Raw genomic sequence first — 72089 nt, forward strand, 5'->3', positions numbered from 1 at the left:
ACTCCTAAAATATCCTCAAGACAATTGTGCCACATATTACAGTCTGGGGAAGATATTCTGAATTGGCATAATCAGTTGATTTAAAACTTGGTTTAGAACCATAATTGTGGAAGGAAAAATCTTTGTGAAATCTTTCTAACCATGCACCAAGACATAACATGGAGTTTAGATGAAAATAAGCAATAAAGTAGAGCTGGGGAGTAGACGCTAGCTTTCTTGGTACTGACCACTCACTTCCAAATTAAACTCTTGATATAATTATAAGTCTTTGTGTATGTGTATGTGTTAAGAATAAATCTAGACATGTCTTCCACCCAGCTACAAGTTTTCTTAATGTGTCCCCACATGAAAATAAATTATCACATGATCAATGTAATGAGCTAAATACAAATGAGCTAAATATATGACCAGAATCTTCAGGCATAAGATGAGGAACAAAGAAACAAAAATTCTAAAGAGCATATAATCCAATTTAAAAGCACGGAATCTTAATCTTGAATCATTAAATCATGAGCTAAATAGTACATAGTTTTATGCTAATGTCTCAATGCTGGTAATACCCTGGAAATCAAGCTGCTGTGTCACGGCTATTTATTAGTCTGACAAGAGTTATTGGAGTTTTTGTACATGGGTGAAACCTTTGGTAGTACTGGACATTATCTCATTTTTATGTAGTTGATTATATTTTAATTATTAGACAAGAGAATGATTTTGTAGAAATTGTATTCTCTAAATTTAGAATAGAATAACTTTTTTTTAGAGCTGCAAGGATGTGATAAAAGGTCATCATTATGCTTTGCTGTAACTCAATCTTTTCCTACAAAAATATTATACATTTACGTTTAAAAAGTTACAGCACAGAACCTAAGAGCTGTGTTCCTTCACCATGCAGTTCACAGGAACTAACCCTCCAAGGTTGGCTCTTTGAACCTTAGAAATATGAATAATTAGGTCATTTCATAAATTATGGCATAAGATATCAGACTGCCTTACATTATATTGCATTGCATTTAAAGAGCTCAAGTATAAATAGGTGACTTGAAAAGTTATTCTGCACTTCGCTAATAGCTTATATTATTTCCTGAAAATTCCTTTTTGTAGAAAAGGGCATGCCACTTCTCTGCTGGATGCTCCAGCAAGTCTTGTTTACTGTAACCAGGAGATGAAATTTCCAAACAAACCCTGGTGTTTACAGCACTTGGAGAGGCATGTGGCCTGCCATTCCAGCCTCTCTCAAGCATGTGCCCCACCTGCTTTTTGGCTTTGGCTTACACAAGTTGGTTGGGCCACAACACAAGTGTGAGAACATGAGAATGTGAGATGCCACAGGCCAGGTGACATGCCAGTGCTGAAAAGCTGGTACATGGCAGGGCATCATTGTGTACATAGAAAGGCCACATGCCACACCAAAATGTGGCAGCCACTTCTCCCAAATTAGATGAATAATTTTCCTTTCATTATGTTCTCAGAAGCATGTTGTAAAACAATAAGCCTTGAGCTACATGAAGTCCAAAAGTTCAGGGTTTCAAATGAGTGGCAAATGAATATTCATGTTTATTTCCGGGTTGATTGACAAGTAGGACTTTTTTTTAAAGCCACACTTATGTGTGATTTAAGAAATATTTTTTCAAGGCAACAGAAATCATTCTCATAGGTGTGAGTCTTCTGATGTGGCCAAATGCTGTAGAGCAGCAAATAACTTTTTTTTTCTTTGACTAATAAAGCAGGAGAGAATTTACTAGAAGAAATGTCGTAGGATCTCATATAGTTCCTCCTAGTTTCTCTGAATTTCATACTTCTGTATGCTATCACCAGGTCCATGCTGCTAATGCAACTGCAGTTGAATTCATTTCAAGTGTTGGCAGGAAAGGATAAGGGAAAAAATAATTACACTTTTAAAATTCTGTTGAGTCTAGTGTGAGTTACAGAATTCATAAATGTGCCATGTCAGGTAACCCGAGGTATTTTCTGAGTTCCGACTCTATCGCTGAATAAGTATGTGAACATAAAAGTTGAATAAAATTTTTCTATACTTTATTTTCTTCATCTTAACAATAGGAGACTCAATCCAGGGCCAAAATCCTTCTGAAATATTTGAAGAATCAGTAATGAGAATGTCTTTCTCCATAAGAGGGCATCAACAGGAATCTTGAAAGAATCTAAAGGGCATTTGTCTCCGCTATCCACACTTTACACAAGAAAATAATTGTGGGACTTGTGACTATTAACATTTATTCCTCACGTAATGTATTTTCAGACATATGGTTTTTAAGATTTATTTTTTTTCATCTGTTTAACTGCAAGCCATGGATTTCCAAGGAGGAGAATATACCTTTTTATAACCTTTGGCATAGATTTCATATAATATTAGAAGTGAATCAACGATTTTTAAAAACTAGCAATCATATTAGTATGTGGAGAGCTGTAAGTTAGGCCTGCGTCTTATGGTTCTTGGCTTTTGCAGCTGCTCCCTAACTTTCCTAAAATAATGCACCATAGTTGAGTGTGGCACAGAGAGTATCCTGTAGGGCCATAGTCCGATTTTAGATTAATGGGCTCATGGCCCTATTTGCTACGGCCAAGTACTGTTCACCTTCACCACGACCACAGCATATTCATCGTTTACATAAAAGAAAAGCCACTGATACTGTGCTATGCTTATAATGTTATGTTGCCTAATAAAGGTATTTTGGGGAGTTTATTTATTCCCTTTCTGTTTGCTGAGTAAATTATTGCTTGTAAAAGGTTATGCTTCTCCAGAGAGCATTAGAAATAAAGTCTCCGTTCTTTTTACCCAAAGTCTGGGCAATTTCCAGCATCTTTTAAGCCTAGAGTTTGAATAAGAATGTCATCTCTTTGAAATAGTCTGCCGAAATAGAGATTTAAAGCCCAGACACTGCCTCTTGATGAATACAACAGACTGAGAGGATAGTGGGGAATCCTGAGTCTGCGTGGAGACAGCTTCCCATTAGAGCTCCCATATTAGTATTCAGCACAGTAGGTGAAGCTTCAGAGACCAAGTATGATTTTGAATTCTGAATATCCAAGCAGAATATTCAGATACAGTGTATATACTGCATGTTTTTTTTAAATGTATATTTCAGTAGAGAATTTACAAAAGAAGTACATTATCCTTGTTTGAATATATTGAGCCTTCACACTGACTTTATGTGAATTCTTTATGTGAATTCTATAATTTCTAGAGTTACAGCTCTACAATATTTTACTAGTAGTATAGAATCAAAATTATAAACCAAGTAAAAAAATGTTTTTTTCCTGGACATTTTCATCATCCCCTCCTTTTGGCCTTCATTCTTTCTTATTTCCTGTTATAGTTTTCCAGATTTTTGTGTGTAACAATAATCCACTCTCCCCTACAGATCATGCACACTCCTGGGAGGTTGTAAAGATGTCTTTTCATCATCTACTGACTTTCTTTTCTTTTCTTTCTTTCTTTTTTTTCTTTTTTAGTTTATTCTCTCTGAGGCATAGATGAGCTGGAGGTATCACTTGGGACACACTCATAATTGAATGATGAAGTGAACTTAAATGAGTGTATGCAATTTCACATCTGCCAAAGGTGGAAACAATGTTGGTCCCATCCACTTAAATTTGAATTGGTGATTTAGCGTCAAATGTGCCATTTTAACAAATTTTAACAGTGGTATCTACAGTAGAGTGGGGTAGGCCGAATAGTCTACCTTCATTGTCTATGACACATAGTAGGTCATTAATAAATATTTGATTGAATTGAATAGGAAAAAATATCATTGTGGAATACATCATGTCAGCTTAGAATAATTGGACTATGGCTATGTTGAGGAGAAATAACCAAAAAGAGAGTCAATTCTTCCCTAAGGACTAGCAACATGGTAAAAAAAAGAATTTTAGAAAAATAAATGGGCAAAAGAAGGGACTAATATTTTGAAATAATGAGAGTCTACTCTTCCACATAAAGGACAAAGCTATATTTGCGGTATCTGGAGAAAATGGTGGTTGAAGCCATTTGAAAAGTTGAAAAAGGATGTGTTCATGGTTATAACTTTTAACAATAATCATTTGTTGGATCCAATTTTCAAATATTTTTTATGTTCTAAAATAAAGAGGAATGTGTCAATGAAAACATGGATTTTTCACATTGAAGTTTACCTTACTCTAATATTTTCAGATGGAGGATTCATGATGAATTTAAAACAAAGCGTAGAATCTATAAGAAAATAACAATGTGTTTAGATTTTGGTAAGCCTGCCAAAATCATAGGGAAGCGTAGTCACCACCCAGTGCCTTTTTTGTTTTAGGGGAAAATTATTTTTTTAATGCCCTAATGAGTATAATTAGTAAAATGTTGTATATGACAAAAGTGTACATCAAGATGAGCCAGGACCCTGAGAAGTGACATGTGATCATATTTTGCTAAGGAAAAATCAAATGCTCTGTGATAAAAATGGAACTAATGAAACCAATATGAAACGCAAATATTTCTGAATCTAATTATTACATCAAAAATACTAGAAATCCTGGACTTTAGTCTACTGTTACATTCTTTAAATTTCTGATTCTCAGAGTTAAAAAAAAAAATCTGGTTGCATGGCACTCGGAATATACGTAAGTAACACTTGGGAGACATTGATAAAACATCGGATAATTAGTTAATTTCCTGAATTTCATTAGAAGATGGTTTTAACCCTAATTTTAGGATACAAAGATTGATAAAAACGATTACTTTACATGAAAATATTCTTACATTAACTATACGATTTGCCAAACCACACATGGAAATTTAAAAAGAGAAAGATATTTTTCTTTGACCTGAAAGGAGGACCACACATATACTTTAGTGAATTGAAAACAGCTGTGTACAGTCTTTGGCACAGGCAAATTTTTTGAAAGATTACATCTGGATGGTCAGTTTGGGTTTTGATACAATCACCATTGAGGTATTTACATATAAATATAAAAATATGTTGAACTGCTTAAAAACATTTGTTTTTTTTGCTTAAAAACAATTTTAAAAGTTGAGTCATCTATGCCTTGAATTCAGTGTCCTGGGTTCCCCCCTCCCTTTTCTTGCATTCTACTGGTATATAATTTGAGTAAAACTGTTAAAGGCAAATATTAACCATTAAATGTGAAGGAATGATAAAAACTATTGTAAAAATGAAGAAATGAGGAAATTTTAATTCTGTCCTTGACTGTTGAATTTACTAAATGATGCTTTGCAAACGACTTTAGCCATATAGTACTCAATTTCCTTGTATAGCGAGGTTAACAATACTTTTTATTTAACTGGGATTGTTTAAAAAGAGCAAAACCAAATGAACTCCTGATGAAATTTCTATATTTACATATTGTCTATAATCAGTATTTTCTCTTTTGCCAGACAATTTTCAGGACATGTTGGATTCTCATTTTTTCAAAAAGATAATGTAATTTCTTTTCTTTTGGTAGCATAAACTGGAATTCGTAGGCACTGAATTAGGCAGGAATAAAGGAGATGAATTTATTTTATCAACAATTTTCATTTATTATATTTATTTTTATAATGCCCTTTCAAGTAGCAACTCAAGGCAGTATGTGGTGATTCTGACTGCAATGTAATAGTCATAAAAAATGTATTTATAAGACCCTGTACCGGACATCTTCTGTGAATCTAACCCTAAAATGTAAAGCAATAACCTGGGAATAGTTATGAATATCTAAAGATGCAGGACCGACTTTCAAAGGGATTTCCTCCCCCACTTTTCCCCTTAGAAAGAGCTAAAAAGGACTAAAGATATCAATTCAATACATGTATTTTTTTTCCCAGGCATCAATTTTCTTGGAAATAAATCTGAGAAGTAGAAAAAATAATTTACTCTCTGCATGGGTATTTGCTGTAAGAACTTTCACCATAATGGAAAGTGAATGGAAAGGTTAAGTAGAAGACGTGCATCATTGCTGTAATTTGTAAACTGATGTGATAACCTCATGTTTAATATTTTATGGAGTAGAAGGTGAATGCTAGAGGGAGAAATGTCACTTGGAGATAAGCGAAATCATATGCTAAGAATGTGTATAAATGTGACTGAGAATTAACTTGAGTGTTTCTTTATTAATTGATAGACTGGTGTAACATGACGATGAAATAATGAAGGTATCCTAGCAACCATCTTTTCCTAACAACTGTGGCCTGTAAGACTGTGATGACTGTCAGCCACATTTTATTAATTCAGGAGGGTGAGCAAAGATAATTTCAATTAATAAAACCTCTCTACAAACAAAGTATAATGTAGATTTGATCACATCTATTACTAGAATTTTTTATTTAATGATATAAAATAATAGTATCCCTAGATGAATAAATCATTTTAAGTTGATAATATTCCAGTTCTGAATAGTAGTAAGATACTCTATCATTTATTTAGTTGATATACAATCTGGAAAAACATCTTAAAAAAAAAAACCCACAAAGACCTGCCAATATTATGAGGTCTTATAATATAAAATATGAAAACATTAAAATAGGCATTTACTTAAAAGTTGATGTTTCTATTTTTATCAGCTTTATTAATCCAATCATATGAAAATGAAAATATTATATGTCCCTGCTTTGATATTCTAAAAATGGATTTATTCCTGTTTTAAAATTCACATCTGTGGGCTTCGTCTTTCCCAATACTGAATTTATCCAAATACTATTTTTAGCGAGTTAGAATTGATACAAGAAGTACTTATTAAGCACCTAATATGTGCTCAAATGAAAGATCAACATGACACGATCATAAAAACACTTCTACTGAGTTTTTAGATCTACTTTTTTCCCAATTTTCATCTCCTCTGATTTAATATAGAAATAATTTATCTGTCTATGTCCTGTCAGGAAAACAGAAACCTCTCGGTCTACGTGAAATAAATAGAAAAGGATTTGATACAGAGAATTAGTGAAGGCAAGAAGCTACAGAAACTGCCAGAAACTTACATCAATCACCACTGCTTCCAACAGTGAAGTGAATGATTTCAGAATAAGATACCTGAAAACTGATGCAAATATGCCATGCCTGCCCAAACCCACGTATCTGCCCATTGCAGCCAAAGTGATAATATGGCTTCCTTCCTTTCCACCTTCCATGTTTCATGGATTGCCTCTCATTGGAAGGATCTTCTGACAATATCTGAGAAGTCTAGTTCTCAGACTTCAGCCTGAGTGATACAAAGATCAGCCGGGATGAAGGGAAATAATGGTGCTGACCTCCCAACAGACAATATGGCATCAATCTCAAGCCACAGCTCTCCCATGGGCAATCGTATAGCAATTCCGAATAGAACAGAAAAACTGTTGGAGGGTTCTGTAGCTTGGGATTGTCTTTGGTATTTTAGTAACTAGAAGAACCCAAAATTATCCAAGATACTGAATGATGTATCTCCACTTGTACCACTGTTACCACAACAATTTTGTCGGTGTTCTAGTAAAGCTTAAAATTTATGCTTTTGTAAGATACCAATATGCTTGATAATCTGAAGAGATCTTTGGAAATTTGGAATCATTTAATCTTAGTGAACTGCCTGGTTAGATTTACTATTAATATAAAAGCAGAATAGGTTATGAATATGGAAATTTTTTGAAAAGCAATCACGAAAGTGAAAGTAGCACTTGTTAGCTAGCCGAATTAGTCTTTAGCAGTAACTATTCTGATAATATATTTTTAAGTTTGGGTGTCAGATACTCTTACTGTTTTCCACTTTGAGATGAATAATCCCCTTTTCCCCCCCTCAGCAACTATGGAACAATTGATGAGTTGCATAAATGAGAGAACTAGAACTTACTGAGACATCCTTGGTTGTGACGAAGCAAATAGATCTCTCCTAGGACAGAGAGGTGTCTGTCTTCATCACCATCCCAGGCCAACACTTAGCATGGTGCCTGATACATGTGAGGAATACAGTAAATATGTCCTGAATAATACATGACTACTACTTAATTTGTTCCATTTAACTCACATATTATTTCAGAAATTGTGTTTTTTTTCCATAGAGAAATGTACAGTCATTAGAGGGAGGAATTTCAAAACATGACATTTTCAAATCTTAATAATTGTTGAATCTAGATTCAACAAGAACAAAACAAAAGGTACAGAGATTAATTGTACTTTTCTGTCTGCTTTGGATATATTTAAATTCTTTTTTGGATAAATTTTCTTTTGAAACGTCATTCTGGGTGATCTGAGGCTAACGATCACAACCACCATTCTACTGAGTCAATAGGTAGCTTCAGTGTTGCAGTCTTCTGACGAAGAGTCTACTATGGGCCTGATACCCAAGCTCTGTTCCGTGGTCACAGAACCTCCTGGAAGGCACATTTCTTCCTGACTCATCTTCACCCTCTCTTCATCTGTAATATGTCAATATGGCATCCCTGCATAGGGCTTTCTTTGTGTGCATTATATAGAAAAATACAATAATGTATCAGCTATCATTTGTTTATTCTAAGTGACAGGAATCTTGCTTTAAATATTTTCTTTCATTCAGTACTCACAGTAATCTTATGAGTTAAGTTTGAATCCTACCCACAGTTTACAGAGAGGAACGAGAGATTTAGAGAAGCCAAATCAATTACTCAGTGCCTCATAGATATTATAATAAAGAGCCATAATTTAAACCCATGACCGACTTCATCGAATCAACAATAACAACAGTCTCAGTGAAGGAACTTGGTAAATTGCACTTTGCTAAACCCAGAGAAAGCATTAAGTAGGATTTGAAGGACTCAATGATAGATCTTTTAGTATCACTAAAAGTACTAAATATACTGAAGCTTTAAAATACATATAGATAGATTGGCGTAAAACTGTAAATATTCAGTGTTGCTACATTTCTTTGATTCCTTGCTCATTAGGAAAGTGATTCAAGAAGAATCTTGAATCTCTCCTTAAACAAAGGAGAGAACTGTTAAGTCAACTGCGTACCCATCTTTAATAAGAAGATGAAAAAAACATTTCTCCAACCAGCCTCTCAACAAGCTAATTTTTTTTCTTTATTTTTCTCCTTATTTTTAAAAGTATTTTCAGTTTGATTTTTTTTAATCTCGAGTTTTTGTGCAATTTGGGATATTCTGAACTCTTTTATTCTTTATTGGCTGTGACTAGAATCTTTCAAATTACTTTTTATGTTTCTGGAAATGTCTGAGGAACTTGAGATAATATATGGCAGTAGCTTAAATGAAAGTCTCCGTTTTGGAATGTTCATGAGAAATTTTAAATTCTAGACTTGTTATTTATTGCTTAAGTAATTAGCTCTTGACTCAAAGCAAGATCAGCATCTATAAACTATATTCACAAATAATTCATGACCACAACCACTAGTCACACTTTAGTAGAGTGAATGACAAAATTATCAAGCAGGCACTAAAGCTCCACCCATATTCCACAGTAGATTTTTTTCTCACTCTTTCAGACAGCTATTTCACATTTTCTCCTTCCTCAATCTTCTGTGATTAAAAACCCAGCTGATGACTTCATACTTCCTTAGTAAATGAGATACAACCAGATGAAAACTGTCTCATCCTCTGCCCACAAAATTTATTTTCTGGCTACTGTTTTATTCCTGATGGCAGGCCCAGTTTTGAATAAATGGGTTGACCTGAGAAACTCTTTTTATAAAGGAAGAATGGTCTGATCGCTACCTGAGGCCAACCATCTCACATCTCCATTAGGACTTTATTCTTGCAGTCATGCCTTCTCTTTCCTGCATCATCAGTTTTTCTATGTATTCACTCAGATGTAAGCATAATTCTCCAAAATGATTACAGGAAAGAAATCTTGAAAACTCTGATAATCTCAGAAGAAGAAATAGGCATTCACGTGGGGAAGAATTCTGAAACACGTTGATGGATCAACGCAGCATCGGCTAATCTGCCCTGGGTAATACCAGAGTCACTGACTATTGCTGTTTAATTCTTTTGCAGGTGCTGAGTCACAGGAAGCCGTGGTGTAACACCACATATTCTGTCTTCATCTGTTCAGATTGCTGTAACAAAATACCATAGACTGGATGTTTTATAAATAACCAACATTTCTCACAGTGCTGGAGCCTGAGAAGTCCAAGATCAAGATGCCAGAAGATTCAGGGTCTGTGAGAGCCTGGTTCCTGGTACCTAGAGGGACATCTTGTAGCTGTATACTTACGTGATGAAAGGGGTGAGAAATCTCTCTGGAGTGACTTTTATAAAGGCACTAATCACATTCATGGGGGCTCTGTCTTTATGACCTAATTATCTCCCAGACGCCCCACCTCCAAATACCATCACACTGAGGTCTGGGTTTCAATACATGGATTTTTGGAGGACCCAAAAGTTTACGGCATACCTCATCCATCCAAATTAACCACTTAATCGTTTTCTGTTTTAAACAGTCTTCAGTCAAATGACCCAAGGATCAAAAGATGCAGTCATCTAATACCATGTTGACCAGAAAGATTAAGAATCTTTAGGAATTATAGTTGTGATCAAAGAAGCAGTAACAATAATTATTCCTACTTCCTGGAATATTTACTCTGTGTAGGGAACTGTACCAAATACTGTGCACACTGTGTACACTTTAGAATACACTTTGTGACATTTAACTGATCTCTTAAGCATGGTCTATGCTCTGAAAAATTTTAGATGGATAAAACCTGGCCTGTTTTGGAGATAGTTGCTACATTCTAGCTGGAACTTAGTGAGTTAACCCCAAGCCATCTGGAACATTCAGCTGTTCAGAATAACTCATTTCCAGGGAGCTCTGTATAGTTGAAGACTTACTGTATGAGTTTTCACATAATGTGAATAGAAATGTGAGTATTTGTAACATTTAAACACTCACAATTTCCATAAATGAAAGAAAGTTCAGTAAGAGATTTATCATGACTCAGTTTTTTTTTCTCCCTCCTCAGAACGGTACTTGCATATTTTGGGTGGCTTTTGAATAGGTATCGCTGCAAAATGCAGTAGGTGACAGTTAAACATACGTTTCAGCATTTGCAGGGGATGAATCATGCTCTTTCCCAGTCATTTGGCTTTTCAAGATCTCTGTTAAAGAAAAGATGCAAAACCTCTCTCTTGTGGCTCTTTCATCAGTCATCAAACTTGTGGCTTTTAGAACACATTGGTTTTGAGAAGCTTTTCATGAAGCACCTTGAAACAGCTTGCCATGGAAATGGAGAAAAAGGAAGGCAGACGCCTGGAGAAGGAAATTTTTCTTTTAGTTAACATATCACAGAATGGGCTCTGTGCCCAAACTTGAGAATTTGGAGTTCTCATTGACATCAAAAGAAATTCCTTTTTTTTTTTTTTTTTTCATAAGGCTGCTGGATTGGTCCTGAGATTTGAAGAACATTTTTACTCTTGTTCTTTCTCGGTTCTTTGCACCTTTGTTTTGTAGGCATTTTCCATGTGAAATCTGGATAGTTCTTTTCATGTTGAATAATTATGTCTCTCTGGATATTTCCAAAAAGGTTAGATCCAATGAGTTCCTAAGAAAATACATGCAATATTAACTTTCTTATCAGATATAAAGTGGTAGAAGACAGGGTTAGAACTGTCTTTCATCAAGGTAATATTTATAGCAAAGCAAATCAACATTTCAGCTCTGCAAATCCTAAATTTGTTGCCAGACAGTATCTGGAGATTGTTTGGATGTTTTGATTAAATACAGATTCCTTGAATTTCTTTCCTAACAAAACCAGAATTCTGTCTTATTTCTTATTCTTTGTTTTTTTCTTGTTAGGTCTTCTGAGAAATGAGATGTCTAATTAAGGACTCATATCACTGAATGTAAAGAGTCTCTTTCATGATCGTAGTCACCTAAATTAACTTATCCTACAGTTTATAATCTGACACACAATCATGATACTTAAAAAAATAAGCATTTGAATTTATACAAAGTAAGTTTTTAATAGAAACAAAACTAGGGAAAATAGGCAGCATTTTTTTAAGTTAACAAATTGTATTTTTCCCCAAATCATGCTTTTCTGTGTGCACACAGGAAAAGATATTCTTGGTACACTTAACCAACACTGATTGAGTGCGTCCTGTGTTCCAGGCACTGTGGTAGATGCTGGGAATACAAATAGGGTGCCCATCCTGGAGGTTTTATGGTGAAATCAGACAAAGACAGGGACATGATGAAGGCTAGGAAGTAAGATGCATGCTAAAGTACCAGTGTTCATAGTGGGCAGAGAGAGTTTGCCAATAAGAGTGAGGGATAAGGAGTGGTTTCCTAGAGAAGTTTAAAAAAAAAAAGATAAGAAAAGAAAGAGAAAGAACCTGGGGAAATTATCTGATGAAATTATAGGCAAGAATAGCAGAACAAGACCTTGTGACAGGTGCCTAGACCTAAATACCAACCACCAGTCTATGGAGGATCACAAATAAAGCAAACTTCGCAGTGGATTTTTGGGGGAATCTGTGGCAGATTGGGAAGCATTGGGAAGTAGAATTCTTGACATGGACAAGAATGTTCTCCCACTGGGAAGGATTAAAAGCAACAGAATTGTTTCTATGTGGTAGTTGTAGCCAAAAAGAATGTCCATGAGCTCATATGGGACAGTCTCAAGGATACACAGAAAAAGTACTCAGCAAGGATTTAGAGGGGATAGAAATTAGCAGGTGTGGACACAAATTGGTAAAACAAATGATTACTAAAAACGTGACCCTCTTCATCCTTAGAAGCTATCATGGCCTGAGGAGAGACTTGATTATAATTAAGGGAGAACAAGAGGTAGTGAGGGTGGGCAGTTATCAGTAACCAAATAATTGTTGGCTATATAACGTCATGTCAAGAATTCTTAATTTTGTCTCTTAGCTTTGATAATTTTGTATGAACATATTTGAACTCTTAAAAGCTAACCATGACAGTAGTGCAGAGAATGAATGGGTGGGGCACACAAGTGAAATTTGAAGGTTAAACTGAAGAGATCGAGGAAGAAAAGGAATAGTAATAGCAGTGAAAGCTGCATAACCAGGCAGCAGTTGTGCACAGATATAAAAAGAAAAAATGAAATACGTGTTGTTTAGAAGTATGAACATGGATTGGTTGAATGTGTTTAACAGGCGGATCAAGGGGGTGAAATATAGAAAGAAGTGTACGCGGTCTCTAGGTTTCGGGCTTGGGCGCGGGGTGGGTGGCAGTGCCAGTCACTGGGACAATGATTACAGAACAAGGGAAACATTTGGATAAAGAGGATCAAAGTGGCTAACACTTGTTGAGTTTCGGAGATAGATAGGTTTATAAATGTTGGTCTAGACTTCAAGCTATGAGTTGGAGCTGAAAATATAGACTTGCTGTTTTTGTCCTCTTGTGTTTTGTATAAATATATTCCACTTAAATTACAATGCTGTTAATTAAACCATGTTTGAATCCCTGGCCAAATAGTTTAGTATTTAAGAGAGAGTGTTCAGGGAAGATAAATCAAGGAAGCCTCTGTCTATACGGAGTTGTTACTTTTCTTGATCATTAAGAATTTAAATAAGTGAAAGATTTCTAGAAACATCATCTAAAAGCAAGTTAATTGTAATGTGACCGAGGTCACCTAAGCCAAAAATCTTTATGTCTCATGTCACGTGACATAACATCACTACAGGCCAAGACACTTCTATTCTTAAGAATTCTAGCACTGTTATGCCTAGTACATTGAGGCACAGAATTTCTCTGGATTTCTGCTTTAAGAAGTTAAACCACCCGTCAAATGACCCTAATATAACATTGTGTGTCAACTATACTTTAATTTAAAAGAAATGTATACTTGAAGAGAAAAAGAAAGTTAACCATACATGGCTTTGAGATGAAATGTTAATCATGGAAGAATGGTGGTCAAGAGCAACTTTAGATCTCAGATCTGATTCTTATTTGCTGTATAACCTTTGTAAGTGTACGTGCATTTCCTGACCTTAATCTCGTCATATGCAAAATTAAGGGCCTAATAATGTCTAACTCATGGTGGTAGGTAAGAAGTCAATCATGAAAGAAGCTAAGCAGAGTTTCTATATTCAGGAAGAAAAGTATAAGAAAACAAAACTCAATAAGCTTAAGAAAAAAATGTGCTTCTAAAGCTAATAGAATAAGAAAATAAAATTTAAAATTTGAGCTAAACATATATGAAGAGTACTTTGATATACGTACGAACTTAAAGAATGTAATGAAATAAAAATACTAATTCTCCAGATTTCGTTATCTTCCACTTTATAGTCCAAAGAATATACTCCCAGCTGAAAGCTGAAAAGCAGAGTTCGGTGCAGTGTGGCATGGTCTTTTTTTGGTCTGAGGCCTCTCAGAACCTCCGAAAAAGCATCTGGAGGTGTGGGCTTCCCCTTCTGAGTGTTACAGGGAAGCCGTACCTTTGCAGAGAATGTTTTAGCGCCATGTAATCAAACAGACCTGTTTTCAAACACGAGCTCTGGAAAGTTCTTTAACATTATTTTCCTCATGCAGGAAAAAAGTAAAAACAACAGTAACTTAGATTTAGTGGACAAGGTCTTAGAAACTATTCAGATGATGCAAGAAGAAGCAATCTGATTAAACATATTACAATAAAAATTCCAGTAATCCCACCCGCACTACTGTGGCTCAAGAACTGAGTTGTGGGAATGGCATCTCTTCTCCTGGTTCTCGATCCTTCAGACACTCAGACTGGGACTTTACCATCGGTCCCCTGATTCTCAGGCCTTCAGATTTAGACTGGAATTATGCCACTGGATTTCTTGAGCCTCCAGCTTGCAAATGGCAGGTCATGGGACTTCTCAGTCTCTGTAACCACAAGAGCCAATCTCTTACAGCAAATCTCTTTCTATATACCTCTATGTCCATCCATCCATCCATCCATCCATCCATCCATCCATCCAACCATCCAGTTGGTTCTGTTTGTCTGGAGGACCCTGACTAATGCTGTGGTTGACAAGGACTAGTGGGAAAGGAGAATGAATGAGTGCTGATAGGTACAAGGTTTCCTTTGGGGGTGATGAAAATGTTCTGGAATTGGAGCACAACTGGATAAATATACTAAAATTCACTGCATTGTATATTTTAAAATTATCAATTTTATAAGATGTGAATTACATCTCAATAAATTAGGTATATATGTATATATTGATCTTAAAATAACATTTGACTCCAGATGTGGATGTTGCATCAGAGTAGTAAGGCTTTAGGACACCTCACTTGCATGGGTCCATCTAAGGCTTTATGAAGAGATGCTCATGTTCATACAGCCACAAGTTTTTTTGTAAAGTGTGCAAAAACAAGATATTTTAACTGCAATTGGTTAAGACCAGTGTCCCTTTCCATAACGATTCCCCCCGCTACTCATTTTCTTTGTTATGGCACGGCATTGGCACAGCTGCAGAGATATCCTATTCTCTCTGCAGAAAATGATAGCACATTGTTCTCTAAAGGGGCCTTTAAAGAATGCAGCCCAAATATATAGAGAAATATCACAGAGAGATGATATTCACGTAACTAGTAAAAAATAATGCCATTTTCCCAGATTTTGTGGTATTTGTGTCAGCTCTTTAAAGTTTATAGTTTGTTGTGCCTTTTCCCTAATGCAAAATTTAAATATTAAGAATAGTTGTTAATTTTGTAATCTTTTCCTCAAAGAGATTACCCCAAATAATGTGGCTTTAGAACCCACAAAATCTGTATCTATCCATATGTGGGACTCAGCATATATTAAGTACTACACTGGAAGAGAAAAACACACTCCTTCTGGAAAATCCTGGGAAGGTTTTGGCTTTTCCTCTCAGTGCTCTCTCATGTAAGAACAGCGTTTCTCAGAATGGTGAATATAACAGGATGTACTCACATAGTATGAGTCAGGTCATGGCGGCTGAATAACTACTAATATACACAAGTAGCATGTTTGCTTCTTCAAACCTGACTTAACTAAGAAAATAATAACAAAAAAAATCAGCACATTAAAATATTTCTTTTCCCTAAGAATTGAACACTAGATTCCCCTGTGTCCACCTTCATCCAAAACTGGGAGAAAGAAAGCCACTTGGGTTATTCTTTTTCTTGCTTTGAATATACCCTGGACATTTTGTCAAGAATTTAAATTCACAAACTCTCCCTTAAAGTATACATGTGGTGCCTAAAATAATCGTGTCATAACAAGTGTCTTTAACACTATCGAAAATAACCTTCCCAATACATCAGTGTCTTTATTATAGTTGTCAAAAGCTTTGTAGTTGTCATGTATTTAATAACCCGAATTAAGAAAGTACAGATGAACGTAGGAGGCAACACTTCCCAGGTTTACCTTGGATATGGATGCCAAAGATATCAGAGAAAGGGGGGTCAACATATGATCCCATACGAGCATTTCTGTATTATTCCAGATGGTTACCCAAAAAAGTTTTGCTAGAGAAGTTATATTTACATATGAGAGATCTATTTTAATGATATTTGTAAAGGTAGGAAAAGCAACATTGTTTGGGGGGGGGTGGGTATCAATCATTGCTTTGGGCCTTCAATTTAATGAGAAACCCTTTAGAGTATGTGGTTTTCAGAGCCTGAACTCAATGCCCATAACCATGTGTGAGAAGCGAGTCCAAATGTTGAGAACAGAAAGCAACAAGGCTTTCAAACATACAGCCAGTGGTGTTTCATCCAGGAGATGAGGATGGATGACAGATCTTCTAAAGCTGACAGTAGTCAGGGATACTTATTATCAACTCAAGCTGCGAAGCGACAGTCAAAAAAAAAAAAAAAAATCCTCTGGACTTGTCTCCCCGAGTATTCAAGCTTTACTTAAAAGCTTTAACTTTCCTAACTAAAAAGTTAGGGTAGGGTGGAGTGGAGGAGGCAGGGAACCAAGCCAAATGTGGTAATGATATTCCTCAGTGGATGGTTCTGTCTCTCCTGCTCCCTTGCATTTGCACAAGCGAAGTTCAAAAGGAAGAATGTCAAGAGTTTAGACGTACAAATGCCTGAGTCACATGTTACACTATTTGCTGGATTATGGCACCACATTAAACCTCCAAGTATCCACTTCCACGCTCATGACTTTGGAATGTGAGCCTCATCTTGCCTCTCCTGGGTGGCATATTCAGGACCGTAGCTGAAAAGAAAAGTGGGAATTCTACATAATGATCTACGCAAGGAAACAGCCCTGACTAGCAGAGGATGGGGAAACATACCTGCTTAGGTGCCAAGAACGTACAAGAAGGATACACGAGGAGGAGGTTTTTAATACTTAAATTTCAAATCAAATACTCAAATTTCAAATCAAATTTCGAATACTTCATTTTCAAACCTTTGCACTTTCTTGGAATATCAATACAGCGCAGCTTTTGCCGCATAGATGTCAGTGAGCAATTAATTTCAAGCTTTTCAGCAAAATCTAAGGATTTGAGATAGTCTCATACAGACAGAAAAGAAATCTGATGGTCTTTATCCTGGAAAACAAAGCCTCTAAAGGTCAGTAACATTCGTGGGTTCCCCACTGCCAATAAAGTAGATGCGCTACGCTTCTTAGTGTTGAGGTACGTAACATTCCCTCCCACTTTGTTTCACTGGATATAGTGATGTCACTCCACTTCAGAGATGGCTCTGGGAAAAGTGGCCAACAGGTACAAACTTCTGGTTACAATATAAATAAATATAGAGATGTAATGTACAGTAGGATAGCCCTAGCTAACACTGCTCTATGGCGTGTTTGAAAGTTGTTAAGAGAGCAGATCCTTAGAGTTCTCATTGCAAGGAAAGATTTTTTTTTTCTTTTTCTTTCTTTATTCGTGTCTGCATGAAATGACAGATGTTAACTAAACTTCCTGTGACAATCGTTTCACAAATGTAGGTCAAATCACTATGCTGTACACCTTAAATCTACACAGTGCCGTCTGCCGAGGGTATCTCAATAAAACTGGGGGGAAATGGCTCTTTCAATACCATAGACTCAGGAAAACACAGGAGGAGAGATGGAAAAGGTAGTTTTTGCAATGCCCTTTGCTAGCTCTTTTCTCCGAATAGTCATTATGACCTCATTTCCCCAATTTAGGAAGGATTGAGTTGTACTTTGACTTGCTACTATTTTTAAATCTACAGATCCCGTCATTTAAAACATATGTTTTAATCAAATCAAGCAAAGATGTCTGGGGTGATTAGCTGAGGATTTTCATTCCTTGAATGCTCTTGGCATGGATATTCAACTCCTCCTCTTTAACATTCCCCAAATACTATTGATTTCTCCAGTTATAAGCTTTCCATCGCTCATGTTTATTTTAGCTTGTTTGCATGAAAGCCGACACCATACAGTGACAAGAATCACATTCCGAGCCTAAATGCTTAACATTTAACAGGGATTTTAACTAAGAGACCTAACGATGCCAAGTGTAAAATAACCTGCCATTTCTAGATGATCTGCTTTGTTTTATGAGGAAGGGCCAAAATCATGTTTTAAAAGGAGTCTTTCCATAATGCACTTGTCACAGAAGGTTGATAAAACAGAAAGTCAGACGAAGTTGATCATGGCAGAAACGTAGAAGTGCTGTTAACTTAATATATATCTCGTATTTGTTGTTAATTATCAAATTGCCATCCCTCCCTCACACTAGGTGGTCAGGAAAGATAGGATATCACCTCGTGACAGTTTGTAGACAGATACGGAAAGGAGCATTTTCTGATGCAAAAATACTCATGTCAAAATTGCAAGCTTAGAAAGTTAAGGATTTTATTTTCTTAAGCAAAATGAATGTTCTTCTACCTAGAGCGATTGGTTTAAATCTGGCAAGCAAGATTTACACTCAGGATGCAAAGTGAACAATCAGTAAGTCCAATCCATACTAGTACACAGAGAACGAGTCTGTTAATGTTTATTTACCAAATAATTCCCTTTGCAGAATGATCCTGAAGCCATTCAGGCAGCTCAGTTCTTGAGCCAGAGTGGTGCTGGTGGGACTATTGGGATCAAATAATTTTTTATTAGATTTCTCACCAAAATCTGGGGAAGGCAATAATCTCCTCGCGTGCATATTTTGCTTGAGTGTCCTACACCCTGAGCATGTGTTCCACTCTAACCTTGAAATACAAACCAAGCCTCCTGATGATCTTCAAGCGCACATTCGTTCGCACAGAAACAAACACTACAGCCTACTACTGCTGGGTTTCTTTGCGATGAACAGTGTATTTTGCTCACTGTGGGGAAAAGGCAGGAGGCAGCCTATTGTATGTGGTAACAGTTATCTCTGAGTGAATAGAAGGAATTGCTTCCAAATGCAATAACAGAATTACTGTAGATTAGTGTAGCATTTGAGCTTTAGTGCTGAGGCAAAATTGTTTCCTCTATTGCATGACCATGATCTTGGAAGTTTTCATTTTATTCCAATAATGGAGATGCTTGATCACATACTGAGTCAGGTAAATCACAAAGCCGACTCTTCAGCAGTCCTGGGCAGGCCATAACTAATGCCATAGCTGAGGACTGCATTAACCGCAATTCGGATGAATAAAATCCAACCACAAGCTCATTTGATTTGGTTACAGTGGGAATAGGGACTTTGTCCAGAAACACAATATGCAACAACAACAAATGCTCTTGTTCCACATGGTGAAAAAGAAGCCCAGGTACTATTCACTGTGGTCTGCAGCCTTTGATTATTAGGGACAGCACGCCCAGTTCACGAATACTGGGTATCCATGAAAGAAACAGAAACTCATGGGCCAAGGGGAATATTTATATACATCTGAGGATGAAAGAGCTGAGGGAGGGCAGCACTGTAGTATCAATTACAATGACAAACATGTGGCTGCTTAAAATTTTTAACTTGAAACATGAAAAGGGATGGGGATTCAGTGCAGCGCATGAATAGCCTATAGCTTCAGCTTTGAAGCGAATGACCCACTTTCCTTTTCATGTGTATCCATCAAAATTAGGTAGCACCTTGCTTGAAATGTTGATAAATTTGAGATCAGATCAAGAAACACATAAAAGTTGAACAGGGACTATAACTTCACTCTTTAAATGTGCACATTGAAGAATAATGATCGTTTTGTGTTAGATTTGATTTAGGTAAGAACGAGATCTCTCTACCTTCATGAGCTCATAGTGAAAGTAAGAGTCAACAGATGGAAGATGATAGAAGATTTGAAATATTGCTAACCTCCCCCAAAAAGAAACTCTATAAGCACCAGCAAAAACAAAACAAAACAAAAAAACAAAAACAGTGTATTTTCTTTAAAAATTAATTTTTAAAAAAATCCAGGAAAACACATAAGAAAAAGTGACTAAAGAACATGATTTGACTATTATCACTTGCATCCCAATTGGGACCCCATTGAATCACTCTAAGCTACAAGGTTCTATAGTGAAAGAGACTTAAGGATTGAAACGATTGAACCTGCCAAGGTAAGTTAGAGAACAGAGGAATTTTTAAATATGCTAATCTTAATACACAAAATACAATTGCCCTATTGTGCTGTTAGGAATGAGGGTTAGTTTTAATGGTATTAGAAGATACTAGATCAGGGGACTTAGAGCTTCCAACTCTACTTCTCGTCCCCATGTCTTTTTCCACATGAGACTCCCAAGAAGCCATGAACTCATCAGTGAGGACAAATTCTAAATTTAAATTTGCCTTAATTCTTGTCGGCTGGTCCCCCATGTCCTGTCGAAAAGCAACCGGGACAGCTGGGCTGAGCACGTGGCTTAGACTCATGGCTCAAGAGGAATCTCTGGATCCATTTGTCTCCATCTTAGCTGCAGCTGCTCACTGGTACCAAAGTTGGTGCTCACAAGTAGAAGAGGCATTGGAGGGTGTTGCCACGGTGCCTCCTTCAACCAGAAAGCTGGTACGTTTGACTCCATCAGTATTTCCTTCTGACTCCATCTTCTCCTCAAACAGAGGCTGGGAGCTGGGGAAGACAAGAAAGGGAGTAGAGGAAAAGAGGCTCCACTAGAAAGGGAGTGGTGCTTAGGGCTTCCCTCCTGTCCAGAGGCCAATGACTCCACATAGAAAACACGCCTAATTCAGTTCCATGAGCAGTTATGTTGTATCACAGTGGGAAAGGGAGGAGGGTAGAAGTAAGACATGGTTCTTATTCTCAAAAAGACTCAGGTCTAGCAGAAAATGAGCTCTAACCATAATGCATAGTGATAAATGCTTTATGTATTTATAAACCAACTTATGTAGGAAATCCAAAGACGGAGTCATTATTCCTGCTATGAGCGCAAGGGTGGTTAGAAATGGCTACAGCAGAGACATTTGAGAAATTATTGAAAGACAAAAAAGTAATTTTAGCACACTACTGAGATTACAGGCATAATGGAAGGGGAGAGGGGAAGGAAAAGAAGGCAATGAGTTAAGGTAAGGAGATCTGAAATTACATAGCATATATGGTGAGAACTCTGGCTAGAGATCTGGGGATAAGGAGGACCAGGGGACAGGTGCAGGCTACGTCAGAGAGCTCCTGAGCACTGCAAATAGAGCAACTATCACAATAAAGCAAATCAAATTAATTTTTTGGCTTCCCAATGCATACAAAAGTTACGTGCACACTACACTGTTGTCTATTAAGTGTGTGCAGCAGCATTATGTGTGAACAATGTATGTACCTTAATTAAAAAATACTTTATTGCTAAAAACACCAACCATCATCTAAGCTTCCAAGGAGTCATAATCTTTTTGCTGGTGGAGGGTCTTGCCCTTGATGTTGAAAGCTGCTGACCGATCAGGATGGTGGTTGCTGAAGGTTGGAATGGCTGTGGCAATTTCTTTTTTCTTTTTTCCTTTTTTTTTTTTTGACATTTTCCAAGTTTTTATTTAAATTCCAACCAGTTAACATACAGTGCAACATTAGTTTCAGATGCAGGATTTAGCGATTCATCACTTACATACGACACCCTGTGCTCATCAAAGATACTTTCCTTAATCCCCATCACCTGTTTAACCCACCCACCTCCCCTCTGGTAACCATCAGCTTGCTCTCTATAGTTAAGAATCTGTTTCTTGGTTTGCGTAGCAATTTCTTCAAATAAGACAACAATTAAGTTTGCCGCATTGATTAACTCTTTTTTTTCATGAACATTCCTCTATAGCATAGCATGTGATGCTGGTTGATACCATTTTATTCAGAGTAGAACGTCTTTCAGAATAGGGGTCAGTCCTCTCAGATCTTGCTGCTGCTTTGTCAACTAAATTGATATAATACTCTAAATCCTTTGTTGCCATTTTGAAAGTCTTTTTATTAAGATTTTATTTATTTATTTGTGAGACACGGAAAGAGGCAGAGACATAGGCAAAGGGAGAAGCAGGCTCCATGCAGGGAGCCCGACGCGGGACTCAATCCAAAGACTCTGGGATCATGACCTGAGCTAAAGGCAGACTCTCAACCACTGAGCCACCCAGGTGCCCCTCATTTTGGCAGTCTTTATAGCATCTTCACCAGGAAATTACAGCATTTAGTCACATCTTCAGACTCTACTTATAATTTTAGTTCTTTTGCTATTTCCACCACATCTGCAGTTATCTCCTCCATCAGTTTTTTTTTTTTTTAGGTTAGAATTAACTTCTTCCAACCTTCTGTTCAATGTTGATATTTTGACCTTTTCCTATGAATCATGCATGTTCTTAATGGCATTTAGAATGATGAATCCTTTCCAGAAGCTTTTCACTTTATTTTGCTCCCGTCCACCAAGGGAATCACTATCTAGGCAGCGATAGCCTCACCAAACGTACTTCTTATGAGATGTGAAAGTCAAAATTACTCCTTGATTGATTGATAGGCTGCAGGATGGACCTTGTGTTGGCCAGTATGAAAACAACATTAATCACTGCATATCTCCATTGGAACTCTTGAATGACCAGGAGCAGTTATGTTTTGAAAGAAATCCCTTTTTTCTGAGCAGTAGGTCTTGAGAGTGGGCTTAAAATACTCAGTAAACTGGGGGTAAACAGATGTGCTGCCATATGGTCTTTGTTGTTCCCTTTATAGAGCACAGGCAGAGTGGATGTAGCATGTCTTAAGGGCCCTAGGATTTTCAGAATGGTCAAGGAGCACTGGTATCAACTTCAAGTCACCAGCTGTATTAGCCTCCAACAAAAATGTCAGCCTGTCCTTTGAAGATTTGAAGCCAGGCATTGACTTCTCCTCTCTAGCTGAGAAAGTCCAAGATGATGTCTTCTTCCAATATATGGGCTGTTTTATCTACATTGAAAATTTGCTGCTCAGAGTAGTCACCCTCCTACGTAATCTGAGCTAGATCTTCTGGAAAACGTGCTGCAACTTCTATATCGACACTTGCTGCTTCACCTTGTACTTTTATGTTATGGAGATGGTTTCTTCCCTTAAACCTCATGAACCTACCTCTGTTCACTTCACACTTTTCTTCTGCAGCTTCCTCACCTCTTCCACCTTCATCGAATTGAAGAGAGTTAAGGCCCTGTTCTGGTTAGGCTTTGGCTTAAGGAGTGTTGTGGCTGGTTTGACTTCTGTCCAGACTAATCCAACTTTCTCCATATCGAAAATAAGGCTGTTTCACTTTCTTATCATTCATATGTTCATTGGAATAACACTTTTATTTTTTATTTGTTTTTTGAGAAAGAGAGAGAGAGAGAGCAAGTGCAAGCAGGGGAAGGGGCAGAGGGAGAAAGAATCCTAAGCAAGCCCCTTGTCCAGCGTGGAGCCCAATGTGAGGCTCAATCTCACAACCCCAAGATCATGACCCAAATCAAGAGTGAGGTGCCCAACCAACAGAGCCACCAGGTGCCCCTGGAGTAACGTTTTTAATTTTCTTCAAGAATTTTTCATTTGCTTTCGCAACTTGGCTGTTGTCATGAGAAGCCTAGGTTTCGATCTATCCCTGTTTTCAGCATGCCTTCCTTCCTCACTAAGCTTAACCATGTCTAGCTTTTGATTTAAAATGAAAGATGTCTGATTCCTCTCTTCACTTGAACACTTAGAGGCCACTATAGAGTTATTAATCGACCTAATTTCAATATTGCTGTGTCTCAGGGAATAGGGACACCTGCAGTGAAGGAAAAAGAGAAACACCTCATCAGTGGAGCAGTCAGAAACACACACTTTTATTAAGTTTGCCATCTTATATGGTGCAGTTGGTGGTGCCCCCAAACAATTAAAATAGCAACATCAAAAAAAATAGCAACATCAAAGATCACTGATTACAGATCACAACAAATATAACAATAATGGAAAAGTTTGAAAATTGAGAATTTCCATAACATGACACTTCCTAGTGAGCAAATGCTCTTGGAAAATGGTGCCAATAAACTTGTTTGACACAGGGTTGCCACCAGCCATAAATTTATAAGAAATGCAATAAGAAAAGAGGATGAAGCACAATAAAATGAGGTATGCCTGTACTTAGGAAAGATCTAAGAAAGGTGTGTTATTGCCAATTTAGGAAGGGCCTTGAATATTCTGTTAAAAAATTGAGTTTTATATTTGATGATGATGGGAATCATGGAAAATCCAGAAAGCTGATGTCTAGAAGTGTGAAAACCCATTGTTGCGTCACAACTTGAATTCAATTCAATATTTGTTAAATAACTACTATGTGTCTGGTCCTGTGCAGTTTGAGGGCTTCATGGGTTAGTTGGTCAAGCCCTTTTCCGTGGTTTTCAACTGTAAAATGAGCCATAAGCAAAAAACTTACATGCTTCTCGTAACAAAGATGGCTAGGAGACTGAGTGCTACCTTTTTATTTTTATTTTTTTAAATATTTATTTATCATTTATTTATGATAGACAGAGAGAGAGAGAGAGAGAGGCAGAGACACAGGAGGAGGGAGAAGCAGGCTCCCTCCCTGGAGCCCGGCGTGGGACTCGATCTCAGGACTCCAAGATCATGCCCTGGCCCAAAGGCAGGCGCCAAACCACTGAGCCACCCAGGGATCCCGAGTGGTACCTTTTTAGATGACTGGCTGAGCCACTACAGTTTATAAATCCTAAAGCCTTCCCTACCTAAAAATCAAATCAAAATGATTTAAGATGTAATTAGATGATCAAGCAAAAAGCCTCCCCTTTTTTCTGTGTTTACCATTGTATTTTCTATTTTGTGTCCATTCTGAACAATCATGCACATGAAGGTACTTCATAAACACGCTCCAGATGTAAGACAGGTTATTTCTCTCTATGACCAGCCCCAACTGCTAGGTGCTGGATCTTACTGGGCATGATTGCTTAGAAGGCCCTCTGTCACTTCAACCTCTAAAATCCCCACGTTAAACTCCCCCTCAAAAAAATCTGTTTTATTCTTGTGCTCCTTATCTCAGTTGATGGCACCAGTACCATCATTAAATTGCCTAAGCAACAAATCTCGTCACTCACTAGGATCCTTGGAAGCTCTGAGCACATACAATGGCACAGCCACACTAAATACACATGCATTTTAAAAAAAAAATTCATAGAGTTAAGTACTATAAAGAATCCAATAGAATTTGGATTTTAACCATAAGTTTTAGTGTCTTTTTTGAATTCTATGATGTTAAACTATTCCAAAAGTATTTTGGGGGCCCCTACTCTGTGGGTAGCCTCACTGTCTCTTGAGTGCTCAGCATTGTTAGACTCGTACCCTCCACACTCTCTCAGTTCATATTCTTTACAGCTCCTAACTGGTTAACTTCTTGCTCTATTTTTAAACTTTATCCCTTCCCAGTCATCTTTCCGTGTTTCCAGAATAATCTCTGGTAAACACAGACCTGATCATATAATTTCTCTTCTTCAAAACCTCCCATGGTTCTCATCATCATCAAAGTCTTCTTCTTTGCCTTAGACACAGGGGACATTCTGAGGAAATAACCTCAAAGTCCTTTTGGCAAATAGTACCATAGAACAAATAAAAAATAGATAAATAAACAAAACCAATCATTTGTAAGAGGAAAAGTGTCATAAGATTTCCTCTTTATTTTAGGGGTACCTGAGTGGTGCAATTGGCTGAGCCTCTGACTCTTGGTTTGGGTTCAGGTCATGATTCAGAGACATGTGTGTTTAATTAATAATTTACTCTGCACTGGGTGTGGAGCCTGCTTAAGATTCTCTCTCTCTTTTCCTCTGCCCCTCACCCTGCTCTCTGTCTTTAAAATAAATAAATAAATCTAAAAAAAAAGATTTCATCTTTATTTTAGAAATTATGGGTTTTGCTTGTTAGTAGCACTCACATCTGGCAATCAAGAGAATGGCATTGTTTCTGTCAAAGAAGAGACCGTTGGGAATGACTATTTGGAAAGCATTTTGATGATGTATTATCATAAAGAATTTAGAGCTTTAACAGAGTTAACATATATGTTACCAAGAAAAAAAAAAAACAATAAAAAGGTCTCAGAAACTGAGACTGTCCTAATTGAAAAAAGAACATTTTAAGCACTTCCATATTATTAGAACAAACACCAAACAGAAGAAAACAATTTGAGATAATACCATCTTGTCTGATTACGATATGACTAATTTTAAATAAATAAGATAATTTTTAAAAACTCCCATATTTGGGGACTTTAAAACTTCCGAATAACTAACGGGTCAAATAAGAAACTATGATGGAAATGAGGAAATGTTAGAATTAATGGTGAACAGAATATTGCGTATCAAAATTTGCTAGATGAACTCAAACTGGTCCTGACAAGGAAACTGGGCATTTTTCTTCGATTACTTGACACAAATTTCAAAACCAGTTAACAAACATCTTTTGAAGAAGTTCTAAAAAAACAGAATAAGCCAAAAGATAGTAGAAGTGAAGATATAATAAAAAATAGACATGAATGTTGTAGAAAATAAACAAAATTGAGATCACGAAATAGGAAAAAACATGTGACAGAAGAGACAAAATCAAAATGTATTTTTAACATCGACTCTAGGAGTTCAAATGTGCGGAGAAGCCACAGCAGAACTTGGAAAATAACAGAAGTAATGTGTCTATTGCTTCCAGTCAATTAATATGTGATCATTGTAAAAACATTGTAAAATGCTTGAAACAAGCCCAGAATTAACTACTAACATTTTCTTAGGAATCCTTCTGGGTAATTTTAGCCTCACTGGTCGTATAATGCAAATACATGCACATACACTCACATGATCCATATTTGTTGGTCACATGAATTGCTTTCCTATTAAATATTCCGTTCTATAGGTTTTCCATTTAACAATGCACCTCAGCCATTTTTCTTACATCAGTACATATGTATTTATTCAATTTTTTTAAAAAAAAAACATTGTTTAGAACTCTGCCTAGAATGTGTACTATAATTTATGATGGATATTTAAGTAATTACTAGACTTTCGCTATTGCTAACAGTGTTACAGTTAATATTTCTGAACATATATCTTTGCACATTATGAAGGTTTTTCTGTGAAATTGATTATTTGAACACACAAGTAACTCATGCTAATTGTTTTCAAGTATAAATTGTCGTTGATGTGCAAAAAAATACAAGTTTAATTATCTGAATCCTTAATAACCTTCTCTGAAAGCGTTCTGTATCCCTCAAGCAGAAAAAAAATAAGTAGATGATAAAATTGTCCCCTGTCTAGACTGAGGCAAAGATGGTGACATTTGTTTTCAATTATTAATTAAACACACATAAAGCCCTTTAGATGAGCAGGTGATATGGTTATTATTAGATGTGTTGCTTGTTTACAGCAAGGGCATATTTAGAGCCTGAGATCAAAGTTCTAAAGCTGATTTCAAAACAGTGGCATTAATTGTGCTAAGGCCTGGGACTCTGGGGAAACCAATGGAAGAGAATCAAAGTCACCTAAACTATAACAGAGTCGCATCATTCTGTCATTACTCCCAATCAGACCATTACTGACCACTACTGTAATCAAATCATTACATCTTTACTCAGACCTTTGCTCAGTGCATTGGTGCATTGGTGCCTTGGTACAAAACCAAACCAGACCAAAAAAAAAAAAAAAAAAAAAAACATTCCACCTGTTCTCTCTCAAGGAAGAGATTAACTATATGTTTGTGAAAGGGTTCTATCATTATTTGTACATTAACTCTTTTACTTAAAAAAATATTTCTTCATCACCTACTATATACCAAGCTCAACGCTAAGCAGTGAACACACCGTATTAAACAAAATAAATAAATAAATAAACAAACAAACAAAATCAAATTTCATCTGGGTCTTCACAATGCTCTTGCACCTGCCTCCATAGTAATTTTGAGGAAATATTTTGGCATATCCTCCTTCCCCACTATTCTCACTGCCTTATTCTAGCCCAAGGTCATTTTCATTTTTTTTCCCATAATTTTTTATAAGTGTTTACCCTGCTCTCAGCCCTGATCTATTAACCCAGTACTGTTGAAATTATTTTCCTAACACACCAGTCTCCTCATGCTTCCTAACTCAAAATCAGTTTCTGTGTTTTCTACGATGTCCAAAATGAATACATTCTGACACTTCCATATTTCCCCCAATCTATCCATCCAGCCTGCCGGCAGATGCATGCCTCCTCACCCTCTACGTTCAACACACACACACACACACACACACACACACACACACACACACAGAAGCTTCCCTCTCCAGGAGGTACGTGCTCCTTATTGACTCCAGAAATATGCCTGGAATCTTTGTGTCTGAATCTTAGTTCAAAGTCTAATTTCCAGTGGATTTCTTCCTTTATTTTCAATTATCTGAAACCTGCTCGTAAGTTAAGACTCAAGTTAAGCCCTAACTGGACAAAATTAGTTATCTTGCACTTGTTCTAGGATAGGCACCAAATTGAGTGCTGGGGTTAAAATAAATACACAAAGTATGGTGTTCTCACTCAATGACAGACATAAGTAATTGCAACATAAAATGACAAATTCAGGGAAGACATACAGAGGTTACTATGGAATTAGAGGGTTACTCAACACAATTAGAGGCAGGGGTAGAGACAAGGAAGGCTTCTTGGAAGAGGTTACTCTCAAGAAGAGTTTTGAAGGATTAGAAAGAGTTAGTCAGGTGAAGGGAATAGGGATCCTCCAAGCAGAGAGGTCATCTTGAACAAAGACATCAGTGGATGAACAGCACAGCAAATGAGTAGAGTTACAAAGAATTCAATATTGTAGAAAAGCAAAGCCTGAGGTAAATGGTTGTGTAAGAAAAAGGCAGAGAAATAAACCAAATGACATGGAACCACTGGCAAATTTTGTTAGGAAAATGATGAGATCAGAATAGAATTTGGATGCATTCCTTTGTCCATTGTATAAGGATGAGTTTGAGCATGTAGACTTAGAGCCTGGGAGACCAGTATAATAATCTAGGGCTTCCATTAAAGAAGTATAAGTAGTTACAGGGATGGAGAAACTGACTCAAGATTTAGGAAGTAAAGCACACAGCACTTGGTGATTACTTGGATCTGAGATCCAAGGGAAAAGAGAGATTCAAGAGACTCAAATTGTATTTTTTTCTCTCTTTCCATTCGCCCTTTCTCTCTTTCTCCTCTCCAATTTCTACCAATTTCCATTTTAACTGACTAAGTCCATGGTATACTCTTGAGTCAGGAGGAGGTTCGAGGAGGGGAAAGTGATGAATTTGGCATTGGGCATTTCCCTTTGAGTTATTTATTGATGTTCTGAATTGCTCCAAAGGATTTTGGGAAGTGCACGGAACTAAAAATTCCTGTAGGACAATGAGTTAGAGGGGATCAGAAGGATCTGGACCATTTTAGAGCTAGAGAGGGAACTGAAGCATTATTGACATAACACCACCAGGACCCCTGGAGTTTACTACCACTTCTGGTGTCAGGCAGCATCAGTAAGTGGATTTGCCCATGGAACAGCAGAAAGTGGAAGAAATGTGAGTTGATGATGGAAACTTGAGGAATATCAACTCTTAGGATATAAACAGTAACAGTGAAATTCATGGAAAAGACCAAGAAGGAGTGCTCAGAGATGTGTAGCTGACTAAAGATAGGTTGGCAGAGTGGCATAACGGAAACCTAGAGTGGGAAGTGTCAAGACAGAGGGAGTAATGAACCTTGTCAGATGCAACAGAAGAATCTATCCAATTCAGTGGGCTAGAGGCAGGAAAAGCCAGACCTCAGTCTACGAAGAGGTGAATAGGTTAAAGAAGAGAAAACTCAATTCCACATTCAAGAGATAGGAATGACAGGGAAGAGGAGAGAGAGGCTGATACAAGAACAGAGTGTGGTCACGGGAGGATCTCTATTCAGGACACAAGATATTCCTTTGTTGCTTATGTATTTAAGCTATTATGTTTCTCTAACAGAGACATGGCGCTGAAGGTCCAGGATAGAGAAGATAATTGATGGAGGAAATCATAAAAGAAGGCACTTGACTCAGTGCATCAATGGGAAAGGAAAGACCACTCTACTCTCTAAGACTAAAAGGAAGGAGATGAATTGTGGGCATGTAAGTAAGCGTGCAGCTAAAGAGGGCAGTATTGAGGGAGAGTACCCGCCATGATCTCATCTCTCTCTTCAAAGTAGGATACTTTCCCTAAAGTGGTCCCAAGCAGGTCTCTTCCTCCATTTGTACTCCTCTGGCACCATTTTCTGAGAGATTTCTCAATAATGCTCTAGAGTGCCTTTTATTTCTACACACACGTGCACACACAATGTTTAGCCAAATTATTAACTTTCCTGAACAACTAATATTGGTGCATATTGGCCAGCACATATGAACAAAATGGGCTTACTCTATAATTAAAGAAAAAATATAGTTTCAGTAGTAAATTCAAGCCCTCCAGAATATCACATAACCATATACAAAGTTGCAAGATTAAAAGAAAAGTTTTAAAAAAAGAAAAAAGTAAAGGAATGGAAAAAAAAAGTTAAGAATCACTGTCTATTTGTCTATTTTTAGCTCATCGGAAAAAGAAATGAACAATTCTAGACGCTCTTAATTATTTGAAATGTTTCTGTATTAACCAAAATGCAAGAGATAGAGACAGACAGACAGAGAGAGAGAAAGAGAGTGAGAGAGAGGAAGGAGTGAGACAGAATGGAAGGAGAGAAAAGAGAAATACATAGAAAAATAAATATTTTTGCTACGCTTTGGATCCTCCACAACATGGTGCTTGTGGCACACGGCAGGAGTCAATAAGTATATAGTGATGGGTTGAGTCCTACGTGTGATTCATACAGAAACATGTAGCTCCTTAACAATGGCATCATCATGAATAGTGAAGAACCTCTGAGAATTGGAAATAATTAAAATAAGAACTGGAGCAGCGCTCTAGGGACCTCGTGTACCCATAAGAAAGGACACGTGATAGCTCTTCCTGACCCCAAGGCCTCTGGGTGTTTTGACAGGCTTCATGATAGTGTGGCCAAGTGCATTGCTGCGGATAGCAGGCTCATGCCTGTTCTCAGATCCCACCCGGCAGCGCAAGGGCCCACGGGAAATAGGGCCAGACCTCTTTGGCTTCAGCTGTGTTTCCACTTCTATAGATAGCCATAATGCTCAAATAGAATCTGAGGAAGTGAGATATTTTGTAAACAGGAAAATGGGATTGCCATTTGTCCTGGTTTCACCCCAATGGTGGGAGCAAAAATAGTTGATCCCTTTGCATCACAGCAGAATTTTCTCTTTATAGCTCCACTCTGCGTCTTCAGGGACCTGCCTAGGAGTCCTGCAGAAAATGTGCTCTGTGTGGCCAGAGCAGTCTGTGCTTCGTCCTCCCTCGCTTTGCCCTCCTGTTAAGGGACTGACGAATACGACCTTACATGTTCGGGCACATCTTGTTCCTGAGACAGTTGTGCTCGCTAAAGCTAGAATAAGACAAATACAATATTCTATTATATATTGCAAAGTCACTAAGAGGCTAGATCTTAACTGTTCTTACCACAAAGAAGAGATGATAATTATGTGATGTGGTAAAAGTGTTAGCTGACAATAGGGTGGTGATCCTATTGCGATAGGGGAATGTATGAATGCACAGTACACCTTAAACTTCCACAGTGTTCTATGGCAGCTATTTCTCAATAAAACAAACAAAGATTTGCTAGGGTTGCGGTTCCATGAAGTCAGTTCTACTCTGCTTCAGACACCTTTCTACCCAGCAATGCATGGTGGCCTTCCTGTTAAAATTCTTTCCTGTGGTCGCCAAGCCAACAGTCATGGCTTTTGCCTACTTATCTGATTTGCTCTCTATTACTCTGCCGGGACTCTTCTCATGCTCTGAATACTGACTCACTCTCAGCCTCCTTGGCCCTTCCCAACAAAACTTTACAATTCTAGGAACTCCCAGTTCTAGAAATTGAGTCTACTGAAATAAAAACGTAATAACATAAGGATGTTTATTACAGCAGAACTGGTAGCAGCGAACTACTGGAAATGACCTTGGTACCTGTTAATGGAGAATGGTTGAACAAGGTATATATCCACACCGTGTAATGTCACCCAGATATTTGCAAGGTCTAGAAAGCTCATACTAATTTTTTAAAAGAAGTTGAATAGCAGAAGTTATAATGTGACCTATTTTTTTCCTAAAGGTGAAATCTTTATGCGTCTGTTGGTGTGTCTACGATTTTATATGCATGAGAAAAAATATAAAAGAGCGAGTATCAGATTGTTGAGATTGGTTACATCAGTTGAGTGGTTGGAAGGCTATCACATCTGTATTGCTGATGTTCTTAAGCATGAACTCCATTTATAACTTTAAGAATAAAACACCTAAAAATTCAAGATACCTGACCCTCATCCAAACTTGCAACACCTCAGGGGATTATATGAGAAGGCTTAAGCATAAATAAAATGAATAATTTTGTGGAGGGAAAAAAACTTGTAAACCTATCAAATTTCTTCTAACTCTTGGAAACAAGACATATTATTTTATTTTTTTTACAAAGATATTTTTTCTATGACTCTATCTCGTACCTCATTAGGAAATCCTAACAATGTTGATCCATTTTGAAGATCCACGTGAATTTTAAATAAGGAAGTAGCTTGTCTATTTACTTTCCTGATCACTTATCCCCAGTTAACACTTACCTGTTTCTTCTACAAAGAGTCATAGTCCCATTTTTAAGGGAAGGTGAACACAGATGCTTTATAGGAATGATCCTGTCGGCTGGCAGCTCGGTGTGTGTTAAATTCAAGCAAGCTACCCTGAGATGCAGAAAAATAAGGCCATTCTTCTCTCGGGTGATTTGTGAAATCTAAATCTTTTCTACGTATCAAGTATTTCATTTCAAAATTCTTAATTGGGACAAAAAATCTTAGAGACATTGAACACCATAGGCAGCTTTTGGGCATTAAAACAATTGTTCATGATTTTCCCCTCTGTCATTTTCACAGTCGACTTGTCACTCTTATGAAATGCCAGGCCTGCTCAGAGATTGACTGACACAGTACGGTTGGCATCTCACTGGAAGGTATGATTTAAAATAGTTTGATGTAAACTGAGACAAGCTTCCTGAGATACTGGGATCCAGAGCTATTGAACTGTAGAGCTTGATAATTTTTTACAAATCCTAATTTAAAAGTTTTCTAAATATAAAATTGAAGGATACTTCTAAGGCAGTTCCCTTATATAAAAATAAAAGTGTTCTTATTTCGGTTAAAAACTGTAAACTGGGACTTAATATCGTATTAGTCTTTATTTTCTAAAATTGTATTCTGTTCAACACTTAAGCTTAGGAACCTACCCTATGCTCTAGTATATTTATTCTTCATCATGACGCTGCACACATAGAATATGTTCGGAAAATGTTAAATGGGTAATAGAATTTAGTCATACACTTCTCTTTTTTTACACTTTTTTTTTTTTAAGATTTTATTTATTTGTTGGAGAGACAAAGTGAGCCTGAGAGAGAGAACAAGTGGTCAAGGAGGAGGGAGAGGGAAAAGCAGGCTTCCCGCTGAAAAGTGAGCCCAAAGTGGGGGGAGGGGGGCTGAGCTAAAGGCAGATGCTTAACCAACTGAGCCACCCAGTGCCCCAGAATTTAGTCGTACACTTCTATAAAACTTTTTATGCCCTACGAATGGCATTTTTATATTCAATTGAAATATTAATGATAGAATATTAAAGCAATATTAACAATAGAAAGACCAAAGGTCTAAAAAGAAATGGTTTGATGCCAAGAATTTTGTGAGTGGGGTGCACGCACATGCGCACATCCCTGTATAAAACTTTGTACATAAGATACAACCTATATAAACTATTAAATAATACAATACCTTTTCTTTCAAACTATCAATTCTTGCTTCTGAAGTAGCGTAGAGTGCAAAAACTTCAGAGAAAAACAAAAGTCAAATTGAGAAAGTGTGATTAATGGTGCTTTGTAACAAATAAATCAACATATTGAGGAAAGAAAGCAAATAGAGCAAGTGATGTTGATTGCTCCACTTAAAAAAAAAAAAAAAGGTTTTAAGGTCATTACAAGTGGCTACCCTATTTGAGGTTGAATTTGTCTATTCCAAATTTATCAAGAGTCAGAGAGCAGTCTCAGTGATTAGCCATTTGTGTCCATGCAGCCATAAGGCTATAATCAAGGATCCTCTAGAAACAAAAAGGAAGTTGTGTATTATTTAACTTTTTTTTTAAGAAATTTCCTTCTCTTTTTCTTCTTTCTGTTTTTCTCTCCTGCCCACTCATTTTCTCTTTCTCTTTGCTGTCTAATCATACATAATCCTTTTCTGAGCTGCTAAAAGCATTTCTCTTTGGCTCCTCTTTTCTCTTGGAGGAGTTACCTTTTTATCTCAAACTCACTGGAGACCAGCGCCCAGAATGGTAAGTAAATCCAAATTCCATGAGCACCAACTCATATCTGTGATCCTAAACTCATAAAGCCTTTCATCCTTACCAGTAAAATTGGGAGAAAAAAATTATTTCTCTTTTTTGAGTCAGGCTGCATTGCTAACATGAATCTAGAACTTCTTTCAACTCCTTTTGACACTTGATTTCCTCCCTGGCAGAAGGAAGCTTTCTTATTTTTTTCAAGAAATTTGTCAAAGTCTCTGAAAGTAACCCTTAAACATCTCCCCCACCAAAAAATAGCAACAACAACAACAAAAAAACCTGGCCCGATCAGTTAATGGTAAATGAATCAGAACCATACGGATTAAATTCCCCTTCAAAAACACAAGGGTTTAAAAATTAAGCAAAAAATTACTGACTGAAATGTTTGTTTGCCAAATCCCAAATGTTTGAAAAATAGTTCAAGATGTTTGTTGAACCTGAAATGGGCCTGAGTTATCCCTCCATATTTAATTCAGGCAAAAATAATTCTTACCAGCTGAATGCTCTAGTTGGTAGACTTGGTAAAAAAGAAAAATCAATAACAATATAGGAGAAATTTTTAAACTTTTTTTTAAATTTGAAGTTTTTTTTGCAGCTTTATTGAGATATAACTGACGTATGACATTGTGTGAATTTCAGGTGTATGACATGTTGGTTTGATACTCTTACTGATCACCACCATAGCATGAGGCCTGCAACAGGCCACGTAGCTCCCGTTGCTTTCTTGTGGTGAGCATACTTAAGAGCTGTTCTTTTTTTTTTTTTTTTTTTTTTTAAGAGCTGTTCTTTTAAAAATATAAGCATTCAAATTGAAAACCAATTACCTTTGAGAAAGGTATTCTAGGAAGATGTGATGACTCCATTCTGGATTTTCTAGGATACCCGGGACACACCCCAAATTACGTTTTGACAAGTTACGTAGAAATTCACCTACTGCTGCAGCTTGTGTCTTCCTATGCTTTTCAGTTTAGCTATTTCCTTTGGTAATATGGCCAACAAATATTGTGGGAGAGTGAGAGTGACCATGTCAAGGGCTTGTGCCGGAAAGAAAAATCTCTTCCCCAGGTCACTTTGGCCTTTAGCGATTATAAGGATTTCTATTTAGTGACTTCATCACCTGCTCTTACAGATACTGGCCCCATCAATCTTGATGAGAAATCCACCCCATCCTAACAGATAGGTCCAAGACTAGCTAGCCAATAAAGAAGTGTGTTTGCTAGAAAGTTTAAGTTGATAATAAACAGTTGGTGAGTACTGTATGTAAATAACATACTTTTCCCAAATATCTTTCCTGGGTATAGAAGCCTGATGAAGCAAATGGATGGAGAGAATGGAGAACAGACATTGTTGGAAAGAAGTAAAAGAGAGAGGAGACTCTTAAGTATGCCCTGTTAGGGTGTGACTTGGGGCCAACATAGTTGCAGCTGCGTATGTTCTAATGGGAAGAAACTGGAATTTCAAAATGAGAAGGGTTTTAGAAATTATCTAGGCTACAGCAGCTTCCTCATCTTCCAATTTCCAAATATTTCACTCCATAGACTTAGTTTTAGAAAGTTGTATAATGGTAACCTCTATCCATCATTTCCGCCTGCTATCACTAAATTTGCACAAACTTAGTGGCTTGAAACAATACAAATTCATCCCTGTGCAATTAGGCAGGTAAGAAGTCAAATACAGGTCTTCTTGGGCTAAAATCGAGGTCTTAGCACATGTGCATTCCCTTTGGAGGCTTCTAGGGGACAATCTGTTTCCTTGCCTTTTCTAGTTTCTAGAGACGACTCACATTCTTTGGCTCCTGGCCTTACTCCTCCATCTTTTTTTTTTTTTTCTTTTTTTTTTACTCCTCCATCTTTAACCCCAGCAATGCTGCATCTCTTAGACTTTGCTCGTGTGTTCACATCCCTCTCCCTCTCTACTGCCTCCTTCCACTCTTCCACTTGTAAGGATTCTTGTGATTAATTGGGCCCAAGAAGATAATCCAGGATAATCTCTCTATTATAAGGTTAGTTCTTTTAGTAACCTGAATTCTGTCTGTAATCTTAATCCCCCTTTGCCATGTAACATAACATATTCACAGCTTCCAGGGATTAGGACAACATCTTAGGGGATAGAGTGTGGGCATTATATTACCTGCTGCACACTATAATCTCATTTGTAGATGGAAGCCCTATGGGAGAGAGGGATTAGACTGTTACCTTTGTGGCATATTTATTTTTCTCCATGTTTCTAGGTGAATGGAATGACATAACAATAACCCGCCACTTCTAGTAATTCTGCTCCATGATTCCAAAACTAGAAGTGTGTCTTATCTATTTCTTATAGTCCAAACATTGATTTACTTTTAGGTCTGGGCAGGCCAGTATGTGAGCTAAAATAATCAATGAATCTTTAATTATTGAGTGGCTACATGCCTAGAAGTGGACTCTCAATGAAGATCATGCACTGGTGTGATGATTTGAGGATTTGGAAACCAAACAGCTGCAATGTAAACAAAAGCAGGTCTATGTAATACGGAGTTGGGGTCCTTTTCTCCTGGTGGTCTGGAGTGTTTCCTCAATGTAGATTAATAACTTTTTTTGCCAATGAGGGTAACGAAACGCTGCAGAAAATAAACTTTTAAATAACAGTGGAGAAAGTGTTGGCCTTTGTGTGAATGTTCTGAGAAGTAAGCATGAAAAAAAATAAAAAAAATTTAAAATTAAAAAAAAATGAAAAGTAAGCATGGCACTAAGCTCTAATCTCCTAAATTCAGAAATGAAAGGTTTATGGGGGAAAACAAAGCATTTAACAATTTTTTTTGAGGCACAAACAGTACTAAAAAAATAGATAAAATATAATGTAATTTTCCAGCTACATAATACAACTAAAACGATACAATTTTCAATTAATTTTAATTAATTAATCATAACAGGGATGTACTTTTCTCAGATTTATTAATATCATTTTTTCTATTGTCTCATCTCTTCACCGTTCCTTATATCATGAAATATTTAGCACCATGACCCATTCTGTCTGTATAGGAGGAATAAATTGAAAAATTAAATGTGAATGTATTTATAGTGTATGAATATTCATATATTATGTATGATATAGAAACAATAAGTTGAAAGGAATGAATCAATGAATGAATGAATGAATTGATAAGAAAATATGAAAAACAGCTTTGAGCAAATATTACCTCAATGTTTAGATGTTCTGTAAAACAGTACTTTAAAAGTACTAAAAGAGAATGATAAACTATTTATCAAGATCTAGCGAGCCAGAAATTTTTAAAAATACTTTTTGAGTCCATGCTACATGACCATATATTGTGATTTCTAAATTTCTCTAAGTCCTGAATGGAAACATCTACTTGGTCAGAGGGACACAGTGTATCAACAGGCTTTTTAAAGTTTTCATTTTGGGAAGTATGGTCCAGTCTCCTCTCTATTTTAGGACCTCTCGAGTTATACAGGGATTTGCATGCTGGGCAGTCAAAATAAATGTCACTGAGTCATGAAGACAATCTTAATAATGAAACAGTTGCTTAATATCATGGGCATTAGTAATATCTATTAATTTATTGAGGAAAAAATAACCAGCTGTTGTTTTAAGCCCTTTATACACCAGGCTAGGGTCATTTTTTTTTTTAAACAATATTAAATTAACAAAACCCTTTTGATGAGCTACAATGGAACCCAAGTGAGTGTTGCATCTCCCTTCGTTCTGTTGTAAATAATGATGATAAATCCACATATGGAAATCCTAATTTAAGTAGTAAATCCCAACTTTAAATTATTTCTGGGAAAGTAGCAAAGATGATTTTTGCATCGCTTATTTTGGAGAAGAGATGAAATTAAAACTGAATACTGAGGAGCATGGGGCAAAGCAAATGATCTTAAATCACTACCATCTCCTTTCGATATAATTAGGGCCAAGTCCAGCAACTAGTTTCCAAAGTTACTGGACTTAGTTACCAAAATATTGTAAGCTTTTTTCCCCCCTCTCCAGTTCTTTAAATCTAACAGTGTTCTAGAATTATGACGGACAAATTCTACCTGAAGAATGGCCTGGGGATTTTAACCTCAGAGGATGCTTTTCTAATTATTTTGATTTGTTCTTGAAGGCCCATGCCAGAAAACATGTGGAAGACATGAAACCTGACAACTTAAAAAAGTTGACGTCATTACTCCAATATAAGGTATTATTTCCCTCAATGACTTTTTTTCCAGTAATTTCGTCAGGATAGATCTTCAATGGAACTGTAAATTTTTCTGAGTAGTATTTTCTGCTCTTCCTACTATCTGTCTCACACCTCAAACATATTTTGGTAAGTGAATGTTTATGTTATTACAGTAAGAGTTTTTGGAGTTTTTTAAATGTATATCATTTAAGGATTTGAGTCTGAATTAAATGAATAATCATCCCATACTTCTCTTCTGTAGTCTTTTTCCATATATTCTGTTGTTTGATATTCGAGGAACCCTTTAAGGCAGGACCTCCTGCTCCTTTCATGCCACACAATCTCCCTGAGAACTATTATTAACAATTGAAATTTCAGCAGCGGAAGGCTCTCCTCCCCTTGTATGCTGCACGCTGAGCACTTCTTAATCAGTCTTCTGCCCAGAGTTGTGCACTCCTCTATCCAGTTTTCTGCCGGCATCTCCACCTGGATATCCCGTAGGTACCCCAAACTCAACATGTCTAAACACTCATTGCCTTCTCCATCACACACGCTTTGCTGCCACCATTCTCGGGTCTGCCTCCATGAGTCCTCTACTTCATATTCTTGAGTCATCTCTGTTTTTGCAGATTTGACCTCCCAGATATTTCTTGGCTCTTCTCCAACCTCTTTCTCCCAGCCCACCACCAAGAGGCTCTTGCTGGCCTCCTCTAAATCCATCCTTTGCAGAGTCACGCAAATGAATTATTTCAAATCTGCCTACGATTACAGCATTTTCCAGAAAATTCTTTATTGTCTTCAGAATTAAATCCACATTCCTTTTTTTAAGAAAAAAATTTTTAGTTTATTTATTTATTTATTTATTTATTTATTTATTTATTTATTTATAAGAGACAGAGAGAGAGAAAGAGAGAGAGAGAGGCAGAGACACAGACAGAGGGAGAAGCAGGCTCCATGCAGGGAGCCTGATGTGGGACTCAGTCCCGGGTCTCCAGGATCATGCCCTGGATTGAAGAGAGTGCTAAATCTCTGAGCCACCCAGGCTGCCCATAATTCCACATTCCTTAATGAAGGACGAAAGACTTTTTGTGAGCCATACTATACTTCCCAGCATTCTTTTTTTTTTCCTACTCAAAGTAGCCAGGGTTGATCCGTTGTGGTTCCATCTCATTGTCTGACACTTCTTGCATTCTGATGGCATCAAATCACTTGAGCCCCTTAAAAAGGCACTGTTTTCCAATGTCCTTTGCCCCCTTGAACTGGCTCCATTTCATTAAAAGTGGTGATTCAGAGTCTTAGTTCATATGTCACCTCTTCCTAGAAGCTTTCTTTTAGCCCCTTCATACGTCTATACCCATGAGACATGAGTTCTCCTCTATGTTCCCACAAACTTCTATGTTCACCATTACAGGTGAACACAGGGTCATGTGAAACCTGAGCATTTCTTAGGAAGAATACCTCAAAATATCTAGGGTCTTTCTATTTCCATGTCTTACACTTTTTAGGCCATGTGTAAATATTTGCAGTTGAATGAATAAGAAAAAGATACTAGAATGCAGGTATGTAGGTATTTCCAGCTCCTTTTTTTTTTTTTTTTTTTGGTTACACCATGCTGTCTCTAATGCTGATCCTATCTACTTCAAAACTAAAATAAGTACTGCAATTTTGGTAGGACAGAAATCACTAGTTTGAAATGTTACATTTTCATAGTTTGATACCATACACAATAAGTAGAATTTTAAATGAAAATTGATTGATCTGGTAAAGTGTTCATATTCTGCTGGCTATTTTCACAGTTCTGGTCCAAAATCATTATAATATAGTTTCTACTTCAGCATTCATCAAAACTATAAAAGAAGTGTTGCCATTCATGGATGTATTAGTGCAACAGGGCCCAAATGCTGCTTTCAAAGACTATTTTCTTATACAGAGACATTTTACAGTCAGGTAATCATCTTGTTAAACATTTCCTATAAAATTTTAGAAATCATTACCTGGGAGTCTATCACTGTGGCACTAATCACACCTCTACAATTAAGCTTATTTCAACTCTTTCACTAGAATTCTTTTTCTTTAATCAAGGGTTTATTATTGGACTGTTAATGTGAAAGTTGAAATAAAAAATCTCGGCTCAGGAATGAATTCTAATAGCAGTTATAGAAAACCCTGAGAAATTCTAATATTTTTCTTTGAAATTTATGTTAGGATGTGGGTTTAATTTCCCCTCCCCGTTTATTTCTTTTTTTTCCTGTAGAATGATTTGCCTTACTTAAGGGAACCGAAATTTTTCCTCATGTCGTTAAGAATATCCTTAACCTAGTGCATTTGGGCTTTCCTTGATATGAACACAAAAGCACAATTATTTTATTAACCTGGAGGTGCAAATACAGTCAGCCTGGAGATGTTTCCTACTTTTTCTACAGCACTCAGTGGAAGTACAGTTTTGACTTTTGTAAGGAAAAAGGATCAGAAAGTAATTTTATCTTGCCAGAGGAATCAAACATCTTTTATACCTCCCAAGAGTTTCACTAACAGAGAAGAGTTTTAAGTTCAAGGACAACACATATCTTAATAATAAGCTAGTCAGATTGTGCCTTGAGAATGAACTAATTTGGGACAAATCTATAGTTTTGAACATGATTGCATTTGCTACACACAAAAAGCCTATGAATAATCAAAGCAACCCTAAACTTCTTGAACTCCCTGCTGCATTCCTCCTCTGTCTTCACCACCACCCCCCCAGTTCAAGTCCCAACTATCTGTCACCTCGATCAATATCTTTCTGTCACTTTACATCATCTCTTTCTCCTTCCAATCAATTTTCCCTGTGATAGCCTGTGAGATCTGTGTTTTTAAGTGATCATATGTTTTTAAATTAGAATACAATACCTAATGGCTTCACTCATTTTGTGTTTTAAGGCAAAGAATAAAGCCCTTGACACAAGAGGCAGGCATTGCTATTAACCTAGCCTTACATCAGTCCCCATCTTGGTTGTCCCTTGCCCACCTTACCCAACGAGCTAGAAAAGCTAATATTCACTTCTCCAGCCTTTCTTGCACGTGCAGCTAGGAGAGGGCATGTGACAGATTTCTGACCAGTGAGGTATAATTGTAAATGGGCTGAGAACCGAGAGGACCTTTGCTTTTTCCTATGAAACAGATGGATGTAGCTGATGCTGCTACCCTTCCTTCACTTCTTCCTGCCTTGAATCTGGCTGTGATGCCTGGGGTTTCAGCAGCCGTCTTATGACCATGAGATGATGAGTGTGAGGATGAAAAGCAGCCCACTGACCCTGGACAGAAGAAAAACAATAAATCTGGGTCTCCAATGACAACAATGGATGGGTGAACATTTAATGTCCTTAATTGTCTACCGCTAAAATCTTTGTTATTGAACTCATGTTTTTTAAACTACTGTCATTAAACTACCTTCCATTACTTGAAATCAAAAGAATTCCTAACAGAATTACATGGCTTACGATGCTTGCTAAAATTCTTCCACCTTCCAGTGATATTGGTGTTTTCTGAGTTCCTAAAATGTTACTCTCTGCCTTGGCGATTTCAATCATTACCACCCAACCCCCCACCCACACCCTTCTCAATCTTGTTAACAACTTCTCAATCTTCAAATCTCAAATAAAATATGTCTAAGAGACCTTATTTGATCCCTAGACTAGGTCATCTCCTTCAATTATGTACTCTTGTAGCTTCCACTGATTATCTGTCTTGGCACATATTACAAGTACATATTTATTCATAGGAGTATTCCATAATGCTGTCTTTTCCATGAGCTCTGGTAGGGTTAAAGCTATATTGTTTACTATTGTCTGCCCAATTTTTAGCAAACAGTATGGCACCGAACAAGCATTCAGCTACCTCAAGAAAGGAAAGAAAGAATGAAAGAAGGAAGGATCAAAGTTCATGAGAACAGAAATCTCAAATTTGAAGTTAAACTTGGGTTGTCCTGTGACTTTGTTTTCTATCTTGTGGTAGTGATATTTTCCCTGCCAGGTAAGTATTGCTTTTTCTATCTCATATGTGAAAACAAAGAAACAGCCTAAAAAGAATGGTCTGTATTTTTGAAACCCAATATGAAAACATCATAATGCACCTGAGGCAAAAAGTGTTAAAAGAAAAATTTATTATTTATTTATTATTTTGGTTTTCTTTTATCTCACTTAATTTTGCTTTTACCAAAAAAAGAAAAAAAAATAAGAAAGAGAAAGAAAGAAAGAAGGAAAGAAAGAAAGAAAGAAAGAAAGAAAGAAAGAAAGAAAGAAAAAGAAAAAAAAAGAAGAAGGAAAAAAGAGAAAAAGTCGAGTTCATGTGCCCTGCTGCAGATTGGTGTTTGGTTATCAAAGCAGCTTGGTCAGAGAACCAGGAATGGGAAGAGTGACCAGTCTTGACATTGGATTTCATGTTTTGCTAAGGATCCAATAGAGTCCCAGACGTTTATGCTTGGTCTATAAACTCTGAAACTATGAAATTGTATAGCAAATTCTGGTTGTACGTGCATTTTTCTAGGAAGAGAGTTAAGAGCCTTAATCAGATTTTGAATAGGGTTTTAGTTAAGAATAGGTTAAAGTTAAGAATCACTGGGTCAAGTTACTAAATATAGTGGTGGTGTTGGAAATCAGAAGTTATATCCTTTTTAAAAAGATTAACATAGGTATTTACTATATGCATATTTTGGAGAGATATAATTGCACTGTAAATAAATTCACGTTTTATGGTTTTCAAAAATCATTTGATCAGTTAATCTGTTAATCTGCCCCTTTGCAATGAACTGAGATAATGACACTTCATATATATATCTATGCTAAGCTAGTTAAATGCATTATGTCACTCAATTTTTCTAGCAAATCTGCAAAGCTACTATTGTTATCCCCCTTTTCCCGATGAAGAAACTCAGTCTCTAATATTTCCAGTAGCACGCTCACTATCAAAGCTGAATGCAGGGAGAAAGTAAAGTAATACTTGTCCAGCCTTCGAGAAAACCAAGACTTGTGTAAATGAGAAAATAATGATCATTTGAAAGTAATATGTGATAATGATCAAAGATATAGTATAATATTATTTACTATCCTAATCCTATTAGTAGTAGTAATAATAAGCACTTTAAGATGTGAAAAAAGATCCTTTGGGATGTGCTTGGACTGTGAGCACTGGTTAAAAGCTGCATAGAAGAGAAAGAGAAGATTTTAGTCAGCTGGGGTTAAGTGAGCAGGATTGGGAATGACAACGTGAGTTCCAGGGGCTAAGGAGTCTGGCTGAACTAGGGAGTGGGTTCCTGTTGGAGCAATGAGAGGGAGATAAGGTTGGGAAGGATGTCTGGGGGCAGTCCGATGGTCTTGTGTACTAAACTAAAATGTTTGACCTTTAGCCTTAGATAATGAGAACCACTTGAAGAGTGTTCTGAGCTGGAAGGTGACATCATGCAAACTGTTTTTAGGAAGATTAATTTGGTACCAGTTCACCAGATGGACTGGGAAGAGGCAAACCCAGAACAAGGTGGTCCAGCCAGAAAAGCATGGAGAACTGAGAAAAAAAAAAAAAAATGATGTGGAGAGAGAGAAGGGAAGAAGGGAGGATTTTAAAGGCCATCCCAGGAAACAACTGATTATGCTCAGTGGAATTTTGTTTCTTTAAAAAAGAGCTCTTCCCTTAAAAAGGGGAAGCCACCAGGAAGCCCCACATCTGTGACGTCAGACTCCGAAGGAGCTCCTTGTACCTCATCTCCACCCATTTCACCTCTACTTCTCCTTTTCGCGTGTCCTGGCTTATCCCCTTTTTTCCTCTCCAGTTTTCATCCCTCGACTTATCCAATAAACTTATTCTATTCCTGTTGAAGGACAAGCACAGATCTAGTGCTAGAAATACAACAGTAACTGAGGGAGTCAAGGCCTCAGTTGTGATGGAGCTCGCATTCTATTGTTGATAGACAGTCACCAAATAAATGAATACATCCACAAGGAAAAGGGCACAGAATTAAAATAAGGTAATGTGACAGACAATGGCTGGGGGAAATGTAGGCAGAGTGTTAAAGTGGCCCTTCTGAGAAAGTGACATTTAAGCAGAGATTTGAATGACAAGAAGCAGACAGCCATACAAAATATTGGCAAAATATATATATATATATATATTTTTTTTTAGTGCTCTGGGTACAGGACATAGTGCAGTGGCCTCAAGACAGAAATGAACTTGGCTTGTTCCAGGAACAACAAAGGGCCAGTTGGCTTGAATGTGGTAAGCCACAGTGAAAGTGGAAGGAGATAATGTCAGAAAGGTAAGTGGAGACAGGATGAGATAAGGCCCACTAATAAGTTAGGGTGTTGGCATTGTCATGAGTTAGGGCGTTACTCTACTGGGGAAGGAAAACAGCTGGAAAGTTTTCAAGAAGAATGTTAAGATAAGACTTGATTTCCATATTGGAAAGATCCCTCTGCTGCTCTCTTGGAAATTGATCGTAACTGTCAGAGGAGAGGCAGGGACAACACAGGGAGTCCATTGCTGTAGTTGAGGCAAGAAGTCACTGTCAGAGGTCACTCGACTAGAAGCTTAGAGTGAGTAGTAGAGAACTTTTGGGAGTTTGGGGTGTGTTTTGAAGTTGAAGTGGTAGCTTTTACTGATGGATTGGATGCAGATAAGGAAAGAGCAGGATCTCAAGTAATTCTTTGATTTTTTTTTTTTTAATAACTTGAGCATGAGCAATGGAACTAGGGAGATGGAAAATGTTAAGACTGAGGTGGGGGTGAATGGACTTTCCTCTCTTGGCTGTGTTAAACTCATCTATTCTGCTCTGTTAGACTATAGCCTGAATTGCCCTTCTTTGCACAGAAAGCTGATGACTCAGTAACACCATCCCCTTGACATATTCTCCCCAAACCCACCAGGATGGTCTGTTTCTCTGAATTGCATTTACGGGAAGTCTTGATTTCATGCGCTGATTTTGACAGGTAGCACAAGGCGGATGGTAGACAGGGGAGGCAAAGTAGCATGGGTGTTTGAGATGTTAAAGAGGACTGGAACATGTTAAAATTCAGGGTATTTTAAGGGTTAAGCTTAGAGGATGAGATGGCAATTGATAGACGTTTGGATATCAAGAGAAGAGGATAGTTTTGACAACAGCAACAACAACAACAACAAAACATACTGAGTCTGGATTCGTTATGTTATTTGAGATGAAAACAGAAAATTTCATGATAATATTCTACATGAGTCAGAGACCTATGGGTGTGTAGAATCTTGTATTCCTGCTTTACAAATAAGCATATTGTGGAAAGTCAGTCTGGTTGCTAGGTCACTGATCTAGAAATGTACGTAAAAATCTGAACTTTAAGGGGATCCCTGGGTGGCTCAGCGGTTTAGCACCACCTTCAGCCCAGGGCATGATCCTGGAGATGGGGGATTGAGTCTCACATCAGGCTCCCTGCATGGAACCTACTTTTCCCTCTGCCTGTGTCTCTGCTCCACCCCCCTCTCTCTCTCTAAAAATCAATTAATTTTAAAAAATCTGAACTTTAAAACTGCTCTGAGCTTTCAGAAGTCTGTGCCAATTTAATTTCATTAATTCATCAGTGTTTCTTTATGGTAGCCTCCATATATATCAATAAGAAACCTCATTTACAGAAGAAGCAGGCTTTAAGTAGGAAGCGATTAATTATGGAGCCCAGTTACAGAAATGCCATGTTAATGCAACTATTGAGGATCACATCTGTTGCGTTAAATAAAATATAACTATGTGGAGGGAGTTGTATTGTTTTCTGAGGAATTCGGGCCAGTGCTTCCTCATTCATTTAGAGATTTGTGGAGGAGGAATGAATGGTCGGTGTCCTTCTCATTCTCATGGGTTGATTTTTCCCCCCCAAGAAAAAGAATTTTGCAAAAAACATCCTTTTTAAAACTCAAAATTGCCTTTTTCAACTTGAAAGGGAAGCATCAGAGGAGTTAAGAAAATTTACCGTAGTTGAAAATCCACTTCATTTTCTTTACAGATTATTTTGAATGTGCTTTAAGAAATGCGTATGTCCTCTCTAAATATATGATGGAAATGGTTCATTGAGTATTATGAAAAGAAAGTTTAGTCTCATTTCCTAAGCAGACTTTTTAACCTGACAGTGCTAAATGGGGAAGAATTCTCTGGGATTATGGTGTGTGTTTTGATAGAGATCCTATAACAGCTGGTTACTTTTAGTCATTTTCTCACTGCGGGAAGATTCGGCGGCAATATGAAGCAACGGTGATAGAACCTTGCTATCCACGCAAAATTAGAGAGAAAAAGATTTCATTTTATTTTCTAACATATATTTTTTAACATTTTACTGTTTTGTTTATCAAATGCGTATTTCCAAATGTGTATTCATGTGGGAAAAAAAAAATCACCAACAGTGTCTGATCCTGAAGACAAAAAAAAAAAAAAAAAAAAATCACCAACAGTGTCAGATCCTGAAGACCAAGAAAAAAAACATTTTTTTTTGAGATATTAAAGAGGACTGGAACATGTTAAAATTCGGGGGGTTTTAAGGGTTAAGCTTAGAGGACGAGATGGCAATTGATAGACGTTTGGATATCAAGAGAAGTGGATAGTTTTGACAACAGCAACAAGAAAAACATACTGAGTCTGGATTCGTTGTTATTTGAGATCAAAACAGAAAATTTTCTCCAAATAGGTGGAGCTGGTGACCTCCCTAGTTATTTTCATGACAGAGACTCTGGATATTTAACAGGTCCCAAACTTGCCTTTTCTTGACTTATGGGGTAATGGACTATTTGATAACTCGGATCCAAAAGCCCAAATCATTTCAGGGTGCGATTCCTGCAAATTCACCAAGCGATTCCTGCAAATTCACCAAATCATTTCAGGGTGCGATTCCTGCAAATTCACCAGGCGGTGTGCTCGGCAGCCAGGAGAAATCCATCCATCAGGTACAGTTCTGATTGCACACAGGTAAATGGTTTATAGAGTGTTAGCCCGCACTGCTGGTTTAGATTTGAGGAATTACTCTACAAGAACAAGGCAGGTTCTATTTTTGACATTTCAGCAATGAGACCACTTGTACATTATGGCCTGATTTGATTTACTGTAAGAAAATAAGAGAGCTGTAATTTGTAAAAGACATTTATTACATGAGTCCAAAAATTAAAAAAAAAATGCTTAGTGTCTCTGTCCATCCCATCTGGTTTTATTTTAATCTTACTCTAGTCACATATGAAATTTTGCTTAGCTGTCTTCATTTTCTTAGTCAATCTTGATTAATGGCCTTCAAAGTAAAAATAATTGGCCTGCATCAGGGTTGTTTTATAACTCTTGTTCACAAAGAATGTGAAAGGCTGGAAAATGAGCCTAAACAGAAGGAATGCATTACGCTCCTCTTTGAGAAAGAGCAGTCCTTCAGTTGTGTTTCAATGTGTATTTTTATAACAGGCGCCTCCTTGACCGTCCACGATATTGCAGATATGTGGTGCCAAAAGCTTATGTATACGTCGTCAGGCTGACCACGGCCCGACATCTCCGAGCAGCCACACATGTGACAGCCAACTCCCCCCTGGCCAGCCGCACAGGCCCGGGCGCTTCAAAAGTAAATTATCAGGAAAGCTGAGGCTCTGAAACCCAGAAGTTAAAACCGGGCAGGGGGCTAATTGTCTCTGAAGTTTAAATGGCTTGTTTATAAAAGGCTTCTCGGGCATTTGTATTTTTTTTCCCCTTTCTTGAAAAGTGTGTTCAACTTGAAAGGAATGGGGGGAAATGCAGGCGCCGCGTGGCCCTTGTGAATTTGGAGTTGAGCTCTGCTTCCTCTCAAGGTCCCCACTTCTGGGAGAGCCCGTCAGTTGGGGTGGGGGAGTGTGGGGGGAGGCGGGCAGGGGGAGCAGAAATAAATTTGAGTTCACAAAAAAAAGAAAACAACCTTCTGAGAAGATCATTTCTTTCTTACGTGAAATTTGTGTAAATGGAGATGTGGCGTCTCTTAAAAAGCTGGTCGTTTTATGATCGTACTGATTGGAACATTAGCATCAAGAACTTTCCAGCTTTTCAATAATCTCAATACCAAGCTCAATTACCCAGTGGTGTTTTTCAAGAATTTCAGCTGTTGTCATGTTTGGCGTTTTCAAAACAATTAAAATTGCCCCTCGGATTTGATTCGTGCTGGATGCGATTTCAACACACACGGACCTGCAGACACCGACAGGCCTGTGTCCCACACCTGGCTGGTGTTCAGGTCACTGACACGGTTATTGGGGGGTGGGCATGTTTCTCGACACAGAGGAAAACCTCTGGACAGATTACGGCAACCACAGTCGAGTCTTGACGGAAGACCTGCTATGCTCCATGAGTTTGCATAAAAGGAAAATAAGCTCTTTTTGGGTTGGGGAGAGAGGTTGGATCCCCCTATCAAGGTTGTGGCCACAGGCAAAAGTTGCACTGGGAATTCCAACCTGGCCTCCTGAAGTCCACCTGCCTTTGGATTTCTCCCTGTCGGGCTTTCCAGGCCTCCTACTTTCCCTGAGGCTTCTCAGTCCCTGTCCCTTCCTACCGAGCTCCCCTGTCATCTCAGCCCCTTAGTCCCCGGAGCCCTCAGTCCTCGTAAGGCTTTGCCCTGGTCCCAGAACTCGCTGATCTCTTGAGAGACGTGAGTGGAATTTTTTTGCCTGGTGATTTGAGCTCCTCTTCCCCACACATCATAGAATAGTTTCATTTTCCTGAGATAATGGGGCAATCGCAAGTAATTTTCTAATCTGATGCACTCCCCCACTCAGCCCCCTGACCCCCGCGAATCCACAAACCTAGTCTGAATGTGCTATGGTTGCAGCAGTTTATTTATGTAGAAATGTATTACAATAGTTCCTGATGTTTGTTCGATGGTTTCTTTGCGTGTGTCACCACACAAAGAGTTTCAGAGTTTATTTAGAACCTGGTTTATGCTAAACTACGCAATAAATATTTTGATATATTATCTATTAATCCTTATGACAGAGTTAAGAAATGCATATTTGATGCTCATTTGATAGGTGAGTGAGCTTAACCTTGCTCACAGGTTAAGGAAATTAACCAAGTGACTGTTTTAATCCAAAATCCTTTTTCTTAACCTCTACATCAGGGTTTCCAAGCTTGGTACTTTTAACATTTGAGGTGCAAGTAATCCTTCATCCAGGGAGCCTCGCCTGTGGGTTAGAGGATGTTTAGTGGTATCCCCAACCTCCATCCACTCCACACTAGTGTCACCCTCCTTGTTTCCCATCCAAGTTAGTGTCAACCCAAAATTTCTTCACACGTTGCCAAATGTCCCCTGGGGAAGGAAACCACTGCTCTACATGTTGCCACAATACAGAGATTTTTCTCAACTACCTTTGTAGTTCAACTTATCTGGACAAAGCTCTATCACGTCGCCCAGGCTGGTTCAACACTGATAACATCTCAACCATGGTCAATCCCAAACGATGGAGAAGAAGTGGGCAGGGCTCCTCTGGGAGGCCCCGGGGGGGAAGCCCAGATAGGTAAGTGATTACCACCGTCCCCAAAAGGCTTGTCAGAAGCAGGATAGAATTTCTCAAAACAAAGCTAACGACAGTGGGGCCCATTGTTACATATCAAGTTGATGAACTCCCTGGCAGATGGCAGGCTCCCCATCCGCTCCTCCAAGGAAGGAGTAAAGCAACATGTGCCTTGGTGCATCTCGAATACCGTGAAGATAAATGGTTGGCAGCTTCCAGACACAGCTCGCAATCTGCTCCCAGTCTCAGCTGGGTTGACCCCAAAGTCAAGAGACCCTAAGTCTCTTCTCTATCCAGGACTATAAGCACCAGATGCCAAGCTCACAGTTTGGTTAACCGGCCTAACTCCACTTTCTGTGGATTCTCACTCTGTAGTTTTAAGTCTTCCTGGTCTTGGTTTGTATTTTCACAAATATAAAAAAACGGTGCACTTTCAAAGAGGAGCTGTCTCGCTCAATCCCGCTGGCTGGGGCCTTGATGCACCCATGTCTGTCTCAGGAAGCACTTTCTCTGTGATGATCTCACAGGCATGTATTCAGCTTCTTAATTAGGCCTCTTGGTCACAGGGTAGAAGGAATATCAGGTTTGCTGCTGTGATATGCAAGACGTTACTGGACGTCTGGCCTAATTCCAAACTGCCACCTGACCTAAACTTGAAGGCTGGGGGAGCTCCCAGGAGAAAAGCAGATCTTGGCTGTGACCTGATTGATGCCTAGTTCTATGGATTAAATTGTGTCCCTCAAAGCTGTACGGATGCGTCAACCCCTATCATGACTGTGTTTGGACATGGGACCCTCAGCTAGGTAATTCAGGTTAAAGGTGGTCATAGGGAAGACCCCTAATCTGAGAGGACCGGTGTTCCTATAAGAAAAGGAAACACACCAGATATCTCCCTGGTCTCAGCACATGCACAGAAGAAAGGCCATGTGAGGAGGACACAGCAAAAAGCAGGCCATGTGCAAGCCAGGAACAGAGGCCTCACCGGACACCAATGCTGATGGTTCCTGATATTGGACTTCTCCAGCACTGTGAGGAAATACGGTTCTGTGGTTTGGTTAAGCCACCAAGACTATGGGATTTTGTTATGACAGCCCCAGCAGATTAATCCAGGTAAAGTGGGAGGGAGAAGGTTAGGGCTCATCCCCTGATGAGCACGGGGTTGGAGCGAAGAGGGAGGCTGGTTCTCCCAGTGAAGACTGAGCAAAACAGTGCATCCAGAACATGGTGTCAGTTCATGTAATATCTGCCCCCCCAGCAAGCCCCACTCCTCAAACTATATCCACCATTAATCTGATGTGAGAATAGAAATGGACTCTTTCTTCAACCCTTTCTTGGGTTGAAGAAGGAAGCTCGACGTAGGTGATGAGTATCTGAAGCCCCTCAAGGCCATCGCAGGTTGGTGTCAGCCCGAGTGGACATGGTGTATGGGAGCTGTGACTGGCTGACACACCTCAACAGGGAAAAACCTTCACACAGACCAAGTGCCTAGTTAAACGGTGAGGTAGGAACACGGAAAACACGGCGGGATTTGTTCATCCTGGAGCCCAGCCGATCAGATTCTCAAGCTAGTGAGCTTTAAATTTGCAAAAATCCAGTCTTCGAGCTGTTACACAAGTTGAACTATGTGTCAGGTAGCATAGTCCTTTAGGAGACTTAAAAAAATATAGATGATAGATAGATAGATAGATAGGAGATAGATCGATATGTCGACATTATTTTAAACAAATAATAAATAGAAGTGTCCTGTTGTTTCAGAGCTAACAGGTCACTCGCTCCAGAAAAAAATGATGGAAGGGAAGGAACCTCATCATTTGTGCTTTAATCCGCAGCATCGCTATGTCTTTATAAGTGAACCAAAATTGTTGATACGGCCAACAATTTTGACAGCTCCAGAATGGGAAGACAAATAGCAGGACCAAACGTCGATGTCCTTCAGGTGGGCTGTGCTGGTTTTTGGGGGGCCGGGGCCCGTCCTCTCGAGCTCCCTTCCAATCCCTACTGCAGAAACCAGCCTTGATCTTTTCATACAATATGCAGCTATCTGCTCTTTCTTACATAAACATTTGCAATTCACCAAGGAGGATGTGAGATGCATCTTGCATGCTTATCAAGCGCCACAAGAACTTTACAGATTACTGCCTGCCTCAGGATTCCAGTTCCCTGGTGCTTATGCATAAGCAATGGATTTATGCAAACATTGTAACGTTTCCAAACAGACTGTGACATGAGTTGCTCCTAGTTCATATAAGGTTCAGATATGCAGCCTATTTTCTGCTCGCACTAGATCATTCATCTCATCGAGTTTAAAATGTATCATCTCAGCGTATAATGCTGTCAATATAAAATGTCATAATGTGGTACTCAATTTGAACAGCAAGATGGATATTAATCTCCGAGGTTTCCACGCACGGCTGGGGTGGGATTGTATAATGTGCAACAGCATTGGTCTGTTTGTTTGCATCGCACACCATATGCATAGGTGGTAAACATTGTGTTACATTATAGACCGTCTACTAATTCTCCTTGATCTAGAGTGTTTATATAGCCCCAGTGGTATAATATGCATTATAACTTAAATTGGATAATATATTTAGAAAGGGAAAAAAAAGCCTTTGCAAAGAACAAGCATCATCAAAGGATAATGATAACATGCCTATTTACATAATGATAATGCACATATTTACTGCCAAGCATGTTTGTTTTGCATTAGTGTGTGTAGCAGGGCACGGGGAATTAAAGAATTACAAAAGGGAGTTTTTCTAGCCTCCATTACTGTGGTAGGGTGGTTATTGGCAGTGAAGAAAGAATTGGAAACACCCATATATGAACTGGTGGGAAAAAAAAAAAAAAAAGAAAAGAACAATTCCAGTTGTGAAGTTAGCACTGTGCATAGGGACAGAAAGGCTCGTGCCCAAACTCTCTCCATCCTTTCGCGTTCTGCGACACGGTGTCTCCGAAAGCAAGTAAAGCCTTTCGCACGGAATTTTTTTTTTTTTTTTTTTTTGGCAGCAGGCAGCAAAGATTAAACACACAAAAAACATCTCTGTTGGTTGTGTGCATTCTTCACAAACACATGTTTAAGGGAAGCCACCGTTGGAATCATTTACTACAAGTTGCGAAAAATCTGCATTTTTTGCTCTTTGCATCCCAAACTGTGAATTTTATTTATACGTCTACGAAAGCCTGGAAGCTTGCACATTAAAAAAAAAAAAAAAAAGATAGAAAGAAAAAAAAAGTTGAGAGATATTATTTTGTGAGCTGTCATATGTTTTCTGAACTTTTTATAATAGAAAGGAGTCTCTGAAGAGCCCTTTCCCTCACTCCTGTAACAAAGGCATGTCCCAGTTTATTAAAAAATCATACACAACAATACTGCTTGCCAGGTTTTATAGTCCTAATGAAAATTTGGTCCAGAGCACAAAAAATGATCTGGAAAAATGCCTGAAATTTCCCTGTCGCAGATGTTTCAACAGAAGGTGCTTGCATGCCATTCGTTAATACGGCGCCATACGGGACTCAGTGTGACCACTGCAATATAACCAGTAAGTAACACACGCAGCGTGCGCTGGGCTGCGCCAAATTCTCCGTCTGTTGTGTGGGACTCGTATCCCATGGATTGAGACGTACCTTGATGAAACTGCATTGTCATGGAATGATAATATTTGTGGATCACCATGCACGGAAAACATCCTATCGAGAATGTGGGAGGTCCATTGAAATATTCAGAGCGTTTCTTGGCTTTGTAGTTGCTTAGAATGGATGGCGAGATCAGTGTGTACAGTACCCCCCTCCCTCACCATCCTGTGCCAGCTTACAGGAGTAACTCCATGGAGAGAAGATTACTTTTCCCAAGAATATTAGTTTGGGGTAACATAATTAAAAGGCCATGTGGAAGTTGTTTCATCTGTGCATGGAAGGCGAAGGCACAGGCCGCCCTCGTTCATTCTTCGCTTTAAAATATATACAGGAGACAAGTGACTTGGTGCTCACTGTCTTTGAAATAAAAGGAATTTATGCATCCTTGCAGAGGCTGGTAAAAATAGAGGCACATCTTGGATGCTACTCACACATACTGGATTTTTTCCACTGAACCTAGATAGTTCTTGCTGGATAAGACTATCTGGATAGGGATTCATTCTGAAGAGTAGCTGATGTGCAGCTACCCAATACATATTCCTTGCTCAGACCTGCCTGTGATATCATGAGAACAGTGTGCTGGGGTGGGAGTGCGGAGGGGGACGTTTGGAAAGGGGCAGGAGAAGCATTTACCCTGCACCTCTCGGTCGGGAAGGGGTGCTGATGGGATGTATACACAAAATCACTGTGTGTTTTGTGTTTCTTGAAGTATTCCTTGGCTAAATACAAGCAGCTAAAATACAATTTTTGTAACCCCACTTTGGTACTCATATCCTCTTAATATATCAAGAATCCTCAAAACATCACAGGGACCAAGACCACTCTCAAGCTCTGAGAAGCTCTTGGTTGAGCTGCACGGCCTCTCAACATGATGATGGATGTATGTGGTGATCCTGCTACTTCATGTACATTTTACAAACCTTTTGAGGGTAAGATGTTTACATGTTTTCTTTAAGTATTTTCTATTCTCTTTTCTGGAGGGGAAAAATAAATTTCAAATGCTTTGCCATCTTAACTAATTTAATATCTCTATAAAGAAAAAGAAATTTAGCAAGGAACCATCATCTGGAATTTCCCTTAGATTCTTTATTCTCTTTTCAAAGATCGTGACATCAATATGAAACGTTTTGACAACAGGGTGGAAGGTATGGTAGAGAGAGATTCTTTGGACGACTTTTCTTAAATAAAATAATTGCTTACTGCTAGTCATTTAAATAGTTATTTGCTCAGTGTGTTCATGTTATATAAATACTTTTTAAATTTTTTAATCCAAATTTAATTTAATTAACATATACACATTATTAGTATTTAGTGATTCACCAGTTGCATATAACACCTAGTGCTCATTACATCAAGTGTCCTCCTAATGCCCATCATCTAGTTACCCCATCCCCTCATCCACTTCCCCTCCAGCAACCTTCAGTTTGTTTGCTATAGTTAAGAGTCTCTTATGGTTTGTCTACCTCTCTGTATAAGTACTTTTAATATGTATTTTCCCATTAAATCTTTGCATTAATCTCCAAATAAGTATCCCCAATTATTGAAAACAAATACAAAAAAAAAAAAAAAAAGCCCTAAGGCTCAATACTATTAAGAGTATACAGAACCAAGAATTGGTGTTCCTAGATCTTGAACTTAGAACTTGTAACTCCGAATTCTGGGGTTTCACTGCATTATGACTTCATTCCATAAATTTAATTTATACCCTTAGGGGCACCTAGGTGGCTCAGTCAGTTAGGCAGCTGCCTTTGGCTTAGGTCATGATTCCAGAGTCCTGGGATGGAGTCCCACATCAGGCTTCCTGCTCAGTGGGGAGCCTGCTTCTCCCTCACCCTCTACTACTCTCCCTGCTTATGCTCTCTCACTCTCTCTGTCAAACAAATTAATAAAATATTTTTTAAAAATTCATACTTTTAGCCATGAGATCAGTTATTATCAAAGCATGCCTAATGTATAACTCTTAGCCACAAAGCCAAGGATTGTTGCAGATCCATTCAGAGTGTATTATTGTAATTTAATGTCATTGTCTATATTGACAACATCATCTAAGCTTCTACTTCTGGCACGTTACTGCAATATTTATAAGTCCATTGATGATACATTGAAGTACACTATTCTTCAAAATTATTTTACTTTTAAGTAAATAGATTGTTTTATATATACATATTTTAAAATATTCTTGAGAGAAAGCCATAGATGTAGCCTACACATGCTAAATGTGGCTTACAAACCTTTTGACTTCATGGAAGACGCACACCATCAAGAATAGTTTGAGACCCACTTGGCTTACCTAAAGTCAATGAAAAGCCAACTAAGACATTAATTTGTAGTGGTGAAATTCGCCTGAGCATGGACACATATCACCTACCTGGTTGCCTTCTTTAAAGATATTCTTATCTTTAAAAACATTTTTCTAAATGTTTTTTAAATCTCATCAATTGACTTTATTTGAAAAGTTCCTGTCCTCTTTAAATCATTCTGAAAATGTAAGTGCTGGTGTATCTCGGCCCTCCAACACAGAAAAGAAAGAAGTTTCTCTGTATGATGATATTCAGTTAGGAATACTATGTGCCGTGCCCCCAGAAGACATTCCTCTGTTATAACATTGCTAGAAACCTGTGATTGGGAGTAGAGAAATTGTACACGGGTGATCCTTATTAAGGCCGACTTGAAAATTCTTCTCTCCACAGCAGCACTTCACGGGGAGGAAGGGGGAAATTTCTCCACTTGCAAGTGAAATTCAACCAAATGATAATATGCTGTTAGATAATATGCCCTTTCAGACACTGATCAAGCGAATTTTTTTCTCAATTCAAGACGACATCTTCTTTGAAGCTATGCTATCACTCAATATTAATTTTAATGTGTATTTACTAATCTCCAAAATTCAGTTCATTCTCTGCTGGTTTTCTTTACCGTCAGGTAGATTAAAATATTCCTAAATGCTGCCTCCTTGGAAGATTCCTGAAGTGTTCTAAGCCTTCCCAGAAGCTATTGGTCAATGTTAAACAATACTGAGATTTCTAAAGTAATTCCACACAGTAATGCCCGCTGGTAAAGCCCCAAGGAAGAGATGCTACCAACTGTGTTGCTGATGGATGAGAGCTGTTTCATGTTTTTCTTCCTAAAGAGTTTCCTTTGATATTTTAACAGTTTTATGGTAATGTATTTTTGTGTTGTTTTCTCTTTCCTTAGTCTTCTTCTCCCTTCCCTCCTGCACCTTTCCTCCATCCTCTTTCCTCACGGATGGTCCAGTCGCTGTGGTCAGCCTCTGTGCCCCACCTGGGTAGCTGACGAAGGAGGTGCGGTTGGTTTTGTCAGTTTAGCCAACTTCAGAACATCAGTGGGCTCTCAAAACACTTCTTTAGCACCCAGGGCACTGCTCAGCCATCTTCTTCTCATTATGGAACTAGGTGAGATTTAAGGTCCTGGTGTTGGTAAACTGAGTATCAGTGTTCACTAGAGAAGAGAAATCAGGTAAAACACACAAAGTTAACCTAGGTAGAGGGACACGTGACCCAAAGTGTCTGTCCTAAACCAAAGTTAAAAATGGTTACTGAGCCTCCTCACACACTTGGTTCCTACATTATAGGGCATGTCCTGCTTGAGGCAGAGAATTAATTCTCCCCTCTTTGTCCTTCTGCTTCAGAATGCTCAAATCTTCATTATTTCATTTCATTTCATTTCATTTCATTTCATTTCATTTCATTTCATTTCATTTCATTTCATTTCAAAGACACTGAGGCAGAGAAGGGAATGGACTTGCTCATGGTACCACATCAATAAGAAGACCTCATTTCCAGTCACCATCTAAGACTATATTCAGAATTGAAACACATCAGGTGCTGCAAGATGAGGACACCTATCTCTCATACAGAGAGAACCTCAGGGTTCAAATTATCTTTAGACACCATATCTTATGCTGCTATCCCCCCTTCTTCTGACCAGCAACAGGTTTTAAGAGTCAATTCAACTTTTTTGTGGCCTTTCCAGCACATACCAGAGCGAGGAGAAAATGTACATGCTTCCTGAGGGTTTCTAGAGCATTTTGAGCAGTTGGGAGCATGTGGACAAGGAATGGTGAAAACAGACGGAGAGCTGAAACAATAAAACCAGGAAAAAATGTTATGAGGTCATGACACATTGATGAGGGTGGTAAATGGATGTCTGAGGACGAGAGGAGAGACAATTTGTGATAATCATTCACAAGACAGAGAACGGAATGACTGTGCATGACAGCGACAAGAGTGACCAAGAGAGAGGCGAGGGTTAAAATATGACCATCTAGGGGTCTGTTATCAACTGAAAACTTCTCCATTGACAGAAATGTCCTCTTCATGGTGACCTCATCCTTACTAGGGCAAGTGAATGGCTTTCCCTTCTCTCTTCTATTGTCTTGAGTATATAAATGAGGTCTCATTTTGGGTGCAAGGGTGCTGGGAAAGGCATTTAGCTAACCACTCTTGATAATAAGCTTCAGTGGGAATAATGTGCACATGTAGCTCTCCCATTTCTTCATCGCTTTTTTATTTCTGTAAGTAATATTTAGAGAAGTATACTGACAGGCATTCCTCTAAGTTTGTCCAATGTCTTCACAAATCCCGTCCCCGACACAGAAGGACTAATTATAAGATCCAGGCTATGGTTGACTTGAACAGAAATTTCTCCTGGGCTGAAAGATTTCTTGTTTCACTTGGAATCTCATATTTCCATTTCACATTTGAACAGTATAGGTCATATTTCCCCCATTAAACTGCAAGTTTGTGATTATAATTATGAAACGATAGCATATGAATAGTGAGGTATTTTAAAAATAACAGAGATCTCAGATAGTTCCATGTTAACAAGTGGGAACAATGAATAGCCCCCATTTGAAGTCTTCAGAAACATGTAGGGAGATAGGCTTTTGGCTCTTATTATTGGTTTAGAATCCCCCTTTGAAGATTAGAGAATTTGCTAATTATCAGTGACTCGGTTTCTCTTTAGGGAACTCAAAAACTAATTGCTGTGTAGATGTTTAAGAATGGCTATTTATTGATAAATTGCTATGCTATCTTGGTGAAAAAATAGTGTAGGATTAAAATGTAGCATGGTGGACCCCGACTGGCTTTTTTTTTTTTTTTTAAGGTTGGCTTTTTTAATGCTGGTTTTTAATTTGACTTCAAGAACTCTGTTTCTTTGTTTCCTTCATGCTTTTCGTAAGTACATTTACTGTAAAATAGCTCATTAGAATTACCACATGTGGTCTTTGCAGAAATTATTTTTAGCAAGGGTGGTTTAGTTCATTAACCGTTTGATTTTGATCACATCAGCAATATGAGGGACTAGTTACAGAAATGTTAATGAATGCACATTCATGGAAGAGAACTAGGGAATTAATACAAGGGCACTTTGATACAAGAATTAGCTTTCAGTTTTTATACAGAATGCAAGATAAGATAATTTTTAGTGACCACAGAAATGATGAAAGTTTGGGCCTTTTTTTTTTTTTTTTTTTCCCACACAGGATGGTGAATCATCTATGTAGAGGCTTTCAGGCATTTTCTCCTGACTCTACATAGTTAAAGTAATGCACTTTGCAGTCAGGCAGACATAGGTCCAAACCCCAGCCTCAGTCAGGCACTAATGCTATTAAAACTCCATCTGCCTCAGTTTCCTCGTCTATCATAAGACAATATGACACTTAGCCTCCATAGATATTGTAGGTCTTAAATGATATAAGATGAGGCAGGGCACGAGGAATGTTATTTCATACTATTGTTTGCTTAGTAATTTTATGTAATCTTCTCCTACTTGGTATGGGAGTAGCAAATTGGGCTGAAGTGATGTGGGAAAGTTGCCTGGAGTTGAAAGTTCTAAAATAAATAAAATAGATTCAACCCAATACTCACCAAATGCTTGTTTAATAAGAGGCGACAAACAAGCAAACAAAAATCTTATGCTCCTTACTCATATTCCTGACAGGTAATAAGAATAACTTCATTGATTGGCATTTATTATACAATAAGCACTTTACTCTTGGTTCCATTAATTCCTTCGAAACAACCCTAAGAGCATCCATATTCCCATTTTACAGATGAGAGAGCTAAGGCTTGGAGAGGAAAACTTTCCCAGGGTCACAGAGGTAGTAGTAGGAGGTTTAGCAGAACTCATAATCATTCCTGGTGCTCTTGCTTCAGGGCACTGGTTCATAAACACTAGACTACTCTGCATTTGCTTCATGATTAAATATCTGTTTTCAAGGCAGCTGTTCTGGCCCCATACCCCCATGGTGACGCTTCCCTGATCCTCTTCAGGGAATCTGACCACTCATTGAAGATACCGCCTCTGCGCTATTCCCCTGAAAGGTCACAAATGTCGCACCTTCCACCCCTGCCCATGGATGATAGCATTTTGGGGGTGTTTGAAGCATAGTCAAAAGACGTGTAGTACTCAGACCTTTGTCTACTCTACAATCTCCCTCACCTCCTACGGCTTCTCATGTAGTCAACAGAATAGGCCACCCCCTGTCTTAAAACCTTTCCCGATTTACCTCAGATCTTCCATTTACAGGAATGCCTTATTTTTCTACTAACAGGTGGCCAATCACAAACCCCGTTTTAGCCAAACTAAACGTTAGATGATTGTTATTCTTGGAAAACAATGTTAAAATCCAGAATGATAATTGCCTGCCAGGTAACACGGCATAGTAAAAATAACATAACATTGTGCTTGCCTCGTTAAAGCATTGCTTATATTCTGGATCAGAATCCACCGGCCTTGGTACTGGCAGAGAATATAGCACAATAAAGTGCTATCGATACCAATTATTGTGAAATGGAGTCAGAAAGCTGAATACCAAGAGAACTTTCTCATCGGCTATTAATGATGTCATAATAAGAACAAGCTCAACATTTTAGGTGCGTGAATGTGACCTTTCTTTTTTTTGGCTTAAGCATTTTCCATCTGAGTAGCAAAGACCTTTACTATATTCACAGCTTTTCTCTGGGTTTCACATCATTCCCTAAAATCACATTCAGTGGGTGTTTTATCTTGAAAGCCGAACCCAAAGAGATCCTCAATTCCTTGTCAGGAATGGACTAAGACAACTCAAATGTGTCTCTTAATTTATGGACCATCTTAATAAGAAAACATATTTGTATGTGTGGCTGGTGTTTCTTTAATTAATCTTACAGTAGAAATTGAAATTGTAAGTAATTTTAGTAGTAATCGAAAGTCGTTCCAAATGTAGACAAATCAGTTGTTCGTGTGTAAACAAAGAAATTAATACATTCAAAATCTGAGAAGCATCATGAGCTAAGGTAAGGGTCTAGAAACAAGAAGACTTGAGGCCAAGGAATGCTTCCAAGCTATAATTTTTAGATAAAATACGGGGTGCCCAGTTAGATTTGAATTTCGGATAAACAAAAAATATCTTTAATACAAGTGTGACTCGAATATCGCACGGGACATACTTATCCTGCAAGATGATTGATTGCTTATCTGGTATTGAGGCTTAGCTGAGCATCCTTTATTTTTATTTTTGAATCTACCAAGCCTACTCTAAGCCTTAGTATGTTTTCACTTGAAAAAATAAGATAAAAATCCCTAGCTACTTCATCACATTGTTAAGATACTCAAATGGGGCACAATGATAGCATAACATGAGGTTTTTTTGACTTAAACATATTCAGCTCTGTGCCTGACTCCTCATAGTTCACAAAAAGAAAGAAAAAGAATCAGAGTCAGACAGAGAGAGAGAGAGAGAAGGAGAGAAACAGAGACAGAGAGGCAGAGAGGAGATATGAAATAGCACGGGCCATCCACCCAGCCCTCCAGTGCCTGAGCACATGCCCGAGGGTGAGAGTGACAGGGGAGGCTGTCTCTGCTCAGACTTCTGTCTCCCTGCGGCTGCTTCTCATAATGTGAGCACCTGATGGTGCAGGAGTGTGATTCTAGTGTTTAAAGATACTTATTTTTCATGCAACATGGTCCCTAAACGCAAGCCAACTGCTTCATCTGGAGCTCAACCAAAGAAACAGCGATCTGTTCCAATGGCAGAAGAAAAAAAGAAATCTTTGGACTTATTGAGAAATGGGATGTTGAAATTGAATGTGGCACTTTCTAAGGGATTTTTAAGGGTAACTTAGCTGTAGACAATCTCCACCTTACCTATTGGGGTTTGAGGGCCCCATCTCCATATAAGATAAAATTCCACTGTGATTGATGTGAAAAGCGTTTTGTACATTTTTTTGGTGCAAAATGTGTTTTGTAAACTGATGCAAGCCATCATTGTTTTTATATTCTTCATTTATTTCCTGTTATTTTTATTATTTTTATTATTACCATCGTTATTACACCAAATAAAATGATATTCAAGATTTTGAGAGTTTGCCACAGAACTAATACATGGGAAACAATTTGAGGATACAAATAAATTCAAACATAGCTATGGTTTGGTTGCTTAGGACTAATGTCTCAGAAATGTAAAGGAGTAAAGGTAGGTGGTAAAGCATCTTAAGAGGAAAAAAGAACCCCTGAGATGCAATGAGATAACTACAAATACAAGGCATAATTATTGCACAATGAGAGTACTTATTCATAATGAAATTATGGGATTTGAGGGTTTGTTGAAATGATTGGAAGAAAAGTAAATCTCAGAGAAAGAAATTTCCTGGAACTTCCGTCTTGTGCATTGTAGGACCATCTTTTATGGGATACTGGAGGAACCAAATAGATCTGTCATTTAAATGGACTTGTTAAACACTTCAGAATATGCTATGGGGAATTATCCTGCCCTAGCAGGGAAGAAAGGTCAACAAATCTAAATGACCTTGCTTTCCCTAATTGTTATGAGAGTTTTACTAATATCTATCCACTGAATGATTCATGCAGATTAGAAAGTGATGGACAGGAAGATTAGTTGTGATGATGATGATGACATTAAAGAGGGTGTTACTTTCACAGCTTATTACAGTTATTTGGATATCATTACATATAACAATTTTTTTTGACTATAAGCTGCTTGAATGTAGGGACCATTCACCTTATTTTTTAATTTTTTTTTTAAATTTGAGTATAGTTAACACACGGTATTACGGTAGTTTCAAGTGTACAAAATATTTACCTCTTTACTCCCCTTTCACCCCCATATCCAGCTGAGTATTTTCATCCTCACTCCTATGGGGTGGTGTTACTTTTAGCCCCATTTTTTGCTAAACATCTCTTCCATAGTCATATCAAGAAGGTAGTGAGGGTCCGTGAACAACGTTGGTGAATGCATATCAAGGGGGATTGAAGAGGACTTCCTAAGGAGATGAGCTGACACTAGAATCGCGTGTCACATTGTCGAGGCAAGATCCTCCTCTCAAGGTAGGGAGACTACTCCAAGCCCAAGAAATACTAGAGGTGAAGAGGAATGAGCAGTTTGAGACAGACAAGTGAGCTCCCAGAGCTGTAAGCTGTGAGAATGGCATGGTACCAGACATGGTCAGGTATGATTTTCATTGACTGTTTGAGCCTAAGTTATGGAAGTGTCACTGTGCAAGATGAGGCCATACTGAAGAGAGGATCGAGATGGACAGAAGGGTGACTGTGGTGGGTGTGGAACAGGGATGAAGAGATCCACAGGAGAAACTCAGGAAGGGGAAGGTGGAGATTCGGGGTCAGAAAGCACCCTTTTCCATTGTGCCATATCTTCAGTCTGGGACATACGGAACTGGTTTGCTGAGGGGGGGGGGGTCTTCTCAGGTAAATATATCTAGCAGATAGCTGGAATGCAGATCTGTAACCCAGAGAAATATTCATGGCTTTGGAAGCAGATTTTTCAAGTCATCCAAGAGCAGAAGGCTCAGGAGAACATAAAGTTGCCTCAGGAAAGACAGGATATAAGTGGAAAAGAGAGCTGAGAGTAGGCACCGGATCAGGCCTACATTTGAAGTGTGGGCATAGAAAAGAGAAGAAATGGTCAGGAAAGTGGCAAGCTTCTAGAAAGTCTGAGGAAGTCCCATTTATTTCACATTGGTAAAAATGACTGGTTAGGAAATAATTTTGGTTTTTAAGTAACACAATGTTCCCTTCCCATCTTTCTACCTAATGACATGGATACACACACACACACACACACACACACACACACCACCTTTGCTAAAAGCATTCTGTTCTACATTATACTTAGGAAATAAACACTTCCAAGAACTATATAGAAAGACTCTTAGGAGCGGAAAACCAAAAAGGATTTCAAGAGCCCATTTGGTCCATCTCCTTGCCAGTAGGGGCATTTCCTAAATCATCCAAAGAAGAAAATTGTCAATTCTATTTTTAAAATATCTCTACAGATGGTGATTCCATAAGCTCCCCTGCTAATTTGCTCCAGTGTTTAATCAGCCTGACACACAAAGTTCTTCTTTACATCTAACTCAGTGCTCTCTTGTTACAATGTAGAATCTATTTCTCCCACAGAAGTGGAAAGATAAAACAATCTAATAGCTCAGAAAATCCATAAGTCAAATGTCCTCAATCCTTATGGCTGGTAAGATGCACATGGTATTCTTATTTCATGTCAATAGCATGCAATTTCGTCCCAATGACAAAGGAAGGCATCCAGTCCTAAATCTACTATAAGCAGGCACTGATGAACACTCAAATATCCTTTTGCTCTGAATAGGAAAAAATATATGCAGAAAACTTTTTTAGAATTACTAAACCAGAGTTTTCCCAAAGAGAAAGACCACATCTAAAGATTTTAATGACTCTTTTTGGGGACTTCTCTAGGCTTTTTATCTGTGATATATAGATTAAATGCAAACTTCTCAAATGCCCATAGGTTTTTATAATGTTATAAACATTATTTTTCAATTACTCTCTCTCTTAAACAATGTCATTGGACATATTGTTTATTCTTTAAGCCAGAAATCTACATAAATTCTTGTAGATTTAAACTTTCTCGGATGACACCCTCAGGCAGTAAGGAAAGAGATTACTGAAACAGCTGAAAAAGAGCAACAAGACAAAAGCTTTATTTTTTAATTTTACTATTGACATTGGTTTGGGGCCAACCATTTGTGCTCAATACTGTGGAATACTTCATTAACCACAGAGATATGGCTAAGAAGGGAAGGAACATCCTCATTAAAAATGTAGATGCAAGAAAAGTTACAAAGCAGAATTTTAAAAGCCTGCACTGTTCTTCCCATTACTGGGTAAACACTCCCAGCAGCTTCCTGGGAATTGCACCATCCTGGGCCCCCAGGATCGCAGGTGCCCAAAAGAAGAAAGCCACGCTAAAATTAGAGACGCAATGATCAAGGAAGAGCACCCCGACCTTCTCTCATAGATGGAAACAAACTAAAGCAAAGCAAAACAACAAATAAGAGAAAGTAAAACATTAGCTCAAAGATACTTAGGAAACCAACAAAAATATTTCTTTAAAGAGCCACAAAGAACACAGCCTTCAATGACTATTGAGACGTATTCTCAGTTCTTACAAAAATACAAAGAACTATCCTTTCAATGTCATGAAGGATCAAAATTCTATGCCGTCTTTCACTCACAGGTCTAACCTCTAGACAACGTGCTTTTGTATGTGCCTGGAATTTTCTTCCCACTCTCCATGTTTTCTTCACTTGCCTAACACTTTAGTTTACTGGGCACTCAACTTAGATGGTATCCACTTCAAGGAAGCTGTTCTTGACCTTCTTAACAGAGTGGGATGTTGCTGTTCTCCATACGCCAGCTATTCCCTACATTTAGTGCAGCCTGAGATGAATCGTATTATATTCTCATTGTTCCACAGCTTGTCCATCTCTCCTTCCCTACCCAATGTCAAGGGCAGAGAACACCTTCCTCTTATCCAGGCCTATATCCCTTATGGATGGCACATTGTGTTGACTAAAGTGTATCAAATATATGAAAATCAAATAGATGCGTATATGGCTCCAAAGCCCTTCCTGCTACTCTGTTTGTTGATGTCTTTCTTAGTCAGGCCTTCTGACCTTTCAACGAGATCAGTGCTATGGACTGAAATTCTCCTCCTCAAATTTTTATGTCGAAGCCCTAATCCTCAGTACCTTCAAATGTGACTGTATTTGGAGATAGGGTCTTTAAAGAGGCTGTTAAGGTGGTTACTAATTCAATCTGACTGATATCCTTATAAGAAGAGACACCAGGGCCAGGAATGCAGAACAACCATATGAGGACGTGGAGAGAAAGCAGCCATCTGCAAGCCAAGGAGAGAGGCCTCAGAAGACCCTACACTTGCTGACACTTTGATCTTGAACTTTTGGCCTCCAGAACTGCAAGAAATTAAATTTTTGTTGTTCAAGCCCCTAGTTTACAGCATTTGTTATGGCAGCCTGAGCAAACTGATGCGGTCGGTATTTTCTCTTAGACATACCATCTCTTATATATCCACAGTTCCCCTTTCCTTTTGCTAATCACATTTCTAATATTTTGGTCAAAACTCCTTCCCACGTAGGGTCCCTTGAGGAAAACAAAAACCGTTTAGGTCCTTCAACAACAGGAAATTGAATGCAAGGATTTGGTCACACAGGTTATCAAAAAGCAGGAAAGTTAAAAGGGAGATGGTGAAGCAACTCAGAACAGGAAGCCACTACCATCCAAAGGGTCTGGAAGGACAGTGGGAGGAGGAGGCTTTCCCAGAGCCCAGGAGGAAGGAGTGTCTCTCAGGGCTTTGAATCATGGCTAGAAGAGTTGATGTCCACAGGAGAGGCAGCCATCTCTTGAGACAGAGAGGAAAGGAAGCAGCAGGGCAGCTGCTCCGCCCTCCAAAGCTGAGCCAGTGCCTACTCTTGGAAGAACAAGTCAAAAGCCATTTGACAAAGGAACGTAGAAAATACAGCATGCAGGGATTATCCCCCTTCGCCCTCTCAGCCCAGAGGAGATAAGAAATGAATGAGAGAGCAGAGTTAAATGATGGGCACAGCCACTAGAATATAAGAAACAGGAGGACGGGAGGTGGATCCCTCTGGTTCCTGCTTTATCCCCAGCCCAGCACCTAAAACACACTGTACAATGCATATTAAGTATTTAACAATGAGTTGTGAGATCAACTGTAGCCAACCAAACCTTGTATTTCTCATTTACCAATTTCTCTGCCGTGATTAATATGCTACATATCTGGGAAACCCTCCTAGAGGATGAGATTCAAGAGTGAGAGGTTTTAGTATCTGTTTTGTTCCTTGATTTCGTGCCGGCACTTGGAACATGTCTGGCCAGTAGTAGGTGCTCTAGACATATCTGTTAGACCAATGAAGAAAAGTTTGGTGGGGTGGAAAAGCCCATCTTATCATCTCGATTAGACTGTGCTACATGAAAATTAACACATCATGAAACTGGTAGGCCGGGCACCAGAATTCCTCAAGGCCAGGTTTGCAGAAAAGATTTACGTAAAGAGTGTGTGTGGAATATATACTTGCAAGGCAGGGTCACTTCAGTGTCTTGGGACTCAAGGCAAAAGGTAGACTAATTTTCTCCATTCTCCCACAACTGACCTTCCATGCTCTCCTTCAGCTCTCCTTCCACAAAACGCATAGTTGCCCTTTCTGGCTGTTCATAGCAAAGTGCTTTTCCCAGCCCCCGTAGGCTGCCCTGGATGGAAAATGGCCTGGGTTCTCAGAGACTTAACACCCGGCCTTGTGAACATGAGCAAGATTATTCTCTCCGAGCAGCTCTTTTCACATGTGATACGCTTGGCAAGCTGCCCTGCTAAGTGTCAAGCCCTGAATGTTTTTGTTTTTGCCCTGGTGGTCCTGAGGAGTTACTGGCATACTTCTGGGGATCTGTTTTGTATCAAACTGTGGGCCGCTAGTGACATTGAGAAGAAGCAGGTAGAGACAGAGAGAGGGCTCTGGACTGCATCGCATTTAATTCTGATAGCAGACTCCCTGTCTGCCCTGGCTGCCTCAAAGCTTCCTTCGGTCTTTCTTTGGCTCCTTCACTTTGTGCTTCCCAGTATTACAGGGCAATCTTTTGTGTGCATGTTTTCCCCTTTTGCTCCCCAGAGAGGCTTGTCAAAACTCCTTATCTGCTGATGAATGAAAGGAATTTCTCCTGTGCGGGCGGGACCTGGTTAATGCAGCTCTGGCCAGCACGGGTAGGTCACTGAGTTAAGGAAGCTCCAAAAGGCAAAGTGCACTGAGAATATCAGAGTTGCTGTCGTGCCAGGAAGTGCCATCAGCAGGCGTTTTCCTCCAAGCAGAGGGACGGACAAGAAGGAGAGGTAAGGCTAAGGGAAGCAATCTTGGATTCATTTACTCTGATGGGGAGAGATAACGCACTGTACCAGTTGACATTGACTCTGGCATTCGTTTTGCACCGATATTTGAAAACATGTGTTTAGGGGCTTGAATATATTTTAGAGCTGAATCAGAATCAGCTCCGTTTCTTCTTCATACAGGACTTTTTGATTATTTGAACTAAGATTCATTTTCCTAATTTCCTCCAAACCTCAACCATCTGAAACCTTTTCCAATTACACAGAGCAAAAGAGATTAGGCTGCTATATCCATTAGCATAAACATTGTATGATGCCCAGTTACGTACCTCACACAAGGACTTGCAAGGAGTGATGACCCACTTAACACTCAGTGAATGATTTAATCAAGAAGTCAATGAATGGATCTTCCTTTTGCCAGAGAGCTCTAGTGTATATAGCACCACTGTCCATACAAACTCTTAAAAAGCTAACTGAGAGAGAAGAAGGAAGGGAGGAAAGAAGACAGGATGGAAGGAAGGAAGGAAGGAAGGAAGGAAGGAAGGAAGAAGGAAGGAAGGAAGGAAGGAAGGAAGGAAGGAAGGAAGGAAGGAAGGAAGGAAGGAGGGAGAGAGGGAGGGAGGGAATCCTTGTTACCCAGGGTTGGGCTGGGGATGGAGAAGGGAGATGTAAGTGCAAGGAAGATGTCGGTGATCATCGAGTGATTCTGCTGAGATGTTCATTATGTCTGTTACATTCTCATATTTAATTTACTAAGTACATACAAGTTAAAAGAATATACCCTTTTAAATCCACCACAGCCTGGGTGAAAGTCACTGGGAATGAACTAGGAGGGGCATAGGGCTTAAAGTCAAGAGGCCTGAGTTCAAATCCAGTTCCATTTCTTGCCCTCTGCAACCACCTTCCAAATACTAGATCATGCTGACCCTCCATAACCTCTGCAAAGTGGATCTAGAAATAACAGCCACCTTACTCAGCTATACAATTTGTTTTTAACTTTAAAGTTATTCAATCCAATCACCCACCTTCCAGAAGGATTTGTAGCATGCATATTCTTGATTCAAAAAAAGATTTATTTCTTTGAAAAATTAAGAAGAATGTTCAATAAATCAAACTTTTGGAAGATATCATCTTTACCAATTTTCATTTCGGGAAGCAGACAATTCCTTTCAAGAATTCTCCTTGTTCAGAAAGAGCTGCTTTTCTGAAGCAGACCATTTGCAGTCTCCTGTTGTGCTGTCTACCGAACAGAATGGAGGAAATATAATTGTATTTCTTGTATTACCTGGACAGCATAGTACTTGCATCATGCAATTAGGAATTTCATAAGAGGCATTCAAACAGATACCTTAGCTAAAAATAAATTCCATCTATTTCTGCTCATTGTGTTCAGAATTATGCCCTTTGGGGAAGGGGGTACAAAACTACTAAGGACTCTGGGCTCATGCTTCCTTTTATGGATCTCACCTTTAACTCTGATTCTGTGTCTACTGAAGGCTTTGGAAGTGCCTTTTACTTTGTCTCTGGACCTCCAAACTCAATTTCTGAGTAAATATTTTACTAAAGAAAAAAAAAAAACCTATTCTAAATTTCTAAGTTCTAAACTTAGCTGTAAATTACCAAGTTCTAAACCAAGTTTCTAAATTCCTTTTTTTCTCTTTCCTATCAAGGTCTCCCTGAAGCCCTGAAACTGGCCCAGTTCCTTTGGTTGCCATCGTCTGGGATGTCACAGACATCTGGGCTTGCATCTTTCTGCGTGACTACCCTAATCCAGTTTCCATTTAGCAGCTTCTTGTGCTTTTGCCATGTCCTCCCAACCAGGTCGCTTCATGTTGTGCTAAGTTGAATGTAGCTAGGATGCCAGAATCTGATCTTTCTGATCCAGTTTTGCATTGAATGTGCTGAGAGCCAGAGTGCTCCTTGAGACGTTGTTTGTGAAAAGTAGCCTATTTGGTGGTAAATAAGCCATTATCATTTGAGGTTACCAAAGAGGAAGACTTTGTTAGATTGATTGAGTCATAGTCATGTTTATGCTGAAACAGAACTCTTCCAACCATCTCATTTTACAGACAAGGAAACTGAACTCTAAAGAGAGGAAGAGTCCAGCAGAAGTTATAGACAGGAGTGATTTAAGTGCAAATTTGGGGCTTACAACACTAATTTGAGATAAAATAGGTTTGTGAGGTGTGTGTGTGTGTGTGTGTGTGTGTGTGTGTGTGTGTTTTCACATGGACATGAACAGAGGAGAAGAGAAAACTGGGAACCCATATGGCTGAGGGGGAAAGGAAGTGGAAAATCTTTGTGTGTGGGGTGAGGAGGAGGCGTAGGAGAGTAGAGGCAAGAAGTGTTCAAAAAGGAAATCCACCAGAAAAGAGTTAAGAAAGTAAGAAAGAAAGCTCAAATGTTTAATAGATTAAACCAGGGCAGGAAATGAACATACCGATTTTAGAAATCATGTCGGCAGAACACCTTAAAAAGCAAACCATGGAAGGATATTTCTAGAGATAAGGAAAAGAAAGATCTAGAGAAAAGCCCAGGCTGTTAAGCATGGCTTAAGACAATAATTTGAGTGAAATCTTGGAAATGGTTGCTCTTTCCTTAAGCGAATTAGAGGCATCAGAGACACAGCTTAACTTGGTGCAGAAATAGTGTGGAATTGGCTGTAACCAGACTCTAAACCAGGCGGAGCTGTGTGTGTTTTGTTGACCTGTATCGTGTGAAACCCAAACTTCCACATTCCCAAGTTAAGGTAAATCTTGCAGCCGCAGTGACTGGCTGAGTAGGAGATTTTGATGACCATACTTTCTTGCAAAGACTGTGCTTTTCACTCTTTTGAACTGTTGACGTCAATGGTAGCATTTATTACTGTGAGTTTAGTCGATAGCAAATTTGACAGCAATAAAGAAGGACTGCTAATCACCTGAGTATTTACCGCAAGTGAAAACATGATCTACAGGGACCCCTGGGTGGCTCAGTGGTTGAGCGTCTGCCTTGGGCCCAGGGCGTGATCCCCGGGCCCTGGGATGGAATCCCACGTCGGGCTCCCTGCAGGGAGCCTGCTCTCCCTCTGCCTGTGTCTCTGCCTCTCTCTGTGTGTCTCTCAGGAATGAATGAATGAATGAATGAATGAATGAATGAATAAATAAATAAATAAATAAATAAATAAATAAATAAATAAAATCTTTAAAAGAAAACGTTATCTACAATAGGTAGACTAAATTTACTTTCAAATAATACCAGAAGCAAATGACTATGGTAACTTCTGGGTCACACTGACAATGATGATGTCTGGCCTGCTTCACTGGAGTGGAGATGTGTACTTTGATGGAAATAACATACAGGAAATAGTTATGCTCCTTATTACCTGTGAGGGTCCTAGATCTTATAAAATCTCACAAGTAGAACACGTGAAGACACATATGTTTATTATCGTGCAAACATTCAATAACCATTTATGGAGTCTCCTATATATCTTATAGGGAACTAGAGAGTATCTAAACATAATGGAGTAAAACTGAATGAGTTCATAGTCTTTAGTATGCTTTGTGGATTTTAGCTTTAGGTACCAAACTGTAGTTGCTTAGAATGCAAAGCAAACTTGCCCTCCACCTCAACACGACAGCATTGGGGATTTTTAGATAAAGCAGATTGCCTTGTAGGTAAGGTTACTGATTTAGTCCTCAGACGTCATTTATTAACAAACAAACAAAAATAGAAATGAAGAATCCAATAAGATCATATATCTACGAATTATGGTCATAAGCAATTTTTATAAAGAAAAATTTCATCCATAATAACTATGTTAAAGTCTCTACACAACAAAGTCAGCAAAACAAGGGGAAAAGAGAGGCCAGAGATACGAAGATGAATTATTCAAATTTACCAAGTGTCACTCAAGCTGTTCTGTTTTGAAGATTCACTCATTAATGT

The 72089-nt window shown here is 38.4% G+C and overlaps 2 long non-coding RNA genes across 2 annotated transcripts in view; both read left to right on the forward strand.

Annotated features, from left to right (window-relative positions):
• The first annotated feature begins 6148 nt into the window (after positions 1–6148).
• LOC140620115 (uncharacterized) lies at positions 6149–42931 on the forward strand. Its single transcript, XR_012019853.1, has 7 exons — positions 6149–6216; positions 9941–10172; positions 30184–30326; positions 33216–33292; positions 38765–38839; positions 41982–42166; positions 42664–42931. It is a non-coding gene; the product is annotated as an uncharacterized lncRNA (long non-coding RNA).
• A 24880-nt stretch (positions 42932–67811) lies between these two features.
• LOC140619929 (uncharacterized) overlaps positions 67812–72089 on the forward strand; it is a 6391-nt gene continuing 2113 nt past the window's right edge. Inside the window, exons 1-2 of the long non-coding RNA XR_012019692.1 lie at positions 67812–68165; positions 69830–69980. This is a non-coding gene — a long non-coding RNA (uncharacterized lncRNA). The remainder of the gene's footprint in view (positions 68166–69829; positions 69981–72089) is intronic.

The sequence above is a fragment of the Canis lupus genome, chromosome 28, assembly GCF_048164855.1.
Source record: "Canis lupus baileyi chromosome 28, mCanLup2.hap1, whole genome shotgun sequence".
Classification (NCBI taxonomy): Eukaryota; Metazoa; Chordata; class Mammalia; order Carnivora; family Canidae; genus Canis; species Canis lupus.